Source organism: Lissotriton vulgaris, chromosome 2_1 (genome assembly GCF_964263255.1).
Source record: "Lissotriton vulgaris chromosome 2_1, aLisVul1.2, whole genome shotgun sequence".
NCBI classification, from domain to species: domain Eukaryota; kingdom Metazoa; phylum Chordata; class Amphibia; order Caudata; family Salamandridae; genus Lissotriton; species Lissotriton vulgaris.
The window spans coordinates 373,996,370-374,068,458 of record NC_141687.1 but is presented as its reverse complement, the minus strand read 5'-3'; the positions used below and the strand labels follow the sequence as shown (position 1 = coordinate 374,068,458).

The following is a 72,089-nucleotide window of genomic DNA, read 5'->3' as shown; positions in this document are numbered from 1 at the left end:
CTAGTTGACCCCTAGGGGACCTCTAGATTGAAGAGGAATTAATTCCCCAACTTAAAGCGCGACACAGGGCGTGTTTGCACACACAACACCTCAAGCCCCGCCCCCTACCTTCACCACTGTGCAAATGGACCCTGTGGTGCATTCTAAATTGGGGGATTAAGTCCCCTTGAATACTGGGGGTCCCTGGGGGCCAACTAGCCCACCAGGAACCTCCACTATGCGCCAGGGGGCTGCATTGCAGAAAGGTGTAAAAAGGGACGTGGCCTCATTACACCTCTCTGCAACGCAGCCCCCAGGAACATACTGGAAGTTCCTGGTGGGCTACTTGGCCCCAAGGGACCCCCAGTATTCAAGGGTAATTACTTCCCCCTCTGCAAACGTGCCAGGGGGCGCGTTTGCAGAGTGGTACAAGGAGGGGGCGTGGCCTCCTCCCCGATCCCGGTGTTTTCTTTTTCTTTTTTTGGGCCATCGGGAACCCATCACCCAGGGCCTGCCCCCTATTTTTTTTCTTTAAAAAATGAGGAAGGGGGCCACGTGACCCCCCTCCCGAGGCCTTAATCTCCCCGGGGACCCCATCCCCCGGGGCATGGCCTTTTCATTTTTTTAAAAAATAAACTATTTGGGAGGGGGGCCCCGTGGCCCCCCTCCCGGGCCACTTATGGCCCCGGGGACCCCATCCCCTGGGGCCAGCCTTTTTTTATGTTTTTCTCATTTTTGGGAGGGGGGCCGCATGGCCCTCCTCCCAGGCCACTTCTGGCCCCAGGGACCCCATCCCCCGGGGCAGCCCTCCTCGTTGGGGGCCATGGGCGGGGTCCCCAAGCCCGGCACGGTCCCGCCGGCATTGCTTTTTTGCATGGGGAGCAGCTAACATGCAGGTTTCCTGCTCTCTCTTTCAAAAACCATAGCAGTTTGCTATAATGGGGCGGGAGCAGCGAGGCTCCCGCCCTACCATAGCAACTACAGCGTCTCGGGGTGGGCACCCCGGGACAACGCAGGAGTCGGCCCTGGGGGGTGGTGGTCCCCAGGGACACCACAAGACTCCAGGAGGGGGGACGTGCGGCCCACTTCCCAACATTTAAAAGCCTCGGGGTGGTGGTCCCCGGGGCTGGGGTTCCATCACGGACCCCCCAATTTAAAAATGTAGTGCCCTGGGGAGGTGGCGGTTCCCGGGGTGTGTGGAGGGCTTGAGCCCCCCCACACATTTTTTTTTTTTTTTTTTTTTTTAAAGAAGCCCCGGGGGGTGGCGGTCCCGAGGGCTGCAGGGGGGCCGTGAGCCCCCTGCATACGTTATGTAAAATCCCTGGGGATGGTGGTCCCCGGGGCGGGGGGGTCCCTCTGGGCCCCCCATTACTATAACAAGAAATAAGCCCGGGGGGGGTTGTCCCCAGGGCTGCAGGGGGCCCCTCTGGGCCCTCCGTTATAATAAAACACATTGCCCCCGGGTCTGGCTATCCCGGGGGCTAACTACAAATTTCTCTGGCTTTGGTTTTTTTTCCGGGATACGCGCATCCCGCGATTTAAAAAAACAAAAAAACATTTTTGGGCCTTGGGGGTCCTTGTGGGACCCCCTGAGCAGGCCTAGGGGATCAGGGTGTTTCTACCCTGCCCCCTTTGCAACTTTTGCACACTTGTTTTTCAGTTTTCTTGTGCCTCGGTTCTAAGAGCAGGTTAACATCAGCACGAGATTGTATGCGATAATGTATTGTCATTGTGCTTTGTGTAGATGCGCTTGGGAATTCCAACATAGAAAAATCAAAGGTGGCGATGGACGGAGCGTTGAAAATACAAACACTCACCCCCAGTCAACTGATCTGGGTTTAATCCATCACCGTTCTTTAGCTCACTCCGCCACCCCAGTTCAGACATGGCTGTATGCAAATCGGTCTGACCCTGTGCCTCATGGGAACAGTCCAGCCCGAACCGCAAAAGCCATGTCTTCCCTGGACCGGAATCAAGCTTCCCGGGAGCGGTTTCTGGCATTACAGCCGTCTTCAGCCGGGCTTGCTTGACTCCAGTGGCAAAGTGAGCAAGGGACTCACGTCTGAGCATACCCTGGCAACTTAGGGCGAACAAAGAAAAACCAAAGGTGGTGATGGACGGAGCGTTGACAATACAAACACTCACCCCCAGTCAACTGATCTGGGTTTAATCCATCACCGTTCTTTAGCTCACTCCGCCACCCCAGTTCAGACATGGTGGTATGCAAATCAGTCTGATCCTGTGCCTCATGGGAACAGTCCAGCCCGAACCGCCAAAGCCATGTCTTCCCTGGACCGGAATCAAGCTTCCCAGGACCAGTTTCTGGCATTACAGCTGTCTTCAGCCGGGCTTGCTTGACTCCAGTGGCAAAGTGAGCAAGGGACTCACGTCTGAGCATACCCTGCCAACTTAGGGCGAACAAAGAAAAACCAAAGGTGGTGATGTACGGAGCGTTGACAATACAAACACTCACCCCCAGTCAACTGATCTGGGTTTAATCCATCACCGTTCTTTAGCTCACTCCGCCACCCCAGTTCAGACATGGCCATATGCAAATCAGTCTGACCCTGTGCCTCATGGGAACAGTCCAGCCCGAACCGCCAAAGCCATGTCCTCCCTGGACCAGAATCAAGCTTCCCAGGACCGGTTTCTGGCATTACAGCCGTCTTCAGCCGGGCTTGCTTGACTCCAGTGGCAAAGTTAGCAAGGGACTCACGTCTGAGTATACCCTGCCAACTTAGGGCGAACAAAGAAAAACCAAAGGTGGTGATGGGCGGAGCGTTGACAATACAAACACTCACCCCCAGTAAACTGATCTGGGTTTAATCCATCACCGTTCTTTAGCTCACTCCGCCACCCCAGTTCAGACATGGCCATATGCAAATCAGTCTGACCCTGTGCCTCATGGGAACAGTTCAGCCCGAACCGCCAAAGCCATGTCTTCCCTGGACTAGAATGAAGCTTCCCAGGACCGATTTCTGGCATTACAGCTGTCTTCAGCCGGGCTTGCTTGACTCCAGCGGCAAAGTGAGCAAGGGACTCACGTCTGAGCATAACCTGCCAACTTAGGGCGAACAAAGAAAAACCAAAGGTGGTGATGGACCGAGCGTTGACAATACAAACACTCACCCCCAGTCAACTTATCTGGGTTTAATTCATCACCGTTCTTTAGCTCACTCTGCCACCCCAGTTCAGACATGGCCGTATGCAAATCAGTCTGACCCTGTGCCTCATGGGAACAGTCCAGCCCGCACCGCCAAAGCCATGTCTTCCTTGGACCGGAAACAAGCTACCAACATTAAGCTTCCAACATGGAGCTTAATGTCTGCTTAGGAGGTTTTGTCCCTTCTTGATTTCCATTCATGTAATCAGAAAACTTTTTCAGTACGCCATCTTCGTGGTGTCATGAACACCGAAGAAGGCTTGACGCCGAAACATGTCTGTTCAGCAAAAAATGAAAGTTGGCAAAACGCCCCCCTATAAGTGCGGTAATTCTTGGTAAAACGAAGAATTTGAGCATCATATATATATATATACACGTTGCCTTTTAATCTCTCTAGCCACGATAAAGATGGCACGAGCACTACCTATTGCACAGTGATACATTAATTTATAGCCAAAGTAAAGTGATGGCAGTGTAGTGTGGGTAGATGCTACATGCTACTTTAATTTGCGAATACATTAATTTATCAGCTTGCAAGTTGGAATGTACGTGCTTTCTTTATCGTGGATAGAGTGATTTGAAGGCAGCATTTTGGATCTAGTAGGTCTCACACCCAACAAGAGCACCACCGGGGCTGTACCCGGGGTGTGTATCAGCAAGACTTCTTTGGTGTGTATATATATATATATATATATATATATATATATATATATATATACATATATATATATATATATATATATATATATATATATATATATATATATATATATATATATACATATAAGCCGGGCTGAAGAAGGGTGACATACCCTGGAACCGGTCCTAGGATGCTTGTATCCGGTCCAGGGAGGACCTGGCCTGGCCGTTCGGTCTGGACTAATCCCATGGGGCACAGGGTCAAGACTGATTTGCATATGGCTGGGTCCAAACTGGGGTGGCGTAGTGGGAAAAAGAACAATGGATTTAGCCCAGATCTTTTGACACAGGCAGAATGTTTGCAATGTCAGCATTCCGTCCATCCTTTGTTTGCTGTAACACTTTTCGCCCTACGTGGGGTGGGTAAGCCCAGTCGTGGGTCCCTTGCTCACTGTGCCACTGTTTTCAAGATAGCCTGGCTGAAGAAGGGTGACATACCCTGAAACCGGTTCCAGGATGCTTGTTTCCAGTCCAGGGAGGACCTGGCCTGGCAGTTTGGTCTGGACTGTTCCTATGGGGCTCAGGGTCAAGACTTATTTGCATATGGCTGGGTCAAACTGGGGTGGCGTAGTGGGTAAAAGAACGATGGATTTAACCCAGATCTTTTGACTGGAGGAGAATGTTTGCATTGTCAGCATTCCGTCCATCATTTGTTTGCTGTAATACTTTTTGCCCTAAGTGGGATGGGTATGCCCACCTGTGGGTCTCTTGCTCACTGTGCCACTGGATTCATGCTAGCCTGGCTGAAGAAGGGCGACATACCCTGAAACCGGTACCAGGATGCTTGTTTCCGGTCCACGGAGGACCTGGCCTGGCAGTTCGGTCTGGACTGTTCCTTTGGGGCACAGGGTCAAGACTAATTTGCATATGGCTGGGTCCAAACTGGGGTAGTGTTGTGGGCAAAAGAATGATGGATTTAACCAAGATCTTTTGACTGGGGAAGAATGTTTGCATTGTCAGCATTCCATCCATCATTTGTTTGCTGTAACACTCTTAATATGTTAAGCGCAGCACAGGAAATAAATCCAGGGTGCTCCTCACAGTGTAAAAATCTTTAATACCACAATGTCAAGGAAAACATGTTTTGGCTTTGCAGTCTTTTTCAAGTGAAGTGCCTGTTTTATTTCGAATGTTTATACTACCACCATCACCATTTTTTAAAAGGACATAGTAAACATACTATGTTCCACAAAATAGGCTCAACTATGGCAATGCATAAAATGAAATAAACATTCAAATGAGAATCACATAAATAATACACGGCATTGCTTGTATACACAAATGTGTTGTTAAGCATAAGTGCAAAATAATAGGTAAAGTTCATGGTTAAATGTGAATGTGAACTCAAATGTAAGACAGCCCGAGTTTAAGTACCACAATGTATTTCCGTGGTAACTCGTGCTGTATCAAGTAGGTGGAACAAATGCTTTGGCAACAAGGTATCCAGTTAAATGCAATGTGATGCGAGTACATGGTAAGGGGACAACATGGACTCCGTCCAATTTTAGGAAGCTCAGAGTGAACTGAACTACGTAATCGTCAGCCTGTGAGTACAACAATGTATCTCTGCGGTAAATCGCATGAAGGTAGGGTCGATCAACTCCATGGCGATAATGGGCAAAGCCTAAACAGTTATTGGGACCATAACCTATCAATAGTCATTCAGACTGTAAGTGGGCTTGTATGTGACAAAGCATGCAGGTGATGGTCAACATGTGTTTAAAAGACATAAAGCTCTATAACTGCATACAATTAAGGTTTGTACTGAAAGCACCTTACATAAGATGCGGGCGTATCTAATGTGGCGTAGGTTGGGCCAATGTTAAAATATAAGGCAACAGTGAATTCGGCAGTTGCCAACCATATTTTCATGTGGCGTGTGCCGTGATGTCTGTGTGAAATGCCGTCTGTGCTTACATTTGACAGCAATGTGAGGTGTGCGCAACAGTGCACGCCACCCGTCCAGTGTATAAAGGCGCTGTGTTTTCTTGCCATCAAATTCTCATAAGGATGACTTGTGATACTATTTATTTTTTTATTTTATTTATTCTGAAGGTTTTATAGAGCGCGAACAAGAGCTTCGCGGATATCAGAGCGCTTTACATTAAGCACTGTTAGTTATACAAACAAATAAATAAATGCATTTAAAATCACGTATACATAACATGTCGTGCAAAAAGCAGTATGGTACATAACAGGAACAACCAGGATGAGTCAAGTCAAGGGCAGAAAAGTGCATAGGATGTTTAGTTGGACCCTTAACCTAGTAAGGATTACTAGTAAGGAAGGTGGTCTACTCACAGGCGGATATTTTATCTGCCTTCCACAACTACTACACCATGCTATACAAGGAGCCAATCCAGGACAGGGGGGAACACATTTGGAATATAAAAGCCACAGACACCATAACCCAAATCACTGCTGAGGAGCGAACGATGACAGACGATCTACTCACAACGGCGGAGATCAAGTCCGCCATCCGTCACCTGGCCAGAAACAAGGCTCCGGGACACAACGCTTCCCAATAGAATTGTACTCCACGTTCTCTCAGCAGCTGGTTCCGCAGCTCGACACAATCTTTCGTGAAGCGCTAGAGGTGGGGCTCCTCCCTCCATCTCTGTGGGAATCCGTGTTGGTAACGTTCCCCAAACCCGATCAGGATCCTCTGCTCCGTGCTTCTTATCGCCCACTCTCCTGACCATAAATTGTAAAATCCTGGTGAGAGTCCTGGCAAATAGACTCACAGAGATACTCCCCAGGCTGATACACACAGACCAGAGTGGTTTTGTGCCTGGGAGAAACACCTCCCAAAATATTTGTCTACTGTTCCAGGTCCAGGACGGGGTGCGAGGCAGGTTCCCTCATGCGGCGTGCCTTGTACTGGATCCCGAAAAGGCGTTTGACACCCTAGCATGGCAATATCTGCTTGAGGTGCTCGGAAGGGTGGGCATAGGTCCCCAATTCATGGCATACATCCGGCTGTTATACACTGACCTCACCACACGGGTTATAATAGGCCGCTACATCTCCTCTCCCATTCCGATCACGCGCGGCACACGCCAAGGTTGCTCCCTGTCCCCCCTTCATGTTTGCCACTGCCATGGAGCCACTGGCGGCACGGCTACGGGAGGTGGACGAGCACTGGGGCATCCCATTGGGAGGCCGCACACATTGTGTCTCCCTCTATGTAGTTGATCTCCTCCTTTATGTCAGGGACATCACAGCAGACCTCATCACCCTTTGGACCACGCTCACAGATTTCGAGAGAGCTGCAGAGTTACGGGTGAACTAGGAGAAATCCTCTATCCCCTACACCGGAATACGCCACACAGGGAGATTTGACTGGGAGATGCCTCGTTGGCATGGATGGGGCAACGCTCCGCGCTACTTGGGGGTCGGACGCTAACATGAGCCGTGAGACCTCTTAGCAGGCAACTACTACCGGGCCCTCCGAGGGCTTAAAAGCCAAATTAGTTTTTGGTGGGCCCTACCCTTGGCTCTCATTGGGAGGGTAGCCTTATCCAAAATGATTATGGTGCCCCGGCTTCTTTACTACTTTACTAATATCCCAGACATTCCGCCTCGGCCCTTCTTCCAAGAGCTCAATTCATTACTAATCTCCCTGATTTGGGGGAGGGGCCATTGCAGAGTAGCCTTATCGACCCTGCAGTTGCCCCGCGATAAGGGAGGGATGGGTGACCTTTCATTTGAGGCCAGACTTGTCAGTTTGTGTGGCAATTGCTGATCCTGAACACCAAATGGCTACAGTGCAGAGTAATAATATAAGCCCAAGTAGGCAGATGTTTCTACAAGGGTGTGACGCTGTTATGTCTAATCAAGGGAGATATGTTTGTTACACAGGGGTGCTGGAGTGGTCTGGCTATTAGTGCACATGTGAACGTAATGGTGTATGTCGCATATTTGCTTAGGTGTATATGCCCATTTGTGGGGATATTCAGCATAGATAACTCCTATGTGTTCACACAATTGGATTAAATGTTCACAGTTGGCAACCACAAAGCCATGGAAAGAGATAGACAGGAACATCAAAAATCTAATTTGTAGTAAACAAAGTCACATGTGTAGCTCTCATAATGGGCAATATTAAATATACAAAATCATATTCTATCTCATAACAGACAAAACAATCCAAGTCATGACCGTCAACTATGTCAAAATTCCAACAATTCATAGCCCCCAAGCATTAGAATTGAGACAGGATTAGATTTGTGAGGAAAGGAAAACGGCTGAAATTAAAATGCCGGGCCATGCAGGCATAACATGTAACTAAGTTGAAAAACATTGCAGATAAGAAGACAAACATGAAAGAAAATCAACAATAAAAGGTGAAGATTGTACCACAAGAAGGAAGAGTGAAGAAGGGGAGCGAAAGATAATGTGTTCCAATGATCGTAGAAGAAAAGATAGAAAGAGAGGAGAGTCCTGAGAGGTCCAGTGCTGGTATTTAGTGAATTCAGATGTGTACCACCAACTTCTTATCGGTATTGAGGCCTCCTGGGATCTTGGTTTCAAGGTCAATGATTCGACATGACGTTTGTGTGCATAGGCGTTTCTCCTGGTCTCCTCCTCGTGTCTGATTGTTAATCGTGTCAATTCCCCAAACATTTAAGGAGATCCGGGCTACTGTTGTGCCCTTGTGTGGAAGTGCTTATCAACAGGTCAGGCGATGTCTCCATTCTTAATGGCAGGTTGATGTTCAAGAGTCCTCTTTGTCAGTGGAAAGATATAACTTTCCATGTACCAGAGTTCACATGTGTATTCTTGGATGTATACACAAAGCACTGTAGTACAAGTGATCCATTTTTTAATCTTCATTTCTCTGCCATTAGATAGATGTACAGTTTAGTAGTGAGTTGTACCCCCTGTAATGAGGCAAATATCCAGGTTTCCTTAGGTGTTCCTGCTGATGTTATGGCTGAAACCCAGGTTCAGATTGGTAATCTGAAGTTTGTCTACAAATTCATCAGCCAGATAGAGCCCATGTTCCTCCGGCCAGACCACCTGCTTCTCCCACCATCACAGGAAGAAGTTTGCACGGTTGGGAAAGGAGCAGGTGCCCATTGCGGCACCAGAGACCTGGCAACAGTACACATCATCAAAAATAAGAATGTTTTGTAGTAAGCAGAAACCCATCATTTTGCTTAGCATGAGAGTGTGGTCTAAGAACTGGATGGATCTACTTCTGAGAAAGGAAGCACAGGCATCAGTTCCCTGCTGCTAATCGAAACATGTATACAGGGAATTCACATCCATAGTCATCATAAGATGAGTGTCTTCCCAGTTAAAGCCACTTACATTTTACAGGAAATCAGTAGTGTCCCTACAGTATGAGGTTAGTGATAGTACATGTAGTTCCAAAAATTATTCAAATAAATGGCAGAGGGCCTCCAAGAGGCCACCTTTATTGCCTTAGTGGTTTTGCAGGATGTTTATGTACTTTTGGTAGAAAGCCAATGGTAGGCACTCTGGGGTGGTCAACTTTAACACCTTGGCTGCTAGGGAGATTTTTCTCCAGTGCTGATATTTTATGACTCCCATTGTTCATGACGAGCTCAGCTCGTCATCAGCACAGCTCCACTGTGCCTCATGATGAGCTGAGCTCGTCATGAGCATCGAAGGGGTTAAGAAAGCAATATTCATCACCATCAATGATTTCCAGTATTGTTCATCTCTGTAATAGACTGTAATACTCAGAGATTGATCTTTCATACTCTGATTGACTGATCTCCGTGTATCAGTTTATGTCACCCAGTTGTCTGTGGGCCTCTCCACAATGCTGGTCACAGTCCGTGAGGTCAATATTTTCATCTTTTATCAGAGGGCTTGATTATAATGTTGGTGTCTTTAGTTAAAGCCTCAAGTGCCTGTGTTTAAGGATTAGTTAGATTATATTGCATTTTGGTTTTTTTGTCATAGTGTCTTGAAATGCATCTATTGCGTCAAAGAGCGTATTCAGTTTTGTGCAGCTTTTCAGTTTGAAGTCAACGAGGGAGGATTTGCTCACTTCCTGGGCCACCTCATTTAAAATGTCACATAACTAGATCATCATCCTCCTTGCTCTCTAAGAAGTCCAGAATCTATGTTCACTTTCCAGGGAAGAGGAACTTTGAGGCGACGTATGCCTCTTGTTAGAATCCAATTCATACAGTGATACCAGGTTCATAATGTCATTGATACTATAGTGGTCCAGACAAGTATTTAACGTGGGGATGTGAGTAGTTGTGGGTAGCCTGCGTGTTTTGTGAATTTTCATAAGTTTCAATCCATGGCAGAATGGAAACAGGTCAATTCTAGATTGTGTATAGTTGAAGTTTGCGGTAAGACAGTAGGGGAAGACAAATTCTTGTATGTTCATTTCTTCATCTGGCAGGGATCTACTAGATAGGATAATGATAGTCTGCTCACCATTTGCTTGTCGCAGTTTTTACCCAAGTTTCTGATGTTCAGACCTCCTCTGCCTCTTATCAATTTCCTCGTCTGCTGCAGGCGCCTCTTCCACGGCCTCTCGCTCATGCCCTGTGTTTGCCCTTTCTGGGTAGCTCCTGGTTCTGATTTAATAGTTTGAATTCTCCAAATAAAAAACATCTGATTCGTTGGTGTTGACTGATTATCCTGGGGTGTCCTCTGGTACAGAACTCATGTCCGAGCTGGAGGCATAGGATGAGATCTCTTTGTATGTCTCCTCTCCTTTTCCATCACTCAGAGTTGTTGCCGTAGAATGTTATACTTCTTTGTGAAGATTAAAATCCTTCCCGCCGCATAATCTTTCTTATCCCATAGACATGTTCTCCTTTTCTTATTCTTAATTTCTTGTTTGTACGTTTTCAATTTATCGTGCAGTATCAAGAAAATCCTTCCCTGTCTTATCTTCCTTGAGCAGGTCAATCCCTGCCTTCAGTTTAATTAATTCAGCTCTGATAGTCTCAAAAACATTTTTGGCGATTTTTGTTAGGATTTCAAGCATGCCCTTGCATACCCTTGCCATTTACTGCGCCCATTCCTTGAATAATTCTGGATGAGGCTTCTTGTATACCTAATCCTAGATAGATAGATAGATAGATAGATAGATAGATAGATAGATAGATAGATAGATAGATAGATAGATAGATAGATAGATAGATAGATAGATAGATAGATAGATAGATAGATAGATAGATAGATAGATAGATAGATAGATAGATAGATAGATAGATAGATAGATAGATAGATAGATGGATGGATGGATGGATGGATGGATGGATGGATGGATGGATGGATGGATGGATGGATGGATGGATGGATGGATGGATGGATGGATGGATGGATGGATGGATGGATGGATGGATGGATGGATGGATGGATGGATGGATGGATGGATAGATAGATAGATAGATAGATAGATAGATAGATAGATAGATAGATAGATAGATAGATAGATAGATAGATAGATAGATAGATAGATAGATAGATAGATAGATTACACAAGCATCAATAGCTTAGGTCAGACTTTCCATTGAAAAGGTATGTTTGTCTTGTTAAAAACTGTAAGTATATTTGTGTTGTGTTGTTCATGGTATGTTTTGTGCAGCACTATCAAGCGGGGCCAAAGGGGTGGTGTTCCACACAACTGGATAAACACATTAAAGTTATGCCTCATTCCAACGGTGAATTTGTTTACAATATCAACCTTAAAGTATAATTCTATGGCTATTCGACCCTGACCCAGAAGATTGATATCAGAGTGGCATTCCACAATCAGGCTGAGTTTAACTCAGAGAGAGAAGGAAGAGACTGTAATGCATGGAAAAGGAATATGAAAACTCATTCAGAGGTTTGAGACATCCCAGGGCACAACGTTTTAATGAAGGTGTTTACAGTGTGATTATACAGCAAGTGGAAAGTCAAAGGGAATGAAGTTATAGTGTTCTGGGTCCTACTCATATGGACAGGTGGTTTACAAAAGGGCAAACAGAGCAAAGCTCTTGTAAGCACATTAATCATGAATCTATAACTACCATGCAGTTAGGCAAATAGTCATTCATTTTAATCAATTATCCTAGAAAAATCGCACATTGCAGTGCATGGCAGACCGTTAGGCAAATAATAACTCATTTTACTTGATTATCCCAGAATGAATGGTGCGCTGCAGCACATGGAAGAGGGTCAGTCCTTTTAACATAGCCTCTCGCTTACTTTCACATTCGCTCACTTTCATTCATTGCCTTATTTTTACTCATTGATATTTTCAGTCATTAACCCCTTCGATGCGGATGACAAAGCCAGCTCGTCATGGGCGTTACCTGCGCTACGCGTATGACGAGCTGGCTTTGTCACGTTACCCGCGATTTTCAAATTGCAGCGCACAGCAGGAAAACCCGCTAGCGCGCATGCGGTTAAGTGATGTACTCATTCTCTCTCATTCACTTTCCTTCAGTCTTTACTCACTTTTTCACACAGTCTCCTACTTATTTTGTATTCTCTCTATTATGCACTCATTGTCCCCCTCTCTCATGTACTTTGTTTTCCTCACACTCTCCCGCCTATCTTTTTTCATTTATATTCACTGTTTCTCACTCACTCTCCATCTAACTCTCCCCCTCATTTTCACTCTGTGGTTACCTAACATTTACTCACTCTCTCTCACTCTTTACTCATCACCTCTCATTCAGTCTTTCACACAAATTCTTAGGCATCCCTGGTCTTATGCTCTTCCTCTCCCTCACACTATCTCTTACATTCTCTTTCACTTTCATTCTCTCTGTGTGACTGGCTGTTTATCTTACTTACACACTCACCCTCTTGTTACCTCTCACTGACTCACACCCTGACTCACACTCTCACTAACTTTCTCTCTCTCTTTTTCATCCACTCCTTTCTTTCGTCTTCTATACTTTTACTCACATTCTCTCACTTACATACAAAATAAACATACATGTTTATTGTTTTCATGAAAATATCATTAAAGTTGGTCTTTAAAAAAACATTTTTTTTGTTTTTATAGAAATATTTTAGTATTTTTATTTTTTGGGGAAACGAAACCCCAAAACAGTCCTAGTTTCACAAAACTGGTATTTCAATAAAAAAAAACTGTTAAAAAAGAGAATCAAAAACTGGGATAACCAAAGTAAAAAAAGGTTTTTGTAAACATGGAGGGCCAGATGTACGACGCATTTTACCGGACGCAAATGGCTCATCTGGTAAAATTAATTTTCCTATGTACCAACTCTAATTCGCAAGTCGGTAACCTATTATGACTCGCAAAATTGGGTTTTATACTCGCTATTAGGAAGGGGTTTGTAAAGGATGTCCCATCCTATTAGTGAGTTGCACTGGTATGAATGAATGTTTTGCGGCTGGAAAATGCAGTCGCAAAACATTAGCAGATTACCACCAATTTCAAATTTGTGGTAAGCCATTTGCAAACAGGATGGGGGTCCCTTGGAGCCCTTCCCCTATGTGAATGGGGACACCAACATTTTTTCAGAGCAGGCAGTGGTCCCATGGACCACTGCCCCCCCACAAAATGAAACCTTTTCATTTTTATTATGGAAATGCATCCCGTTATTCTGTAAGGAAAACACGATGCATTTTCTAAAAAAATGCTTTTCAGAGCAGACAGTGGTCCCACAGACCACTGCCCACTAAAAGAATTAAAATAAATCTTTTCATTTGCATTTTTAAAGTGCATCCCGTTTTCCTTTATGGAAAACGGGATGCATTTAAAAACAAAACTACTTTATTTCAAAGGCAGACCTAGAAATGGTGGTGTGCTGACACCAGCAGTGCACCATACCTGTGAGTGCCGGCCATTCCCAATGGGCCACAAATTGCGACATGCTTCATGATTATTAAGGGAGCAGGTCCCTTGCGACCCATTTGGGAATCGCAAACAGTGGCTGAAACACTGTTGTTCATCTGGTTTTGCGACTTGCAAACTGCAAGTCACTAAAAATCGCAATTTGTGCGTCGCAGAACCTGACATGTGGATGGAGATCCATAATTTGCTTCAGCTAAAGATCCTGATTTTGCACAACACAGCAGGTGGCCCAGCCACACATTAAAGAATGCAATCCCAAAGTTTACTAACAGTGGTCAATGGCTTACTGCTTGTCCTGTAGCATTTTTGCAGGCAATTGATCTCCAGCAGAGATGCCACACAGTATGGTTGCAAAAGATGTACTCGCCTGTTCACTGCCCCTCTTCAGTTGAGTTTTTCTGCAAAGAATTGCTATAAATGCCGTGCATTAATATGTTTGTGTATTGGTGTTGCTCAGAAGCAGTATTACTCTCATTTACCTTTGCTGACCTTCTTTCAATTCAATGCGTGTCATGTATCTGAATGTCATTTTTTTGTGTGCATTGTGCATATCTCCAGGTAGGAGATATTTGTATTTGTTAGAGAGTATTATATAATAAATACCTTGTGTCGTTCTTTTTCCCTGCTCAGAGGTTCTCCTTTATCGAGTTCAGGAGGGTGAAAGATAATGTTTGCCCCACTGGGATGCGAAGCTGTTGACCACAAGTCATTGAAAGCACCTTATAAAAGTGGATGTCTTATCCACTAACACCTGGAGGCATGCGGGGAATCTCGAGTTCAATACACATGCTAAGAGATCTGCCAAAGTTTCGATACATTTCTAGAAACAGAAATAACTATATATATATATATATATATATGAAACACGCCCTTCTGCAACAGCAAAGAGGATTAAGCCACACAGGGGAGTCAGGGGAGGTGTCCTTTAATGCACAAAGAACCAGAGTTCAAGCAAATGCATTTTGGCTCACACACGAGCCTTCCTCAGCGCGTCGTGGTTCACAGCAGCCTCAGAACAAAGTGACCGGTAAGTATCCGGGTCCCGACCTGCCAGGCAAATAAGTAGTCCGCCCCCAACAGCCACAATGTCATTGGCCGCAGGAAGCATGTGGTACATCATTCAGTGCATCTGGACTGCCACTCCCAGAATACAGTGCGCTGGTCCGGCACCACATCACGGATTACTTGCACCTATGAAGTGTCAATTAAAGTCCACCTCCTCTCCCCTAAACTGCACCAACCACGTAGAACCAACAGTCCATCAAGCAGGGGCGGGATCAATGATCCGGTGCCCATCGTGAAGCCAATTGACTCCAAACACTGCCGTTTTCGTGTCGCTCCGCGTGGTGAACTCCTAGAATCCCAATACCTTGGGTTAAACACAAACTCCACCGAAGCAGATGCCAGCAGCTAGGAGCCTCTTCTCGGTACAGGGGCCTCATGAAGCGCGATACTGGCGTGCGCGCTATTAGTGAAACACGCCCTTCTGCAACCGCAAAGAGGATGAAGCCACACAGGGGAGTCAGGGGAGGTGTCCTTTAATGCACAAAGAACCAGAGTTCAAGCGAATACATTTTGGCTCACACACGAGCCTTCCTCAGCGCGTTGTGGTTCACAGCAGCCTCAGAACAAAGTGACCGGTAAGTATCTGGGTCCCGACCTGCCAGGCAAATAAGTAGTCCGCCCCCAACAGCCACAATGTCATTGGCCGCAGGAAGCATGTGGTACATCATTCAGTGCATCTGGACTGCCACTCCCAGAATGCAGTGCGCTGGTCCGGCACCACATCACGGATTACTTGCACCTATGAAGTGTCAATTAAAGTCCACCTCCTCTCCCCTAAACTGCACCAACCACGTAGAACCAACAGTCCATCAAGCAGGGGCGGGATCAATGATCCGGTGCCCATCGTGAAGCCAATTGACTCCAAACACTGCCGTTTTCGTGTCGCTCCGCGTGGTGAACTCCTAGAATCCCAATACCTTGGGTTAAACACAAACTCCACCGAAGCAGATGCCAGCAGCTAGGAGCCTCTTCTCGGTACAGGGGCCTCATGAAGCGCGATACTGGCTTGCGCGCTATTAGTGAAACACGCCCTTCTGCAACAGCAAAGAGGATGAAGCCACACAGGGGAGTCAGGGGAGGTGTCCTTTAATGCACAAAGAACCAGAGTTCAAGCGAATGGATTTCGGCTCACACACGAGCCTTCCTCAGCGCGTCGTGGTTCACAGCAGCCTCAGAACAAAGTGACCGGTAAGTATCCGGGTCCCGACCTGCCAGGCAAATAAGTAGTCCGCCCCCAACAGCCACAATGTCATTGGCCGCAGGAAGCATGTGGTACATCATTCAGTGCATCTGGACTGCCACTCCCAGAATGCAGTGCGCTGGTCCGGCACCACATCACGGATTACTTGCACCTATGAAGTGTCAATTAAAGTCCACCTCCTCTCCCCTAAACTGCACCAACCACGTAGAACCAACAGTCCATCAAGCAGGGGCGGGATCAATGATCCGGTGCCCATCGTGAAGCCAATTGACTCCAAACACTGCCGTTTTCGTGTCGCTCCGCGTGGTGAACTCCTAGATTCTATATATATATATATATATATATCATACATTTTCACAAAATGCAGTGCACAGTGCAATTTTAATATCTCCATTTTTCAGTAATACCCCCAAAAGAGTAATAGCAATTTGACTATTTGTGTACATCAACAATTCTACCACTTGCTTTCATCCTGTGACTTTGTTGGAGACAGTGTCTGGTATGAGTTCCCAGGAGGAGTTTTGGGGGCTGCATTCGAGAGCCATCAGCTGTTTGCAGAGGAAACGAAAAGAGCAGCACGGGAGCCTGCCCTGCGCACTCTGCCTCATGCATTAAGAGCCTGTGGCACTTGTTTTACTGCACTAATTCTGTGGGGTTAACATGTGCTCGCTCCCGTCTGTGGTCAGAGATGCAAGCGAAGCGCTCAGTGACCCACGTCAGAGTCGGAAATGAATGCACTAGGATTCCAAAAACCGAAGGTCAAGCCTGAGCCCATCTACTTTGTGTTTCACTCCTTCCTTCAAAACATTTTCAGGGGGAGAACCCTCCTGGGCCTCACCCCCTCCTACCACAGGGCACTCAAGCCGAACCTCCACGCCTCACCACCTTCAAATGTCACCAGGCGCTCCTGCCAATAAACTTTCACAGACTGAACACCTTAGCAGTCACCCAGAGCAGCATAAGAGGAAGAAACTCTAGACTCTGAAGTCACAAAATAAACTTTACTTGAGCTACCTATAATTAGTGAATTTCAGTGGCTTTGTCAGTTTAAAATGTTATGTTTTAACTGGCATTTTCACCTCACTATAAAGACCCTTTAGCCTTTGGGTTTTTCTCAGTGCATTTAGTGCATTTCAATTATTTTACTGCAAATCAAGATATTATTCGTTGTTTCAATGTAAAGTTGGATGTCCATCACCGTACAACACTGTGCAGATTCCCACAAAGGTGCCCAATACCCAGCCGTGCATGGCTTCGACCAGGAGGTAATCACATCAACATATAGGGAAACAACCTTTACAACGCAACTTTTACAACGCACTACCTTTACAACAAAACTTTTACACCGCAACATCCATTACAACGCATGCCTTTACAACGCAACCATTACAACGCATGTCACTACAACGCATACCACTACAACGCATGTCATTACAACGCAGTCATTACAACGCATACCATTACAACGCATAGTTACACTATCCAACACTTATCCTTCTGTTGCACCCCCTGGAGTTAGAATAGTAATTTTTACCCCTACACTATCCAACACTTACCCTACTGTTGCACCCCCTGGAGTTAGAATAGTAATTTTTACCCCTACACTATCCAACACTTACCCTACTGTTGCACCCCCCTTGAGTTAGAATAGTAAATTGTACCCGTACACTATCCAATACTTACCAAACAGGTATGCGTAGTAATGGTATGCGTTGTAAAGGTAGTATGCGTTGTAATGGAATGCTGTAACGACCGGATTCTCGAACCAGATGGGATCAGCTCCTGAGAGCCCCTCCAACCCAGTCGGAACGTAATCACCTCCCTCCTTAGAACGTATTTACAATATGTATATGTATATGTATCTACATCTCGTACCTAAGGATGGGGAAAATAGCAATACACATGCATAGGTTTTCTACAATATGACATTCATACCAACTAGTCTCACGGCCACTTAGGCCCAGACTAATCTACCCTGGGGCAGTTCTGATTATGTACCATTACACACTGATCTCTTCAGTGCTCACTCGACACGCAATCCGGCGTGCCATACACACTGAGCTGCAGCCCCAGTGCTCTCTTTTTATCCGGTCCACAATCCGGCGGACCTACACACTGGTTTCCCTCCCAGTGCTCGCTTACTTACAACCCGATCCGCAATCCGGCGGATCTAAGCACCAGTCTCCCACCTGGTGTTCTCATTAACGCCGCTTACCAACGACGATCACTCTCCTATGAATACCTTTGGAAGGAATCTCTCATTGGCTACTTGGGATGATACTACAATAACATGAATTAGCACAGCTTGCCAAATTGAATCATGTACCTTCTGCTCTCAGCATCAAATGGTCCCTCTCTCCCTCATTATTCAGTCACCTCTTACCTGACCAGGATTTACATCCGTTCATGAAAACGATGTCTGACTAGAAGACCAGGTTACCCTGATTGAACAAGAATACAAGGCACATGTTGGTTCACTAAGAACTGGGGTATTTTATTACAATAATTATAAACACAGCACTATACTATAACATATATTCTGCAAAGGAAAGTGAAAGGTTAGAATGTGCACACTATAAGTACTGGTCAGACATCACCTTGTGGACACGAAGTCGGGGTTCAACAGTCATCTAGGTTCCCTTCTCGTCTGTGCCTTGGCTCGTCTCGGAATCACACCTCAGCAGTCACGAGTACACGTCTGCACCGCTATGCTCTGTCTCCTCTGCTTCCCTCCAAGTCACTGGAACCTTCCTCTTTATTAGCTGCTGTCTCTCTCTGTCTCTGATCGCTCTGCGCTACTTCTCCTTCTCCTTCAATCTTTCTTAGAGAGTATCAGCTTCATGATCTTTCTCGGACTTCAAGATGGCGACTGTCTGCCTGGAAATGATTATTGGCATTGATGCTAACGGCTAGCTGCCGCCTACAGACTGACTGACTCACTGCCTAACACTTTCGCTAATATGGAAGCTTGTCCTTTCATGGAAAGTTACGGCCAGTAACCTGCCGCCCACCAAATTCTTGTACCTCCCCGTACCAAGGACACGTTCCCAGCCGGCCGGCCTGATGTTGTGTCTTCGGAGTGGAGAAAAATACAGTCTTTCTATAAGGGCCAGCCTGAGCCGGTTCTCTCCAAGCGAACAACACTTCGAAACTAAAACATTACACTTGGCCTAGAAGCATCTCAAGCTGCCGGGGCAGAAAGCAATATGGAGTCTCTCCCGTTTGAGGCCTACAAGGCCTGAAATAAGCATAACTACATAGAAGGTATACTAACACTCTTGCAAAAGGACGGATTAACACTAATACTAATGAATCTATCCCCTAGCTTAAGTTTATAAGCCCTGATCTAGGGAAAAGGGTACGGAAATGCACTACTGTGCCTTATGAATAGGCCCTGTTTATAGTTCTAATCCCTGCACTAGGAGGGTAATAGGCTGGAGTCACCTTCAATCATTCTCCCTCAAAGGAGGGCCGAAAAAGTCGGTCAGAACACTTCACCCTTGACTCCAGTCTATTAACCATTCTCTATATGGAACTAACATCTGTGGAAGAATAATAGGAAACAAAACTAACTGATCTATTCCTCTTGCCAAATCTACAATATTGGAGTAGAGAAGGAATGCACTGAATAAAGCAGCAAATAGCTACTAAAATACAAATAGAAATCATAATACCCCCTAATATCTGTCGTAGGGAATGTAAGTCAGGTAACCAATTGAAGAGCCAGTCAAACCAGCCCTGATCAATATGTTTTCTAACCTCTGCAGTCAAGTCGTGGAGTTTGTCAATATGGGCCTGGATCGATTTGGTGTGGTCGGACAAATTGAAGCAGCAAAGACCCTCAAAGTCAGAACAGTCGTGTCCATGCTTTAACAGGAGGTAGTCGATAGCTGCGCGGTTCTGCAGAATCGCTCTACGTTCACCCTGGGCATCTAATAACATGTCAGATAAAATAGTAGAGGTTTGGTTAATCGATTTTACCATCCAACAGGCCATTTTTCCGATGGATTTCGCGTTGTAAACAGCCAACGCTGGGACACCAATGATTGAAATAGCTAAACTAAGGTATTCAGATTTGGAATAGAGATGTAAGGAAGAATCACAGTCCTCATGTAACATCATAGAATCGCGGACTATACGGGAATAGGTATTGGGATGTGAGGAAAACATTAACAAACTCAGTCTAGTGATGGCACACGGGCCTCCGGAAATATTTGCAGGAATATAGGGCCAGGAGGAATTGCCGCAGGAGAAGAGCCAACCAGAAGGTAACAACATTGTACGGTAATGGCTAGGAGCAACTACTATACTTTTTACAGGTCATGTTATTTTTAACAGAAACACATGATTTTGGGAGTCTTCGTAAGCACAGCAAGCGTTCATGAGTTGAAAAAGAAGTGGCGGCTCTCAATTTTAACTTTACACATTCAGTAATTGCCTTAGGATCACAAGTCAAGAAAAAGCACAAATAGTACATAAGGGACAAAATTCATGGGCCGCGAAATCGCCCAGAATAACATTGGGTCGGGCATTTGATATATTAAAAATATACTTTAAAGTCTCCAGAGAGGCAGGGACAGCAACCAAACAGGTCGCTAAAATGTCAGTTACGGAACGCATAGGTGTCAGGCAAAAATGCGGAGAATTAGTAACTCGTTTGGCTAGGGTGGTCCAAAAGTTTGATGATGAATCCCACGCAGCGAAGGAACGCGGTACTCGGGTTCTCAAATCAACCAAAGTCTGTGGGTTCTCTCCTCTCCCGACGTAGCAGACCAAAAGGAGTCCAACGCCGGCACATCCTGCAGCAGCAGTCCAGAGAATTATCTGCAAGAAAATCAAATACAGGCATTATTCATTCTCGTAAATAACATTTGTCAGCCGGGACAGCTTCCCAGCTATCTTTCCCTGGTCTCATCACCAAAATGGTGTTGTCATGACCGGTTGCAATAATTTCAGCTTGTTCAGGGGGATGTTTAGGCGATTGCACCCATATTCTCGCTCCAGGGTTGTCAGTAGAACCGAAGCCTTTTTGGCCTCGTACAGTTAACAATGTTGCGGCAGTGCCTTTCTGAATCTCACCACTGAAAACAGGCATGATTAGCAATTGAGCAACTCGGTCAGTCTTTTGAATCGATAAATCAACCTCACTACTATTCAGCAGGAGGACCTTAATCTCTCCCTGATAATCACTGTCAATCACTCCTCCACGTACTTGAACACCTTTTAAGGCAAGGGCCGATCTAGGGGCGATCAGACCAAAACTTCCAGCTGGTATACAGACACCAACGCCAGTCTCGACAATGATTCGGTCTTTACTTTTAAGTACAGTGTCATTCATGGCATGCAGGTCCAAGCCTGCGGAACCTGGGGTTGCTCTGCATGGAGCCAAAGCTCCGGGGGAAATTTCCCAGTACATTACAGTATTGCCAATGGTGTTGGGTTTCGCATCAACATTTGGGGGAAACAAACGCATCAAAGGAGATTCAGCATGTAACAAGGGACGATTATTCAGAATTAACAATGCTTGAAATAAATAATCCCGCCAGTTTTTATACCGGTCGTCAGTTAACTTTCGCAATTGTTCTTTAAGCAAACCATTCATCCTTTCAATCAGGCCTGATGCCTGTGGATAATAAGGAATATGAAACACCCATTCTATATTGTTTTCCGCACAAAATTCCTGTACCAATCTTCCACGAAAGTGGGATGCATTATCAGATTGAATTTGAAATGGAACACCATAGTATAATATGATTAATTCCAATGTTTTAATGGTATTTATTTGGGTAGCTTGTTTGCAGGGAAAGGCCACCAAAAGGCCACTGTAAGTGTCGACAATTGTACAAGCATATTGACAATTTTTGCTCATAGGGAGCGGGCCAATATAATCAATCTGCCAAATTTGAGCGGGCAATTTTCCTCGATGTAAATGACCTTTAACAATTTGTGGTACTTTTCGTTGTCTGGAATGTTGACAGATGGGACAATGCAGAATGGCATCTTTAATGTAATTTAAAGGAATATAAATTCCTCGATCGGCAGCCCACCTGCTAGTGGCTCTCTCTCCAAAATGTCCTGCTTTCTGGTGGGCCCATTTCGCCAATCACGCCAAATCAGAATCTTGCATGTCCACCACTGCCTCAGCAATTTTAGATTTCTCATCTGCAATATTATGAAAGAATTTGTCAAGGGAGTCTATCGGGGTATGAGCATCCACATGAAAGATTGTCACAGTACTCTGTGGGAGCATTTCCCAAATTTCTTGCCATAATTCTTTTCCCCACAATTCTTTTGAATGCAACTCCCAATTATGAGAATGCCAAGTTGGTAACCATACCGCCAGTCCATTAGCTGTGGACCAGGAATCAGTGAAAATATGGCATGTGCCAGGTAGTTCTTGTTTCAAAACTTGGTAAACTGCGTATAATTCAGCATATTGGCTACTCTTTCCTTCACCAGTTGTACTCAGCAATTTCTGTGTGATAGGATTATAGGACACTGCCTTCCAATGCCGTTTATCTCCAATGAACCTCGCTGAACCATCCGTAAACTACACATGTTTTCTGTCCTCCGCGGACAAATCATCAAATGGCTTACCCCACTTGACAGGAGATTCCTGTACTACAGGTACGGAGCAATCACTCCCAGTCTCATTCGATGGCGCCTGCGCCACTTGCTCATGTAATGCTGCCACACCCTTCGGACCCACACGTGCCCTGTCCTGAATGTACCATTTCCATTTAATCACACTCGCCTCTAGAGCATGTCCAATTCGATGAGTTTTCGGCGAACTCAAAACCCACTGCATGATAGGAATTTCAGGTCTCAAAATCACATCATGACCTAAAGTCAATTGCTCGGTATCCACCAGAGCCCAATAACACGCAAGTAACTGTTTCTCAAAAGGTGTATAACGCTCACCAGCCTCAGGTAACATTTTAGTCCAAAAACCTAACAGCACTTTTTGTCTGCCTTGCTTTTGCCACAGACTCCAATTTGCATACAGACCTTGTACGGACACATTCAAATCCACATCACCCTCGCCCACAGGCCACGGATCCAAGGCGTACTGAATCGCTTCTTTTGCCAAATTAAATGCATTCTGTTGTGGTTCACCCCATTCAAACGCATGCTTTTTGCAAGTTACTCGATATAAAAGAGCCAATATCTGACTCAAATGGGGAATATGTTGACGCCAAAAACCAAACAAGCCAATGAAGCTCTGAGCTTCTTTTCTATTCCTCGGAACTGCAAAATCTAGAATTTTTTGTTTAACCTGCGGGATCACCTCTCTGTGACCTTCATGCCAATTGATGCCTAAAAACGTAACATTTTGGGATGGACCTTGTAACTTATCAGGATTAATTTCCCAACCTTTTTCACGTAAGCAGTCAAGGGTTTGATCTAATTGAGTCTGAACTTGATCTTGTGTTTCACCTTGAATTAAAATGTCATCAATATAATGGCACACTTGAATTTGCGGGTGTACAGTTACTTCGGACAAATGCTCCGCCACCAGCCGGTGACAGATCGTAGGACTATGTACATAACCTTGAGGAAGACTTCTAAACGTCATTTGATGCCCATTCCAGGTAAAACTGAATTGTTCCTGACACTCTGGGGCATTCGGAATTGAAAAGAAAGCATTAGCAATATCAATAGACGCATACCATGTACCTGGAAGCTTTTGGATTCTTTCAATTAAAGTAACAATGTCTGGTACTGCAACAGTCAAAGGGGGTGTGTGTTTGTTCAGTTCTCGATAATCAACGGTCATGCGCCAAGAATTATCACTCTTGCGCACTGGCCAAACGGGATTATTCCAAGCAGAAGTAACCGGAGTTATAACTCCTGCATCAACCAAATCCTGAATTGTGACACTGATCTCTTCATGGCCACCTGGAATACGATATTGTTTCTGAGAAACCACTTTTGTAGCTTGGGGAATTTTTATGGGGGGCATTCGTAAACTGCCAACCCGTACGGGTCTGGACGATATGTAGTGTTTAGTTCCAAATTGATGACAACCGTCATCCAAATGCAAAGTCATTCCTTTTAAAATATCAATTCCAATTATATACTCCAAGAGTGGTACAACTAACACAGAATATTCTCTTCGGGGAATTCTACCTATTCTCATTTCAAGTGTAGTTTGCACTGCGGGAGTCTCCTTTCCACCTAAACCAGTAATTGTGAAAAATTGGCCTTTGAATTTCTTTGATTTACCATGAATTAAAGTGGCCTCCGCTCCTGTATCTACCAATGCTCGGGCCCTTTGGATATTACGATGTTTCCAAAAAATTTCAATATCTACATAGGGTCTATTGTCTTTGTGAGCCCACCTGCGTACTGGAGCTTGACCTATTTCCTAGTCATTTTTACTGCGTTCTGTCAACCAAGACAAATCAGGGTAAATGCTATCAGGTTTCTTGGGTATCAAAATATCCTGTTCATATCCATCTCCATTACGAAATGGATTTTTGTCATTTTCATAGTACTGTGAATTACGATCAGAAAGCCTGTGATGATCCTCCCTTCTCCTCAACTCAGGGGACTGATCCCTTTCATCTCTATATCTGTTGTAAACACGATCATCTCTCCCCCTTTCTTTTTCCCCCTCTCTCCCCCTCACATTTTCACGACGAGGGGAATCATCACGCTCATAGCGCCGTTCACCACGACGATCAGAATCCACACGACGCCTCTCGTCACCACTATCATCAGAATAACCACGATCACAATCATTCTTTCGCACACGACGGGCACCCTCCTTTCGATCCAAACCACGCTTACGAAACATGTCCCATAAGCGATTATTAGGCTCACCGTCAATGTCTTCCTTTTTCATACCATCAGCCAACAGTGCAAGAAACATATCACGTCTAGAGAATTTATAATCTCCAGCAGTACAACCCTCCGGTCGAGATTGTCTCTCAAGTTTAAACCAGTCACCCAACTCACCAAGCTGACGGACAGATTCAAGCACCATGGACAAAGGATTGCCAGTTTGATTAATCAACAAAGTCATCATAACCTGCTTGTAAGCAACAGGGGAAGAACGGATAATGCGATTCCGCACAGAAGATGTTAATAAGCCATCCAACAACCTGTCAGCAGTACTGAGAAAAATCTCAGTTTTCATCACCTCCTCTTTCAAACGCTGCGACGCATCGCACAAAGTATACCAAGGCTTGTCATTGACAAGCCAATCAGACTCAGTAGGGTATTTATGGTTACAGCCATCAGTCGCGAGCTGGAGTAGACTAATTTGGCCAGCACCATTATAATTTCGAAAATGGTCTTGTACAGTAGAATCGGAACTCAAAGAGCAAAAACGTAAACAATCACCAGCATCAAGCATGATACCTGCAGCACCTAATTCATAAAGGCGCACCATCCACGTAAGCAAAGCCTCACCAGGCCGTTGTCGAAATCGTTGCAAAATGTCACTAACTTCCTGTTGAGTAAAATCTTCAATACTATCCAAACGAACACCATTCGGATTACCAGGAGCCTGTTGTAATTTACGTCGAAAAACCGGATGCGCAGAAACCTCCGGACGAGCATCCGAAGAAGCCCGGTCCATAGATTTAGAGGAAGAATCAAGATTAGGTACGTCACCAGAACGGGAAGAGCGACCACGGTCGCTAAAACCATTGTCTTTGTCACAAGAAGCAGATTTACAATCACGTCCAGAGCGAGAAGACTCGCGCTTGTCACTCTCCTCAGCCGAGAAGCCAGAATCATTTGAATCCCAGATATTACCTCCCACTCGTCGGGGTTCCAATCCAGTCCGGCTTTCGCCACGACCAGACGCACTTTCCGTTTAGAAACACGACCACGACGGTTTCTATATTTGTATTTCGCAATTCGAACAGCAGCCCTTTCGGCTATAGTCTGATACGTCTCAAGTTTGTCAGCAAGCAAATTATTTTGACATCGTAAAAGAGTATGCGCATTCTGCACCTCAACAAACTTTTCTTCCATATCCACAAATCGCTTCTGCAATTTTACAAATTTCTCATGAAGCATTCTGTATGCAGTCAGCACAATCCAACCTCTTCATCCCAAGATAGGAAGCTCATCACCCTTCACTACTGGAGCCTTTTGCAAGCACGAAACCACATCAGCTGACTCCGCCTGCTCTAAACAAGAAGTCCAATTCTCACTCAAACCAGTAGAATCGGCCCACTCACGGGCCAAGGCCTCGTAAGGCGTTGATTCCCAGCCGGGAATTTCAACAGGCAATTTGAAAGTAGATTTCGATTTACGCGAAAACATTTTGACACACAAAAAATATATACACAATTATCAACAAAGAAAATACGTACGAGCCGAGCGCAAGCCAACAAGATGAAAACAATACAGCGCACACAGGCTTCGTAAACAGTTCGTGACGCCAGATGTAACGACCGGATTCTCGAACCAGATGGGATCAGCTCCTGAGAGCCCCTCCAACCCAGTCGGAACGTAATCACCTCCCTCCTTAGAACGTATTTACAATAGGTATATGTATATGTATGTACATCTCGTACCTAAGGATGGGGAAAATAGCAATACACAAGATTAGGTTTTCTACAATATCCCATTCATACCAACTAGTCTCACGGCCACTTAGGCCCAGACTAATCTACCCTGGGGCAGTTCTGATTATGTACCATGACACACTGATCTCTTCAGTGCTCACTCGACACGCAATCCGGCGTGCCATACACACTGCGCTGCAGCCCCACTGCTCTCTTTTTATCCGGTCCACAATCCGGTGGACCTACACACTGGTTTCCCTCCCAGTGCTCGCTTACTTACAACCCGATCCGCAATCCGGCGGATCTAAGCACCAGTCTCCCACCTGGTCTTCTCATTAACGCCGCTTACCAACGACGATCACTCTCCTATGAATACCTTTGGAAGGAATCTCTCATTGGCTACTCGGGGTGATACTACAATAACATGAATTAGCACAGCTTGCCAAATTGAATCATGTACCTTCTGCTCTCAGCATCAAATGGTCCCTCTCTCCCTCATTATTCAGTCACCTCTTACCTGACCGGGATTTACATCCGTTCATGAAAACGATGTCTGACTAGAAGACCAGGTTGAACAAGAATACAAGAATACAAGGCACATGTTGGTTCAAGAACTGGGGTATTTTATTACAATAATTATAAACACAGCACTATACTATAACATATATTCTGCAAAGGAAAGTGAAAGGTTAGAATGTGCACACTATAAGTACTGGTCAGACATCACCTTGTGGACACGAAGTCGGGGTTCAACAGTCATGTAGGTTCCCTTCTCGTCTGTGCCTTGGCTCGTTTCGGAATCACACCTCAGCAGTCACGAGTACACGTCTGCACCGCTATGCTCTGTCTCCTCTGCTTCCCTCCAAGTCACTGGAACCTTCCTCTTTATTAGCTGCTGTCTCTCTCTGTCTCTGATCGCTCTGCACTACTTCTCCTTCTCCTTCAATCTTTCTTAGAGAGTATCAGCTTCATGATCTTTCTCGGACTTCAAGATGGCGACTGTCTGCCTGGAAATGATTATTGACATTGATGCTAACGGCTAGCTGCCGCCTACAGACTGACTGACTCACTGCCTAACACTTTCGCTAATATGGAAGCTTGTCCTTTCATGGAAAGTTACGGCCAGTAACCTGCCGCCCACCAAATTCTTGTACCTCCCCGTACCAAGGACACGTTCCCAGCCGGCCGGCCTGATGTTGTGTCTTCGGAGTGGAGAAAAATACAGTCTTTCTATAAGGGCCAGCCTGAGCCGGTTCTCTCCAAGCGAACAACACTTCAAAACTAAAACATTACACTTGGCCTAGAAGCATCTCAAGCTGCCGGGGCAGAAAGCAAGATGGAGTCTCTCCCGTTTGAGGCCTACAAGGCCCGAAATAAGCATAACTCCATAGAAGGTATACTAACACTCTTGCAATAGGACGGATTAACACTAATACTAATGAATCTATCCCCTAGCTTAAGTTTATAAGCCCTGATCTAAGGAAAAGGGTACGAAAATGCACTACTGTGCCTTATGAATAGGCCCTGTTTATAGTTCTAATCCCTGCACTAGGAGGGTAATAGGCTGGAGTCACATTCAATCATTCTCCCTCAAAGGAGGGCCGAAAAAGTCGGTCAGAACAAATGCGTTGTAAAGGTAGTTTTTAAAGATGCGTTGTAAAGGTGTGCGTTGTAATGGAATGCGTTGTAAAGGATGTTGCAGTGTAAAAAATGTGTTGTAAATGTATGCGTTGTAACGTCATACATCCCAACATACACAAAGTAGACCTATTGACTTTGTCAAAAAGTCATCAATTATTTGATAAATACACACATTGCAATGTTTAATAATATTTATTATTAAAATTATTTTAAATAAAGCATTTTATAAAACCAATATAACCAAGTTTGAGTTTAAAAAAAATTCTGGCCACTGGGATTGATTGTGGGTGGGTCTATGGCCACCATAGACCCACCCACAATCGATCCTGGTACTCCAGTGAAGAGCACACAACCTCAGCTCGGAGACGTACTGTGATTTGTTTTATGTTGCTCTTGGGCTGCTGTGCTCCCTTCAGCTCTCCACACGTTAAAAAACGTGCCAACAGGACCAAGAAATATATTTAAAAGCCATTGCAGGGCATTATGGGACACTCTTTGCCTGGAGCAGTTAATAATAAATGACTAGTTCTAGGCTACTCATTTTCTATTCCTTTTTTGGTTTGTGCATTTTTGTTCTGTGGGTGTCCCAGTTCCATCCGAGACACCCATAGTTTATGCACACTTTGGGGCCCCTGAGGGGTTGCCCCAAGGCCCTCAGTTACCCCTACCAGCTCCCCAGTCAGCACCCACTATCGTTGCCAGCAGAAGCCCGACATTTTTCATGTACCGTGGGTTTGCAAATTCAATTAAAAAACCATAGGTTTCAGGCCTTATATAGTTAGGAATTAGCATTTAAAAAATCTTGCAAATTCACTGAAAAAACCATAGGTTTCAGGCCTTATATAGTTAGGAATTAGCTTTTAAAAAACCTTTGAAATTCACTCAAAAAACTATAAGGTTTAGGGGTGTTATAGTTAGCTGGACATTTCACTCATACAAAGCCATTGAAATTGCTCCTATATAGTTAGATGTACTAACTATATTTCGCGCACCCGCAATCCACTGCTGATGATGTCACATATTACATCATTCATGACATGGTCAGTGACATCACTGATGACATCTCAAATGACATCAATGATGATATCACTTTTCATCGTCCCTGGGTCAATGAAAAGATAGTGAAGTACCTACGCTATACCTACGCTATATAGATGATATTTTCATCCTGTGGCAAGGCGATGCACATGAAGCAAGTCTTTTTGTTCAGGAAATCAATGACAATTCCCTTAATTTACACTTTACGTCGAAGATAAGCCAACATGAAATTGAGTTCTTGGACATGAAAGTGTTTATTAAGGATACTAGAATGGAGACCACCCTTTTCAGGAAGCCCACAGCGGGAAATACCACTCTACATGCTACTAGTTTGCACCCCAGCATACCATCGCTAGCATCCCGCTGGGTGAAATACTACGTTTAAAACGCATATGCAGTACTTCCACAGAAAATGATCGTTGTCTTGCTCAACTGAATGCCAGAATGAAAGCACGTGGCTATTCTGACACCATTCTAAAACAGGCACTCTCGATTCGAAGGCAGAAATACGCTTGAGGGATAGTTTGCTTGTGTCTAATGAGTCTAATCCGGCTACCACAGACAGTATAGAATCCATCTCTGAGGGCAATGATTGTCCTCAATTGATCACGTCCTTTAGTAATGAGGAAAACAAAATCAGAAACATTGTTACTAAAAACTGGCCCATTCTTCTCACTGACCCGGTATTAGGTGCCCTGCTTCCTGATAGACCATTGGTCAACTTCAGTAGGGCTAGAAATATGGGGTCGGTACTTGATGTCAGTTGTCCTGAAACTAGACAAAAAACCACGTGGTTGAAAGCCAGTGGTTTTCACAAATGCTCTTCTTGCAGGGCCTGCAAGTTTGAGACTAATAAAAGTCACTATCAAACTGCTTTTAGTAGTCACATGTTTCCCATTTCCGGCAACTACAACTGTAAGACTGATTTCGCTGTGTATGTCCTGACGTGCACCTGTGGCCTTAACTATATAGGCAGTACTAAATTACAGGTGCACGTCAGGATACGCCAACACCTGAGGGCTATTTTACACAGCGATCCCGCCTACCCAGTGGCACGGCACTTCAAGATCAAACACAACAATGACTTGAATTGCCTTTCTTACTATGTGGTGGGTGCCATCCCCAAATTACGCCGAGGAGGCAACAGGAACATCTCCTCACAGCTGGAGACTACTATGATTTTACAGTTTGATAGTAGATGGCCTAAAGGGCTAAATAATTCTGAAGATATGTATACTCATTTATAAAGTAGCTGTGGGTACGTGATTCCATCATTAACATCAGATGCAGCACTATGTTTACAATATAACTAGATCTATTGGTGTCTGCTAAATAAATAAAATAAAATGTTCGTAGGCTATCAGCTTCCCTGAGGCCTATGGTGATGAACACACGTTTGCTATGTCTACCGGTTCAGCTGTCTGACTCTCTTTATATTGGCAATTATATTTATATTCATATTCCGCATAGGGGTAGTCAGGCTCCCTGTTACCCCTACTCGTGTCTCTTCTTCCTTTTGTAATCTTTTTAACACCTCCTATATCTGCTCACTGGTTTTATTGGGTGTTCACTGTATATAATACATGATGTAGGGATATGTTTTAACTTTTGTAATTTTATGTGATGCTTAAATATTTTATGGTATGCACATATTTATACTTATAGTTGTTTACTACCCTTTTACATCAGTCATGTGGCACTTTTTTGCACTTTAATCTTTGCACTATTAAGGATAGCTATGTTTGCACAAAATTAGATACGTTGTTACCTGGTAGTTTACCAAGTTCTTTAAATTTCCCTATTTATATTTCATGCTTTTATCACCCAAGAGCATTTTCTCTTTTGCTAGTTTTGGTATCAGCTCCCTTTATAAGAAATTGTTTTTATGATGTATTACAGGAGGAATACAAATCAATAGGGATTTATCCCGGAAGACTACGATATCCTGTACAGGGGAACCATCTACAGTTTGACTCATGTTTTTACTGTTATGTTGGTACCTTGACATCAAGCATTCAAGCGGTGAATGGAATTTTGTTTAAATAATTAACCCAATTCCCTATGTATTTAGTTTTTGTTTCTAAGAAGCAAATTATTTGCATTATATGAAATGAAAATGATTTTACTGATCAAATGTAAAAGAAAAAAGAATTTTACAACATAGTATTCTTTCTATGTCTATGATCAGGTGATCGCTGTAACCAATACACTAAGTGGGCGTGGTGTTTTGCACAAGCATTTAAAAAAAGAAAAAAATTGTAACAACTTTACATGTGACCAAGGGCCCACGGGTCCGAAACGCGTTGTGCTGTTGTTGCCTCACCTGCACATTAAAATCTGCTGAAGCTAGATCCTGTACTCCGTTTCTCCTTTTGCTTCGCCGATCAGGAATGATTGGATGTGGCGTGTGGAGTCTTTGTTTGTATATATATATATATATATATATATATATATATATAGTCCCGATCCATCTCATTTCAAAATCATAATATGATGATTGTACAAATGATTTATTTCTGTCTAGAAAATAATTTTTTTCAGTTTGACGGTAACTTTTATAGACAGAAACAGGGCACAGCCATGGGCACTTGCTTTGCTCCAAGTTTTGCCAACCTATTCATGGGCAGGTGGGAGCAGGCAGTGCCCATGAGACATCATCTATATCACAGCCACGTGATTTTGTGGCTGAGATACATCGATGATTTATTTTTAATTTGGGATGGCAGTGTAGAACTTGCAGAGTCATTTGTTAAAATCTTGAATGACAATGATTGGAACTTGAAATTTGAAGGCACCATGAGCAGGACTAATGCAAAGTTTTTGGATCTGGAGATCACAGTATTGGGTAACAAACTGGTGACTACCTTATTCAGAAAACAAACTGCAGGCAATACGCTCCTGCATGCTGAAAGTAGCCATCCTCCTATGCTGATCCGAAGTATCCCTTATGGTTGTCTAAATTATAAAATTATATGGTGCAAGTTGGGGTGGCCACTGGGCGCAACACTTGCCAACGCAATGCGCGTAACACTTTTTAGCGCAATACTCGCGTCATTGACTGTGAATTTAAATTCCATTAGCTGGTGTTAGAGGACCAGTATAATCATGCGCACCAACCTTGAAATAATAACGGTGGGGTTCTAGCAAAAATGATACATTACACCCATGATTGTTCGTTATTATTTGCAACCCGTATGTTATTTTGTACCATTAGCACAAGGCACATTATTACCCCCTGTAAGATGGCCGACTCTATGATTTTGTAATGTAGCCCTTTGTCTGTGTTGATGTTTTGTGTCACGTGCACGAGTTAAAAGTAATGGCCGTTTAGAAACTTTCTACCCGTGAGCAAGGCGATTGTCTGCCGAAACGCGTAGGGTTTTTGTAAAGGCTTTCTGGTTTTGAAATAAACCCTGATGATGACTACACAGACGAAGTAGTGATCCTTATTTCCCTGTGCAGAGTGTGTGGTACGTTGAAAGTACGTGGAGCACTATTGTTGTCGGGGACCTCCAACCCGAGTCGCACCGCCGAAAAAAGTGTCCAGGTCTCTCTGGAGTAAGGAGGACTTTGTATATATATATTTGCTATTAAGCACAGATTGAAAAGCGCACCACAGAACGAACTTGAATGAAGAATATAGATGCATTCTGGGTCCTGTAGGAGATAACCTCAGGACACGTGAACACATGGATTTCAGCAGTGATATTTTACATCATTTTGAACTCACCTGTGAGCAAGGCACGATTGCCGAAACGCGTCAGGATTGAATGTGTCCTGGACTTCTGTTTAGGGTAAAAGGACTACTATCTTCAACTACTAAACATTGTAATAGGACCACTCCTCCCACCACTCCCCTCATGGGGTTGTCTAGACCTTCAAGGAAATAGACATAGGACTACATAGACTACATAGACGCCATTAGGCCAGTAGGATTCCAGCTATAACCGTCTCCCACCTCAAGACCAAATTCCAACCGCTTCCAATTTTATTACCTCCCTCAAAGCTGCTACTACCCCCTCCCATAACCACCTGCCCGACCAAACCCGTCACACCACACAGCACAGTTCCTTTTAAGAGCCCCATACTCATGAGCCTCTGACCTTTTTGCTTCCGTCCTTCCTCCTCCCCCTCTCTCTCTCTCAGAACCCCCCCTGGCCCCAGCATCCCCGAGTCTCTTTGGTGCTTCTTCACCTTCGCCTACCCGCCCACATCTAACATGGAACTCACAGGCTCTAACACACACAATATCGTCTACCCCACTGGCCTTTCAAAAAAATCGGCCAAACGGTTCAAACACAACCTCATCAAATCGCACCCTGAAACCCTCTTCGCTGATCCCTACTTCTCACCACGCAACGGACATTCAACCATGGACATCATCTTCCACACTAAACGGAGAGCACAATGGAGGAAAGTATTCCTAGCCACTTTTCCTATCTCCTCCACTAGAAAATTCGCACACTGTCTAGCTATTTATATTGCCCCTTCCCAACTCTTCCAAGGTACAGCAACAATTACTATCTATAACAACGGCACCATCCTCTTACAAGCAAATGACTGTAGTTCAAACCTCCTAGACAACATCTTCCATATCATTAAAGAACAAATGGACGAACCGCAAATGGCTCCTCTACCCACCTACACACACTCCAACACTAGCAGGGATGATATATCCCCATCCCACCCACCTCTCCCTCCCTCCCCTCCATCTCTGGCTCCTGATTCTCCTGTTTCTTCTCCTTCCGTGACCCCAGTTACCCGGATGTGCACCCCCCCTATACAACTAGCAGCACCACTCCGGCACAACACACGCTCCCCCTACCCATCATGGGAGAGACCATTCCCGCTCCTCACACTCCCACAGATACCACAATAGACTGGACCATATCTCTTCATCCCTTCTCCCTCTCTATTCCCCCCTTCTGATTCCTTTGATTCATCTACTTCTGCTACCCCAGCTACCTCAGCTACCCCTACCTACACAGCAAACAGAGAGGCAAACACTGATTCCATACAACTCAACCTATCCCCCTGCAACTCATCCCAATCTACTCACGTACCTAAATTAACAGCGGAACCTACTACGGGAACCATCATTGTTCACCCTCCTTCCCCCACTCACAATATCACACCTTTCATGTACTTGACTCATGACAACCAATCCACCACAGCTCAGTCTCCTGCACAACACGGTCCGTTCCTCGACTTCCCTAACACCAGTTCACCCTCTAAACAACATTTGCCCCCCTTCTCACCCCCCACTCATGCCCACCAAAAAGGCAAACCCTTTATCCAGGCATCTACATCACTTTCTCTGCCACACACGCACACAGCTGCACAATCAAACGCACGCACCCTAGCACACTCACCTAACAAACTGACACCCCAGGCACACACATTAAGAGCATCTCCCCACCCCGCCACAACCCCAGCAGACACTAGACTGGATGAGATCATGTCCACACTTCATCTAATCAAAGAAGGCCTTCACGCTTTTATAATCCTGCTATCGAATCATCCATGGCTCCCAAGAACCAACACTCCTAGCAAGCCCCCCACACACCCACACTGCACCAAACGCATTGCTCCCAGGTGGATATCAGTACCCTCCCGTAACCTACCCTCCCGCCCTTCGCGTACCAACAACCATCTCTCCGAGACCGATCTCCTCTCTCTCCTGCTCTCCTATGAACCGCCCTCTATTACCACTGTTCCTCTTACACACATGCCCATACCCGCTATCCTCGCAAACCCTCACAGGCCCTCGTATCACAACAACAGAGGACTCATCACCAATAATCTCTGTAAAGTCCCACTCATCCAGGAACTCACCTCCTCCCCCCTCCCCCCCCCTCTCAAATGCTCGCTCCTGAATTGTAGATCGGCATCGAAACACGCCGCTGACATAGCCGACCTCATTATCTCGACTAACCTTGACCTCATCATACTCACTGAAACATGGCTTACAGACTCTTCCTCGCCCCTAATCGACATTTTGGATCCCCCTAACTATGACATCATCAGACTAGATAGGTTGGGAGGCAAGATTGTAGGTGGCATCGCGTGCATACACCGTAGCAACATCACCATAAACAGAGCCATACCCTTGTTACTCCCCTCCTGTGAATACATCAGTCTTGACATCAACAGCAATGGTAAACCTGTCTGCTCGCTCCACATCATCTATCACCCACTTGGCGACAACCTCCTATTCACAGAACACCTCATGGACCTGATCACATAACTCATCAGTCGACGAAATGCACAAATTTTCCTGGGTGACTTTAACCTCCACTGGAACGACCTTAACGACTCGGTAGTCAACAGTCTCAAAAACGTCCTCAACGTCTTAGACCTCATCCAATTGTGCAACAGTCCGACACACATTAAGGGCGCCATCTTGGACTTAATAATTGCTAAGACTGATGCCACCCAACTGGAATCAATCCTCCCCCGTGACTGGTCTAACCATTACATCATCACCTTCTTCATTAATGAAACAATCAAGCTGACCTCTGCCCAAGTTACAAAACATAAGATATGGAAAAGGGACTGGAAAAATCTCAACACGAACTCCTTACCCACATCTAGCAAAAATCTACTCCTACCCCCCGCTGGAACTTCCAACGTAACTAACCTCACCAACCACTACCTCAACTCCATGACTTCGATAATTAACGAATTTGCTCCCCTGCAACTAAAGAGAGTCCCCACGAAAGACTCTAAACCCTGGTTCAACGGTCTCCTTAACGAGGACAGACGTTCTCTCAGAACTGTCGAACGCAACTGGAGATCAGTACCATCCGCTAATCTCCTCCTGATGCTAAAAAGAAAGAGAAATGCTTATTTTCGTAAGGTCAAATGCACTAAAGCAGACTTCTTTAGCCAACAACTTGACCAGACAAAAAAATCGTCCCCAAAAACTTTTTGAATTAATCAAAACGCAAAGGACACTTGAACTAACTCACCCACAACCATCCTGTGATGACTTCTCTAATCACTTTTACCTAAAGACGGAGAACATCAAGAAAGATCTCCTCAAGGACTTAATCTCTCACTCTGGCCCCCTCACCAAATCCCCCCTACCCTCAAACGCCTCTCAACAAATCCCATCAAAGCTTACATTAAAAAACAATGCAACATGGTCACACTTTTACTCCTACTCTGAAGAAGCTAAAGGAAAATTTCTCAGTGCCCTGAAGCCTTCCAATCACCTCACGGACCCTCTCCCCGCAAATACGGTCACTCCTTTGCTACTACCCATATGGACCAAGATCATCAACAGTTCACTTCAACAAGGCTGCATCCCGGACTCACTAAAGGTAGGGCAAGTGTCTCCCATCCTTAAGAAACCCCCAGCTGACCCCACTGACCTCAACAACTACCACCCAATCTCCAATATTCCCACCCTAGCCAAACTGCTGGAAAAAGGTGTTCATCACCAACTGACAAAACATATCGACCACTTCAACCTCCTAAATAAACACCAATCCGGCTTCCGGGCAAATCATAGCACAGAATCAGCCATGACTCACATCATTGATGATGCATTTCAACTTCTCGATCATAACGAAGCATGTCTCCTCATCCTACTAGACCTTTCCTCAGCATTCGACATGGTCAAACACGATCATTTGACAGATCTGTTGAAACACAGAATGGGTCTTTCAGGACCAGTGCTAGACTGGTTTACCTCTTTTCTGCATAACTGGACTAAAAAATTCAAGGTCAACAACACAACACCTAGCGTAACAGTTCCTGTTACGCTAGGTGTCACACAAGGTTCCACGTTATCCCCTACACTCTTCAACCTCTTCATTGAACCACTCACCGATCTGTTACAAACATCCAACGTGCAATTCCACATGTATGCAGATGACACATAACTCTACCTCAAAATCAACACCTTGGACGACATTAGTTTACTCAACAATACTCTTAAGACCACCAAAACGTGGCTGGCAATGAATCACCTCAAACTGAATGCTTTAAAAATGGAATTCCTACTTATTGCTCCACTCTCCAAAGTCCACACTATGCACAACCTGATAAAACACCTCACAGCACTTGATGTTCAACCAACAATCGTTGATTCGGCGAAATCACTTGGTATAACTTTGGACAGTAACCTCAATATGCAGAAGCATATTAGTAATGCAACGAAGGTAGCACATTTTCAGATCAATACACTAAGGAAACTGAAGCCCTTCCAACCTCCCAATGACTTCAAGTTAGCGGTTCAAGCCCCTAGTTTTACGTCGGCTGGACTATGGAAGCATCTCGTTATGCGGTCTCCCCAAAGCCGCTACAGCTCCTCTAAAAGCCTCTACCAACGCGGCAGCAAGACTCATCACTGGCTCTAAAAAAAGGGCCACATCTCCCCAGATCTAAAATCTTTAAACTGGCTGCCATTTGAAGCCAGAATCCACTTGAAATAGCTTGCATGACGCACAGGGCCCTACATCACAATGCCCCCAGCTATCTCACACAAAAACTCACAATATCTGGAGGATCAAGATCAACAAGAAGTGCGGACAACCTCCTTCTGAAACCACAAATATTCAAAAAGAAAAGAACTTATAATCGCTCCTTCTCAGGAATGGCACCTAGGATTTGGAATGCCTTACCACCAGAAATAAGACTGAACCCCTCCTCGTCTTCTATCAAACTGGAAGTAAAAGGCATCCTTATGGCTAAATTTACATAAACATTGCCTCACATGACTGTTGAGAACCCCTATTCCATTCATCCTTCCCACCCATTTATTGCTTGGCTCTTATTTGTACAGCTTTGTTCCATTTATTGTTGTCGTTTTTACCATCAATGTATTCCAATCATCCTTCAAAACCAACCAATATTGTTTTGCACCTTATCTGACTTTCCCTTCTATCTGTTGATTGTCATTGCTGCCCTCCTTTCTGGTCCTGCTTATCCTTAAATGTCAGATATGTCTTTTTGCTTATTATTAAGCCTTCTGATGTTATACTTACGGTCCTGCTTATTTTTACTGTTTGTTTTCCCTATACACTTTTTTTTACTGTAAAGCGCTCTGATACCCGTTCGCGCTCTATAAAACGTTCAAATAAATAAATAAATAAATGAGTGAACTGGCTACCACTTTTATGATGAATAAAGCAACAGCGTGGTTTTAAATCGGAGTTGGGCTTCAGCAATTTTCTTCGCATAGCATGTTTCAACAGGATTCTCCAGTCCTGAAGGCAGAAGCTGGCCTGCAGGGTTGGAGGCCCCCGGTAATGGAGTCAAGTATATGTCAAGTTATAGTTAGATGTTGGAATGAGACACAAGCTGACATCAAAAATCTCTGAAATACACAATTTATAGCTATGGTTACAGTAACTATAACTTGCGCCACATCAAGCACTGCTGATGACTTCACATCACATCACTCATGACATGTTAAATCACATAATTGGTGGCATCAATGATTATAATTAAATCACAACATTGTTGAAATTATTATTAAGATCAACCGATGACTTTAGGTGTGTTCTATAGGCCTTGTGAATGAGGAGTACTATACAGCAAACCTAAGTCGATGGTTGAACTCTTATGAGCTTGACTAAGCTTTCAAAAGATGCAATAGAAACTGGATATTTTAGAAGTGAACCACTTTTGATGGATGTCATTGTCTTTTTAGGAAACACTCTTCTTATGGAAACTCTAGTCTAACTTTAATTACACAGTGAGTGAAGTGATACAGAAAAACAGCTGAACAGAATTACATCAAAGCTGGCTGAAAACTAAAACTCAGAAAGCGTGCTTTACATTATTTGGTGTGACTGTGTAGCAGTTTTAAAGAAATTTACATTTGAAGAGGTATTCGGTGTGGTATTGAAGGGGTTAAAAAGTTAGGTATATTTAGAAGGTTGGTCCTGAAGGAGTCTTGCTGGAATTCTGCAGTACCGAAAACTTTAAAAAATAGGACCCTGTCATTAGGCGAGGGAGCTTTTTCTCCCTTTGCCTTTTTCGGTACTGAATGACCAGGAACAGTGCTGGCCCTATGGTACCCGAGAGATCTCATTCACTAACTATTACCCAGAGAAAATTGCTGTGCACACTATTACAGGAAATGGTCCTGAATTTGTTTTAAAAAAGTAATATAAAGGGGCATGGTAGGAACACCCTGATCCCTTAAAACCGTTGCACTTGTGTGGAGGACCCAGTGTGACCCCCAAATCCAGAAGCCAAAAACGGAGAAAAAAAATTATGCCACGGATAATGCAGGAATAAATGTGGGGTGAAGTGTGGTCCTCCCATGAAGTACCTCAGTACGGGGCGTGGCTTGGATGCCGAGCGGACTGGCAGAGTGAGCGCGGAGCTCCGCTCCCGATCCCCGCTTTTATCCTGAAAAACTGCAAGAAATCCATCCTAAAGAGCATCACTCGATCACTTAAGGACACCTGAACGGCAACGGACCCCCAGGCGACGGACTTAAGGTGTCCCCAGCGCTTTTCGACTCGAGGGAAGAACAAAGAAGAGCCAAGCGTGCGTTGAGGCAAGATGGCGGCCGGAGCTTGGACTCGAGAACAAAGCTGACCGAGCCCCCATGGCGCCCCTTTAGAGACAACCTGGGACAGAAGGGTCGTCGCCTGAGCTCGCCTGGGTCTTCCTCCATGCTGTGAACAGAGGAGTTCGCCGACCCTGTCGCTGAGGTGGACCGGACCTCCTACGAACACAGGCTGAAGAGCACAAGATGGCGGCTACCCTGGCACCCGACAGCCGCAGAGAGCTCAGCGCCTGGTAGTGGAGCGGGGTGGCGCTAACGGCATGGACCAGAGGTGTACTTGGCAGGCATCCAGAGACATCCAGAGACATCCTGTGAATGACCCGCGACCGCACGGCGGAGGAGTGGGAAATGCTACCTCAAGTCGATGCACTGCGGAAGAGCCAGAGTGTGGGCCTGATCACCAGAGCGGCATTAGCAAGAACGATCAGGGCTCGGAAGGCCGAGTGAATCCGGGAAGACTGCTCACTGGCAGGAGCCAACAGAGGTGGCACTGCCGAACTGAGTTTCCCTTTCTCCGAGCGGGCCGAGCGGCCTAAGATCAGAGCTGGCTTGATCCTGTTGGTGACGGGGCAGAGGCCTACGCAACCACGCTGAGCGGTTGGCGGTGCTAACCGTTGATACTGGACATTGGTGAATCGCGACCAAGTGCACGTTACAAGCGCTTGAAGGCCCAGTGCTAGCCGCCTGAACATCCACTGATCAGACGGCGAGGGGGTGGAAGTCCCCCCCCCCTTTTTTCCAGTGAACCAAATGGGAAAGCCTAGGGGAAAAGTGGAGGAGGCTGCGGGCTCGGGAGCGGCGGAAGGACCGTCACGGCCCGACGGACCTACAGAAATTACAAACTTGCATCTTGGAAGCCATCCAAGCCACCAAAGAAGCGCTACAGCAGGATATCACCCAGGTGGCAACGGGGCTGGGGCTGTTGCGAGCTGACCACGATAAACTGAAAGATAGGGTCAAAACTGCAGAACACACCCTCAAGGAGATATTGCCCGAGCACAAATCTATGGAGGGGCGGCTCCATCGCATTCAAGCCTTAGAGAGGAGAGCGGAAGATGTAGAAAATCGCGGCAGGCGCAACAACGTGCGCTTGGTAGGCCTTCCGGAACAGAAAGAAGGGGACGATATGGTAGGGTATCTTGAACAATGGTTAAAGACGGGGGTGGCGCCGGAAGGCCTATCACCCTTCTTTACGCTAGAACGAGCGCACAGGGTCCCGGCCCGACCCCCTAAACGGGGCCAACAGCCCCGCCCGGTAGTGATAAAACTGTTGCACTACAAGGACCGGGACTGGCTGTTGCAGAGGGCAAGGGACGTGGGCCCTTTCCAGGTGGACAATAGTAGGGTGACGCTCTTCCCGGACTATACATATGAGACACAGAAGTTGTGAGCCTCCTTCTTGTCGCTCAAAAAAGAACTTCGAACGGAAGGAATAACATATTCACTTCTGTTCCCCGCCAAACTCAGAGTGGTAGTGGACGACAAGGCGCTCTTCTTTCACAGCTCGGCGGACGGCTGGCCGTGGTGGGACACGTACAAAGCCGGCACAGATGGAGCGAAATACAGAGCGGAAGAAGAACGAACCCAGCAGCCGACTCGGAAATCGCAGAGGATCCGGAAGCATCGACAAAGATCTCAAAAACTGACGGAATCGCAGACTGAAGGCGAGAGGAAAGCCGCGTTGCAAGCGGTAAAGGACTTGTTGGGAACTGCGAGGTCCAGATCGTGTGAAAGTTCAGAAGCAGAGGGCCTAGTTACTGGCTCGGAAGCGGAACTATCAGACTTGAACAGTGTTAAGGGCCCGGACGTCACACCACCGACGTCGGGAGGTCTAATGGACGAATGATAATGGAGATGCCCCACGATGGATCTGTAAGGTGCCTGGGGTGAGCCTTAGCTGGCAGATGGTGACGAACACTGGAAAGTAGGATGGAGCTCTGGACTCACATGGGGGGATTGCGGTATGGGGGAAGTGGGCTAAGTCGACCACCTTCGGCACCGAGCTACGCCTTTCGGGCCCCTAAGGCCACCGTAGTGTCGACTGCGGTATAGTTGGGTTGTTGGGGTAGGACACCAGGTCCTCACTAGGTTTGGATGGGAGCTGCGCTTGCGAAGCTGGGCCCTGTTCTGGGGGGGAGGGCGCTTAGAGTAGTTGGGGGAGCTCGAAGCGGGGTGGGTGGGGAGGGGGGCTTTGTTGCATTGGGACTGGGAGAGATGAGTGTGACCTTGTGTGCCAGGCTGCGCACCGTTACTGGATTTTGCTGTACAACATGGGACTATGGCTAATATTGGACATGTGAAGTGTGTAACCTGGAACGTGAGGGGTCTGCACACGATGGCACGGAGGCACAAAATACATGCCTATTTGGTTCGAAGAGGGGTGCAGATAGCGCTGCTACAAGCAACGCATCTGACGAAGCAGGAGGGTATAGCGCTGCAGAGGAGATGGAGGGGACAACTGTTTAACACCACATATTCCGCATTTGCCAGGGGGGCGCTGATTTGGGTACGGGCGGGGACTCCTTTCCAAGTTACTAAGCACATAATAGACCCGGAGGGCAGGTTTGTGGCAGTGGAAGGGAAACTGAAAGGTAGGGACATAGCGCTGTGCAGTGTGTATGCGCCTAACATTGACCAAGCGTCCTTCTTCACCAAGCTTTCAGGTGTGCTGGCAGGGTTTTTAGCTGGCCCCATTATTATAGGAGGGGATTTTAACTCGGTGACTGACGTGGAGCTGGATAGATCTCATCCTCCTCTGGGGACATCTCCGATGCACCGCCTGGCGAAGCGCAGGTTAGAATGGCAGGAGAGCTGGGAACTACAAGACGCCTGGCGGGTACACCACCCGACGGTGAGAGATTACTCCTTCTACTCTGGATTGCACGACCTCCATGTCCGCTTGGACACTTTCTTGTGCTCCTCACAGGTGCTACCGAAGGTGTCCAACTCGGAATACCTAGCCCGCATGATCTCTGATCACAATCCCCTACTGCTAACCCTTAATTGGATGACCGAGACATCGCGGGTCTCGACATGGCAATTGAGGCCGGACACATTGGACGACTTGTTGTTCAGAGAAGTGCTGGGAGATAGAATAACGTGCTACTTCGAGGAGAACGAGGGCACGGCATCGTCTAGAGCGAAAGAGTGGGATGCCTTTAACATAGTAGTTAGAGGCCACTGTATATGGAAATATACTGGGGCTCACAGATCCCTGTTAGACGATCTAGAGAGGGCGGAAACAACGTTGACGACGCTGAGAAAGCGCCCCCTAATCGCCCAGAGTTACGGGGACTGTGAGTGCTGCCAAAGAGGCGGTGGCTGTGGAAATGGAACGGCTCCGCTGTTTTGACCATAAAACCTACTTGACAAGAGCGCATGCGGAGGGGGATAAGGCGGGGACGCTGCTAGCCTGGCTGGCCAACCCCACAAGACGTAGCCACCCAATTTTAGCCATTGAAGGGGAAGATGGCCTAGCTCGCCACACCCAGGCGGAGATACTGGAACGCTTCCGCTCGTACTACGAGACGCTCTACGAGAGCGTGCTCGAAGGGCAGGAGACTGAGATAGCTGCTTTCCTGGAGGGTCTACAGCTGCCGCGCTTGGAACAAGAGCAGGCGGATGCCCTGGGCAAGAATATAGAACTGGACGAGATAAGGAGCGCGGTGAAGAAGATGGCCCGCAACAAGACTCCGGGCCTGGATGGGCTCCCTATCGAATTTTATAGCAAATATATAGACCAACTGGCCCGCAGCTTCAGGTGGTGTACAATGAAGCTAAAGCTCGGGGGGCTGCCTGAGTCCATGTGCGAAGCTCTCATGATTCCATTGTTGAAGCAGGGCAGGGAGAGCAAACACCCGGCATCATACAGGCCACTGTCCATGCTGACAGTGGACTACAAAATTCTGAGCACCATATTGGCGACCAGGTTACTATAGCATATGACAGAGTTGGTCCATAGCGACCAATCAGGCTTTATCCCTGCCCGCAACATGACCACTAACATACACCAGCTGGTTCGCCTGCTGGAAGAACCGTGGCCTGCCACGCTAACGCCGGTAGTACTGTCAATTGACATAGAAAAAGCATTCGACAGCCTGGAATGGGAAGACCTATATAAGGTTATGCAGTATTTCGGTCTCGTTGACGGGTATATACGCTGGACGAGAGTGTTACACGCTTCAGCGGTGGCACGTGTGCGGGTGGGCCCCCTTGTGTCGAACCAGTACCCAGTGCGTCGAGGCACCAGGCAGGGATGCTCACTATCCCCCCTGTTGTTCGCACTGGCGATCGAACCTTTCGCGGCGGAAATCAGGAAGGGACATTCTTACAAGGGCTTGACCTACCGGGGACATCCACAACTTATTTCATTATACGCGGACGACCTCCTATTATACCTGGAAAATGCGCGGGAGGCATTGGAGGGGGCAGAGAGGCTCCTGGTGTCCTTTGGCAGACTATCTGGGTTGCGGGTGAATTGGTCCAAATCATGCTTGTTCCCGCTACGTCATGGCGAACCGAGACCTGCTACCCGCCCGCGGCTTGCCTGGGCGCCAGACTGCCTGAAATATCTGGGAGTGTACATATATCACAAGGCTACAGACTTGCTAGAGGGTAACGTGGGCCGTTGTATACGGGCACTGCGTGGTAATATGACCTTCTGGTCTACGCTCCCGCTATCAGTCACGGGACGCATATCCCTGGTAAAAATGATAGCCTTGCCGCGCCTCCTCTATTATTTCCGCACGCTGCCTATTTGGATACCCAGGTCGATCTTTCGGCAGTTGAGATCTTTGTTAATCTCCTACCTCTGGGGCACGGGCAGGATAGCTTTATCAACGCTGCTCCGGCCGAAAGATGAGGGAGGCCTAGCGGTTCCTGATTTTTAACTATATTATTTGGCAGCGCAGCTGCAGACCTTCACGCAGGAGGTGGCGCGTGTTTACCGAGGACCAGAGCAGGAAAGAGAAAAGGGTACCCCCCGACACATGCTGGCATTCATAACTTTGCAACAAAAGCTAACTCTCAGGGACCTGTCGCTGGAAGAGCAGACCTACAGACTCTGCTGGAACCAAGCGCAGAAACGGGCTGGGGTGCGTCGCATGTACGCGCCCGAGATTCCCCTGGGCATGGTAACGGCACTCTCGCACGGGGGCGACTGGTCGAGGCTGCAAGGGTGGGAAGATGCGGGACTGCAGATACTGGGGGACCTATATGAGAACAGTGAACTGATCCCCTACCAAACGCTGCAGGACCGCTTTGACCTCCCGAGGGGGGATTTTCTAATGCATGCGACCATAACACGAGCGATGCAAGCACACTGGGGGGAGGGGATTCAAGAGCTCCCGACATCAATGGCTTGCCAGTATACAATGATGGCGGCTGGCACGTATAAAGCAGTGACATGCCTCTACTCGCGAATGTTACGCGAGACGTTGCAGCCCCTAGCCACGCTGAAAGAGGCTTGGGAGCTTGAACTGGAGACTGAGATCCCGGATACCACATGGGCACAGATAGTGAGGCGGGCGAGAAAGAGCACAAGAAACGCTCGTTTTCAGTTAATTAATTTCTATATATTGCATAGGGCCTATCTCTCACCCAGGAGGATCGAGAGGTATTTCGGAGTGGCAGATGCGGCATGCCCCAGACGCAACACAGGGGGGGCGGACTTGGGACATATGCTCTGGGACTGCACACACCTGCGGGACTATTGGAGGGAGATTATTGAGACTTTGAATACTGTTACCGAAAGGGAGTAACAAATCACCAAGGCGGTGGGCGTGCTACATTGGTTCCCGCACACACCTAAAAACAAGATTTCGAGCAAATTTGTGGATATGGGCTTGATCCTAGCTAAGAGAGAATTAACTAGGAACTGGAAATCAAAACAATCCCAACGCTAAGGAGGTGGACCAAAGAAATGCTTAAGTGGGCAGCAAGCGAAAGCACGCTCAGATACCAATTAGCCCGCCGCAGATCAGACGACAGAGCACTGGAAGCGGCCATGGAATGGGAGATGCTAGTGCAAGCTCTCTGAGACAGCACGATAGAAGAGGAGGACAGCCTCTCTGAGTTGAGCGAAGTAGAACCCCGACACTTACCAGGAGCACATTCCTAACAAGACATCACCACTCCTGATAGCACACACACATGTACATTACGGTGGAGATTAGGCGCAGGGAAGAGCACTCGGGGGGGAGGGGTCGGTTGGGGAGGGTAGGGGAGTTGGGTCGAAGGGAGGGGGGCTGGGGGCGGGGTTGTTAGAGGGTAGCAGGGCAAAAATATCAAAAGCAGGTGGTGCTACTCCGAGTACATCGAAAATCATATGTGCAGGATGGCAAGCAGGGTGATCCACTGACTGACGCCGCCCGACCTCCGGGTTGGGGCTTAATGGCTGTTTATACTTCAAGAGTGAAGGGAGGGCAGCGCGTTGGCGCCCGTGGAGAAGGAATGTTGTACACATGTGAACTGAACTATTTTCCTGCAATAAAAACGGTTTATACAAAAATAAAAAAAATAAGTACCTCAGTACTCACGCTTTACCGCCACTCAAGTTTCACCTCCATGGTACTATGGGACTATGCAAGCTTCATTGTGTGAAGACCTACAGCTGTGTGCGGCATGGGGTGCATCGCCTGTGGGTGACTGGGCCAAGTAGGGATGAAGGTTGAGCGACAGTACTGCAGGAGCACCGTGATACTGCCAGAAAAGTAATAACAAATTTTTAAAAATGTAGATTGGAGATCTACAGGGAGATGGGTAGAGGGTTAGGCACTGGGTCTGGCCTGGGGCCAGGTTCTGTGGATGACCACCCGCTGTGCACTGCAAAACGCTGTGTGCCGCAGTGGTTGCTCACTTACAGCACGAGGTTGGTTTCAGGGCCTACCCGGAGGCCAGGCCAACCTACAATTGTGCATGCCCCAAAGGCCATGCGCAAAAAGGGTTGGCTGCCTGCAGCAGGGCTGGGCGCCATTCCTAGCTGCACATTGACAAAAGCTGTGCTTAGCAAGGGCAGTGGCTGAATATGATTTAAAAAACTGAAATTCACTGAAAAGGTTAAAAAAACAGAGGTTATTATGTATAATTAATAAGATCTTACCTTATGTTAAAAAAATGTCTGAAATTCACTGGAAAAAAAACAGACGTTAAAGTTACGTTGTAGTTAAGTATGGTACTAAAGTCTTAGCTTATGTAAAAAAAATGATAGAAATTAATTGGAAAAACAAAGTTTAAAGTGACTGAATAGTTATGTGTTGAAATAACAAAAAACCTCATTTAAAAAATCTAAAAAACACTGAAATTCACCAGTAACAGTATACAGGGCACTGCTTTTGAACTCACATATTATGTCACTCATAACATGTTAAATGTCATCACTGATGACACCTCAAATGACATCTTAGATAGAGAATTTTAATGCATCCCTCACATCTTGTATGGGTATTCTTAGAAGTTTCAGTCGCTTCACCCACTAATCTTTGTATCAGGACGATACGCTATAAAACAAAACACCTCCCTCTTGTGGATCACAAAGTTGTTTCACTTGTCTCAAATAATAATGTGGTTTTATCTAAATCACACAGTGTGTGTGTGTGTGTGTGTGTGTGTGTGTGTGTGTGTGTGTGTGTGTGTGTGTGTGTGTGTGTGTGTGTGTGTGTGCGCGCGCGCGCGCGCGCGCGTGTGTGTGTGTGTGTGTGTGTGTGTGTGTGTGTGTGTGTGTGTGTGTGTGTGTGTGGCCTGTAGTGCTGTTGTGTTACACTAACGATCTGGGGGCACCCCTTTCTAGCCAAGCCTATTACAATATATAGGTCATACAAAAACATAAACAAGCCATTCCCTATAGGACAGCACCTAAATTAGTTTGATCCATGTGTGATGATACACATAAAATGTAATTGGTCAACTCACAGAATTCACCTGTCATTTAGTGACTTCCACACGAAGTAGTCGACATACAGGGTACAGCACATATTATAGCAAAGCAACTCGAGCGCTTTCACCAAGACTTACAATTAGAACACGTTTCCAATTAGAGACGCTGCAAACCATCAATTCTGAGCAATGTCAACCGGATCTCAGCAAATGACGCTGGTGGTTGATTAGCTCGTGAAACTGAATGGCCTGTGCTAGCAGATTGTGCAGTGTAGCCCTGTCTACCCTCAGTATCAGAAGTGCATTATTTTGAGGTTTGCTGCACCAGAAGTCGGCTTCTCTTGGACAGAAATAAAGGTCTGTGAGTGAAGCGATTGTCGCTTATCAGCGTACTCATACAAGCATTATTTTTGTGTTAGCACGTTCCCTATTCAGTCTTCCACTCTCCCCTGAATAAAATACACAAGCCTAATATTAATTTGGAGGTACTGATACTTTTTTTTTACATTATTTATTTTTTATTAATGAAACATAACGGTCAAGCCAGTGACTGTAGGTACATTAAATTAAATAATACACAAAAAATACAATTGGTCGCCTGGAAAAAAGGGGGGGGGGAGGCGATAGGAGGAAGAGCATAGTTGGGAGACACAGGTTAAAGGAAATAACGAAAAGGCTCAGTGCACGTCATACAGAAAAAGGAGAGGGGAGGTACCCAGCATTCGCATATTAGTGCATATGAGTGACAAGGTTAGCATATCAAAGGAGCCACAGTTAATCCGATGACACATTGTCGGTAGTGTCTGTCATGGATTGGAAATAGTGTTGCTGTGGTCCACAAATATCCTTGGGCCTAGATGTAATGGGCTGCAGTGTGGCATATAGTTTGGACGTAGTGTCGCAATAAGACAAGTACTTTAGGCAGGCTGCCACTGTGTGGGAGGTGGGGTGGGCAGGAGTATGCGTGCCCCAAGATGTAGGGAGATCTGTCTCTTGGCTATGGCGGTAAAGCAACATATCCCAAGTGGTAAGGGCTTAACATACACCAGTAGAGGGTCTGGCGAGAGTGAGGGCTCAATCATGAGGGACAGAGTGGAAAAATAGCCCTCCAAAATGCAGCTATTAGCTGACATGTAGAAGTCAAGTGGAAAAAGTCAGATTATTCGGCCCTGCATTTAGGGCACTGATTGATCTTGTAGGGTCCAATTTGGCCAATGTAGCTGAGGTGGTGTAGGTTCTGTGCAAATATTTATAGTGCAATATTTTTGTCTGTGATTCCTGGACACCACCTTAGTCTGAATGCAGCAATAATACCAGGCCGTATCATATAGTTAAACACCTAAATGGCACTCCCTTGCCATCCAGGCTTTATTTCTTCATTTATATATTTATATAGTGCACTACTACCCGAGGGCGTCTAGGCGCGTGCAGTTCCACACATATGCAACCGAGAGCAGTTAGCAAAGTTGTTATTGGGTATACAGCCAGGTTTTGAGTCCTTTCCTGAAGGAGAGTAGACCGGGGGAGTTTTTTTACTTTATACGCATCTCATTCCACCATCTGGATGTGAAACATGTGAAGCTTTTACCGCCCCATCTGAGAAGGCGGAACTTAGGTTCTTTCACGAGCTTCAGAGAAGCAGACTGAAGCGTGCGTGCCGGAATGTGCCATTGGAACCTATCTGTCAAATATACCGGACCAAGGTTATGCAAGGCCCAAAGTCAATACAGAGTGCCTTGAACTTAATTCGTTTCTCCACAGGCAGCCAGTGCAAGGTGTTAAGAGCCTGTCTAGCCGATGAAAATGTGGCTAGACCAAACAGCAACCGTCTGCGGAGTTTTGGAGTACCTGTAGTTTTGTAACCACTGATTTTTTTACTCCAACCGGTATCCCGTTACAGTAATCAAGTTTAGATAGAACCAACGCTGCTACCACTGTTTTCCGTAAATCTAATGGGATAAATGAGAGAATTTCCCCAGGATTTTCAAAGTGAACGAAATTGATGAAGAGAGCATCTTAGCTTGATGTAAAAAAGATACGGTGGTGTCAATGATGACTCCCAGATTTTTTGCCTTGGGGACAGGGGAGGGAGGCGTCCCCAACTCCAAGGGTCACCATTCTGAGGCCCAGAAAATGTATCTCTGACAAAGAGAAGAACTTCCATTTTATTTGAGTTCAGCTAGAGGCAATTTTCTGCCATCCAAACTCCTACACTTCTCATTCATTCCTCAAAGTTGTGAGCGGAGTCGTGAATTTTGCTAGAGGTGGAAACGATAATCTGGGTATCATCCGCACACGATACTAGGTCGAATCCATTGGCTTTAATCAAGCGGGCCAGTGGTGCAACGTAGATATTAAACAAGGTGGGGCTCAGGGATGAGCCCTGTGGCACCGCACATTGAAGCCTGAAACACTGCGATTTAAAGCCTTCTATTTTGACAAACTGTTCTCGATTTGATAAAAAAGAACTGAGGAGTGCAAGGGCTGGGCCTACTATCCCTGTCTCCTGAAGGCGCTTTAAAAGGGTGCCGTGATCTACCGTATCAAAAGCGGTCAACAGGTCCAGCAATATCAATGCTGCCGAACCTCCATTATCAACTGCCTGTCTTATTTCCTCTGTTGCCGTCCCGGTGGACTTGGATCTAATGGAGACATGGTATAGTTTAGAAACTAAGTGACTGTTCTCGAAGGACGGAATCAGCAAGGTAAGTGGAGCGAAATCATTGGGTTTGGATGGGCTGCTAGGTAATACTGTCCGAAGTAAGTTGTGTAGTTGGTGGAATGCATATCTATCCAGGAGTGACAGGCGGTTGGAGTTAGCCATCTCACAGCTGGCCTTCAGAACTCTCTCTTGGAACAGTTCACCCTCTACTTGCAGCCCATGTGCATCCAGTGCATGCTCTACCTGACGTTAGAGAGTGAGTGGGAGCCAAGAGTTACCATGAAGAGGTATGTGAGGGGAGAACAAATATTCCACTCCCAGGTAGTCTAGGATGTACTGATACTTTTAAAAAAAACTGTTTATTGATTTTGCAGTATACATAATATTCAGCTGGTGTCACATTATAATTGTACATCATATGTTATATCAAGTTTCGTTATTAACCAAACAACATTCCAAACAGCTGGTACCGCTTCCTACATCTACAAAATATATAGGAATACTTCGGTCGGAGGGATAGGAGGACTATAGCAATATGAGCAATGCAGTCTGAGTGAAAATGAAACGGGTCTAATAACAAATATAGAATTACACACCACATGGGGCGAAAAATTAGAAAGACCTGGACATATATACACTGCATAGACATAGGCATTGACATGAGCACGATACATATGTTGTACATCTTCAGATTTATGAACCCCGGCTCATACAGTATGAGGATACCTTACCCGCCCCACTGTCTGAGGTCTAGACCGGGTCATGCGCAGAACCTCGAACAGTTGCCCTGCTTGGGGATTGGGACCTTCTGGTGGACCATTGTATAAACGGCTCCCATATGTCTTTGGGTCTAGACGTTGGTGGCATAAGTTCCGAGTATATACCGAGTTGTTGGGTGTGGCCATACGTGACGTCTGATAACCATTCAGTAAAGGTGGGTATTCTTTTCCTGCCCCATTTAAGGGCAATCTGCCTACACTCGTATAGCAACAGGAGGGTGTGTAATTTACGCCTGCGGGGTAGGGTATGTTGCACTAGCCCCAGAAGGCCCAGGAGTGGCGAAGGCACATCATTCTGGTCAACAATCTGGTTAACTGCCGTGAAAATGTCCGCCCAATATTGTGTAAGCGCCGGACAGTCCCACGCCATTATGTAGGAATGAAGCAGGTTCATACATGCACCTCCAACAATGTTCATCCTCGCGCAACTTCATTTTGTACAGAGTAACCGGGGTTCTATAAAACCGATGTAAAAATTTGAAATGTACAAGCCTAAGTCTATAATTTGGGGATAGTTCTGTCAATTGTTTGCAGTAATAATTCAATTGCTCATCCGAAAGGGGAGAATCCAACTCCATGTTCCAAAGTTGAAGGGATTTAGGCTGTATTATGGGGGCTTGCTCCTGCATGGCGGTGTATAATCGACTGACCAACCTCCTGGGGGAGGCCTTAGCCAAAATGAATTTAAGTGTGTTAAGCGTTGGGGGGGCCTCTGGGAATCCCTCCCAAAGCACGCGACAAGCAGCCTTTAGTTGGTGGTGAGCGAAGTTCTCCGCGAAGGTCGGCACCTGACCTTCCGTACCTGCAGGTAAAGACCGGAATTTGCCCTCTGGATATAAATCAGCAAAGGTTGGAAGCTGCGCACCCCCTATTTCTAACACCTGTCCCCCAACCTCCAAACATGGTAGTACGGGGTTATCACGTAAAGGCATTGAGGGCGCGTATAATAAAGGAACGTTGGCGCGCCTCTGAAGTTCCCTCCTCAATAGGTCAGAAGTATTGATTCGTGCCTGGGTCGCGGTGCTTTTTTGTAGAGGGCCACCTTCAGGAGTGTAGGCGCCAACGCATCCATCTCCACTGCAACATGCGGCTGGTACGGTGTAGGGTAGATCCAAAAGTGGAGAAATTGTGCCTGTGCACACAGCGCATATAATGGCATATCTGGAGCTCCGAGTCACCCTGTCGGAGTGGAAGCGTCAGAAGATTTCTGGAGACCCTGCCCTGACCACCAGCCCATACCAGTGACAACATCAGTGATCGCAGGGTTTTATAAAACTGCTGTGTAAGGGGGATTGGTACATTAGTAAACAGGTAAAGGAATTTGGGCAAGACCACCATTTTTAGCAATGCCACCCGACCCGTAATGGACTTTGGATTCCAACCAGACAATTGCTCGGCCAAAATTCAGGTTCCAGATGTCTTGCAGGCAGCGACTCAGCCATACCCCCAAGTATTTTACTTCCTCAGCCTCCCAACGTAATGGGAACTCCGAGAGTGGGAATACCTCAGATTTTTGCCAATTTATGGGGATACCAGAAAGGCCCCCGAAACTAATAAATTTGCGGAGCACTGGGTCCAGGTTAACCGAGGGGTTAGTGAGATATAGAGTGACATCATCTGCATATATGGAGATCAGGAGGCTCCTGGAGCTGAAGCTGATACCTCGGGCTGTGTGATGTTGCCGAATTCTGGTCACAAGGGGTTCCATAGCTATGGCGAATAGAAGGGGTGAGAGGGGACAGCCCTGCCTAGTCCCCCTAGTTATGGGAAAGCTGTCAGATATCAATCCATTAACTCTCACCCTAGCTTGGGGCTTCTTGTAGAGCAGCTTGATGCGGGTGATAAATAAAGGGCGGAATCCCATACGGCCAGAACTCTGAAAAGGTACGGCCATTCAAGCGAGTCAAACGCTTTCGTTGCGTCTAAGAAAATAGCGGCTGCCTGTGTGCTAGGATGCAGGTAATGAAGAACAGAGAAGAGCGTCCTTAAGTTGTGCGAAGTCGCACGCCCAGGAATAAACCCAGACTGGTCCGGGAGGGCCACCATCGGCAGTAGGGGTTGTAAACGATTGGCCAATAGCTTGGCGTATATCTTCACGTCAACATTGATCAGTGAAAGGGGGCGATATGAATCACATTTTTTCCCATCCTTATCTGGTTTTAGCAAAGTGATTATGAGCACCTCTCGCATGGAGGGGGAAAGGGAGCCTGATTCCAGCGCTTCATTGTAGATCAAAAGCAGACGGGGGCCAGTTCCTCACTATAAGCTTTATAAAAGGCAGTGGGCAGGCCTTCTGGCCCTGGAGCTTTACTCAGGGGTAGGCTCTTGATCACCTGCTTAACATCTTCGACAGTTATGGGTAAATCCATGTAACGCCTCTGCATATCATTAAACCAAACGAGAGCGACAGAGTCTAAGAATTCCTGCAAATTTTTCGAGTGGGGCGAATTGGTAGGATGTACTGATACTTAATGATTTTTGCATCCAAGTTTAAATCATCGAAATCCAAATTCAAGTCACCCATGCATTCTTCTTAATCAGAACTTCGCCTTGGGCTGGTGTGAAGACCCCAAAGTCTACAATTGTATCAAAATAATCCAAAGGTTGACACAGCATGAGTGATCTCAAGCCTACTTTTTTAACTCTGTTTAATAGGGAGAGGGAGTCACAATCTTGATAAATGGCTGAGAAAAATACTTTTCAATTTCCCACTTCGCCAGTTTGCGAAGTTTGCAAAATGTACACTGTAAAGTGATATCATTTTCACTCTAATCAGACCAAGACAAGCTAGAAACTAAAAAAAAATCTTCTGAAACTGTCCTTGGGCTGGGTTTTTCTTTATACCATCGAATTGCATAAGAGAGGACAATAAAGAGCTTATCCCCCTTTCTGTGCTAATCACGATTTGGATTCTATCTCCGTTTTCTACCTAACTTGGGATTGTAACTGGTGCATAAAATTGCATACTCCACAGTTTTTTGGCTGTATGACTTTCAGTAAGTAAAACCTGTCACAAATCATGCAGGTAGGGGCGAAATTCCAAGTTTGTGCCCCTCTAAATGGAGCAAAGCATGCAAAATTACAGTATTAGTCCCCATTCTTAAGTCTGTAACTTGGAATGATGTGGTAAATGAAGACTTTGTAAATATTGTAGTTACCAGGTGTGAACTTAACAATTGGGATTGTGTGGGTGAGGGAATGAGTACCTAGTTTTTTTTGTAAAGTATATCTTACTGAAAACCATCTTATTAGTGTTACACAATACTGTTACATATATTGTTGCAAAATTCATGATTTCCAAGCAAATTTGGGAAAACAAGAACTTCACAAACTATGTAAAGTTTTCATGGTCACAAAGGTGGCTAAATACATTGCACGTCTATGGGAAACACCTTTATAGTCCACAATTACCACCGTTTCACATAATACTTCAGTTTAGGGCCCAGTGTATCGTTCCTATTCCAAACTAGGGATGTGCAATTTGTCCGCCAATAGGTTTGCAAAAAGGAGTGCACGTTGCTATGCGACCTATGTACTAATGCGTGCCCTCCATCCCGGATTTTGTTTTAAGAAATGGGAAACATATCTTTTTTGTAAAGCAACCTGTGCCCTTCAAAGGCACAGGTGATATGTTAAAAAAGGTTTCCCATTTGGGAAAAACATTGGAGGCAGTTTGCAGTGGCCTTCTAGTACACTGCCTGCTCCCCCCTGACCCTCCTGAAATTTCCCTTTCCCTCTGTGAATCAGTTACCACCAGCTGCGGCCCGTGCAGGTAAGAGCGATGGGGCCGGGTTGTGGCGGGATTCGATAGTCTCCCACGAATAAAAATTAAATAAATAACACATTTTCCCTCATGGTCGTCTGTCGAAATCCCTCCCCTCCACCCGGCCTCACCGCTCTTACCTGCACGGGCCGTGGCTGGTTACCACCCCAAATTGGGTGTTGGTTACAATAATTGCAGTCACAAACCATTGATACGCACCTTACCAAATCAGAAATAGGAGGTGGCTGTCCAGGTCCAGACTGGTTATCAGGTGTTTCGGTATGCGGGCAGTTTGGGGCCGGTTTCACCGCTTTGGGGGCAAGCTTTGTTGCTGGGGACCTGCCAGCACTTCGAAATGAACAATTCAAAACAAATTGCTTTAAAGCATACTTTTAAACTTTTTGTTTTCGCATTGTTTATATATAAATGTCAGTTAGCCAGTCCTGCACTGTGGATGTTCCTCTCACACCCCTCCTATTTGCAATTTGGAAAAAAATGCAAAAACCCCTTCACGACTTTGTAAAAGGGCTTTTGTACAGTACGAAAAACCCTTTTGTAGTCGTAAATCCAGTGATTTTGCGAATCGTAGGTTTTGTGATTGCAAAAGGGCTTTGGTCATCGGATCAAAAGTGCTGTCCAATTTGCTAATTGCATTGTGCACAGGATGCAAGATAGGACTAGACAGTCAGGTTTGCAGGAAGATTGTTACATCCATGAAACAGACCCCACGAGCCACAGGATAAAAGCAAAATGTAGTCATTATTCGTAATGTACCTTCAAAAGTGATGCATTCCGATCCCAACATTTCATAGAAATCATCAAGCTCTCTGGGAACCATATTACATTCTTCCTGTGTGAATTTGGTATCGCAGTCAAATCAGATCTTCAAGAAAGACCACCTTTGTCTCTATCCCACTGAAGCACAACAGCCTCACACCAGGCTCATAGCTCCAAATGGTGCAGCAGGTGCAGTGGCACTGGGATCCATGGGTCTGACGCCAATTCAACCCTGATTCTTGCTGTATTTTACAATTCAAATAGCAGCTAACAGGCCCATTACCTTCCTTGCCATAGGACCCCTCACACATTGACTAATAGCTAGATTCATCATAGTGCCGTTTTGCGAGTCCTTAATAGCGATTATTAACCCCTCCCCTGCTGATGACGGAACCGCTCCGTCATCAGCTGCGTTGGCGCTGTGCTGATGATGGAGCAGTTCCGTCATGGCCCACCCGACGCTCGTGCACGGCGCAAATTCCGCGCCTGCGCTGAGCGTTCTATTGAGCGAGCGGTGCCATGACGGAACCGCTCAGTCATAAGCACAGCGCAACCGACGCTGGTGATGGAGCGGTTCCGTCACCAGCATGCGCATGCCGCTCTTCCGCCCCGCCCCCTTAGCACTGCAGCGGAATAGCCGCCGCAGTGAAGGGGTTAAAGAATCGCTATTAAGGACTTGCAAAACGGGATTCATGTAGGAATCGCTAAATAAAGTGTGATTCCTACACATTCCTTATTTGTGATTAGCAAATTGCTAATCGCAAATAAGGAATAACTCCCCATTCATTCCTATGGGCCTAAAGGCATAGGAATGAATCGGGAGTTATTCCTTATTTGCGATTAGCAATTTGCTAATCGCAAATAAGGATGCGATTTCAAGGGTGCCAGGGGTGTCCAAAGGACACCCTGTAGCGCCACTGAAATGTAATCTACATTGGTGTTGCGCACACACATGTCCAAAGGACATGTGTTTGTGTAACATGCAACTTAGAAAAATGCATTTAAATGCATTTTTCAAAGTTTTCGCTATTTACCACGAGGTTTGACCTCGTGGTAAATAGCGGCCAGAAATAGCGAATTCGCAAATTATAAATGGTTAATGAATTGCATTTAAGAAATCTCAAATAGAGAATCCTTAAATGCAATTCCTCGCAAATATGCGATTTCGCAATTACCGATTTTTGCATTTGGGATGATGAATCCCAAATGCAAAAATTGCGCTCGCAATGGGCCAGATTCGCAGAATCTGGCCCTTTGCGAGCCGATTTTTCTTTCATGAATCTACCTTTAAGCTTCTGCCTCATACCAAGTTTTATTTGCACCCACTCCACACTTGGAAAGATTTAGCTGACTTTTAGATGATGTACTGTCTGTCTTATGCCTCATCCTTAACCCGCCATGCCTCATTATGTATGATACATATTTTCACCTTCTAAAAAATTATGGCATCTATTATGCTGTGATAGCTTTTCATAGCCTGTCTGTTAAAAAAAGACTCCTGCCCAGTATGAAATGAATTGAAAAAATACATAAGATAACTATCTACGGTGAGTAATCAGTTTGTAATATGTACACACGTAGAGCTTTATTTTAAGCTCTTCAGAGAAGCATAACCTTAACCACATGGCTGCTGGGCGTTTTCCCCCCCATGTGCTGGAAAATGCCATTTTAGTGGCACCATGACGAGCTGAGCTCGTCATCAGCACACGACACCCGTGGGTGATGACGAGCTCAGCTCGTCATCAGCATCGAAAGGGTTAATAGGTAGTGAGGATGTTGATGCATACAACCCATGTGCGCTGCTGGCCATACTAATTTTTCATACACTGCCATTCAGCAACCAATTTTGCTGTGCTCCATTGCACGGGGGGGGGGGGAGACACAGTGCATAGCCATATCTACTAACATTGCACTACTGCTCGTGTCATCCCATGTGCTGATGCAGCATGCAGCCTCACACCATGGTGCAGAGGTGGGTGGGCACTGGATACATACTGGATATATAATCTTTCAGTACAAATTCCTATAACTAGACAAACTCAGACAGATCCGGTCACTGGCTGGGTCAGGCTCAGGAAGAAACACTGCCTTTTTACATTCACACGTTTCTTAATTTGGCTTCTTTTCTACAAGATGACTTTTGACACACATTTGCTTGTGTAACAGAGCAGGATTAGTTTCTCTGAAACCATATTGCTTACATTTCCACTTTGTAGGCACACTATCATGACACCTTAAGCATTCACTACAAGGCCCTTACGTCCCTTGTGCAAATGTTGCTGTTTGATGTTCGTCTTGAGGTGATATAGCTGTCACAAGAGGATAAACAATGTCAGCCTGGCTGAGGCCTTGGCACAAAAGCATAGATGCTGTTATTATATGTACACATGCATTTCCATGTTCAAATCAGAGGAGTGAGGTCGCTGTTTGCCGGAGTCTCAGCCCAGCTGATTACTGTTTTCCCATTGCAAGAAGGAAGGGCCAACTTGGGAGTCTTTGCGTTGCTTTGCACAATTTGCATTGCTTTGCACTGGTTTTAGTAAATGTACGCCTGGGTGCCTTCCAAGTTGATGCACCCAATGTATTAGGTTCCATAAGAATGTGGCTAATGCATTGAAAAGTTACATGCATCTATTTGCATGCATTAATTCCAGATGGTTCTCATTTTACACTCAAAATCCAAGTGAGAGCAACTTGCACTCAAGTCTAAATCTCCAGTATTGCAAACACAGACACACTAGACAGTTGCACCCTAGTATTAACTACCACCAGAGGTTGAATGTAACCCACATAACTGTGGCCACGTTCTGCCAAAACAGTATAACATTTCAAATGAGTAGGCAAGAGTGGGCCTGTCATTGATCCCACTCCTGTATGTTTAGTGTCATCCTGCATTTTCAACTAATTGTAATTTAGAAATGTCATCTGCTGTTGGCTCATCTCTGCACTTGCTCTTTTTTGCTTCAAGGTGTCCAAAGTATTTTAGCCTTAATAGGAAGTATCGGGCTGACGATAATTGAACAATATGAACGGTCCATATTTGTACAGCTATTAAGAAGAGAGCAGCTGTCCAATTGCAAAACACCAGGCCCTGAGAGCCATAGATTTAGAACGCATGAAGAGTTGACATACCAACTCACCTTGTGGCACTTTCCAGGTTTGTTCCTTCGGTGATATTTAGGACTGTTTTCCAGCCTGCTAGTAATAGAAAAAACATGTTCATGCCACAGAGGAGCATTCTGGGTCTACAAATGTAAAAGAGTCTCCAGTGTACAAACACAAGATCATTTTTATACTGGATATTTACTGATATGATTAAATTTAAGGAACAACAAATAGACAATGCAACAAATGCTGCGATGAACAGCTCAAAAGAGAGACCATGGGCCTGATTTAGAGTTTGAGGGACTGGTTACTCTGTCACAAATGTGACAGGTATCCTGACCACGGTATTACGAGCGCATTAGATCCAAAGGCACTTGTAACACTGCAGATGAGACATCTGACCCGTCATGTCTTTGAAGAAGAATCTAAATATTCAAAGCTGGAACTGCAGAATCAAGTAGTTAGAATTTGTATATCACTTTACATGTGAATCTGTAGAATATACTGCAGTAGACGATTAGGTTCACAAATCCATTAAGGACTTCTGGGACCATATTTCTTACAGTGCCCCAGGGTCACAATGGGTATGTACGGCCTTTTCTGCACCCACGGGCACTGCAGTTTTACAGAAGAAGGCGCAGACGCTTGTACGCCCTTCTTTTCTGTAATGCAGTCAGCATCAGTGCATAGAGAGCCAGTGCTATCTTCAGAAGGTGTTTCATCCTTAGCATGGGGGAGTTGCCTTATGATAATGATGGAAACACTTTGCCTCAACGCCCACACCCTTTTAAGGATGAGGGCCCAGAAGTAAATAGACTGTTAGAAGGTGCATTGACAGTGCGCCACAAAAAGTTGGCTCACAGTCAGTAATCCCCCAGTGAGCAACTCTTGCAATGGGAGAAATAGGGTTCCCTTGGATCCCCCAGACATCCTCTTGCAGATGGGTGCAGACAGATCTCTGTGCCCTCTTTGAAGTGCAGTTGGGCAGTGTCTGCACAGAGGAAGATGAACGGACGGCTTCAGTCAGTCATTCTGTCTCTCACTGATTATGCTGCCCTGGGGACGGTGCAAGTCCGTGGCTTCCATGGGTGCAGCACATTACTTGTAATAGGATTCATTGTCCCTATTTGTGCCTGAAGCACCTGTTTAAAGGTGCACCATAGTGAAGAAGTGAAGACAGGGACAGTGCGCCTGTTATGTAATACGGCCCCTGGTGGCATAGTTAACTGTACTGGAGTTATTCGTGTGGACAGCGTGCTACAGAACCCGTGGGGCTGAACAAAGCCAGTGGCCCATATGTTGGTGCCAATTTTTTAAAGGCGACTGACAGTTTACTCATGAATAAACACCTGTAATTATGTGATCTACCTGCACTGATGTTTAAGCCTTCTGCCAATTAATTTGGCTTCTTAAAATTATTTGAAGGAATAGGCCGTTCCATTATTTCACCTAAACTTGGAGCCCTTGAATTTATGCATAAGCCCTTGTGATTATAATTCAGCATTTCCTCTTGATCTTCATTCTACAGAGTCATTTTCCAGGTGGACTCCATACAATCGTTGCACCTTCGTTTGTGTCTACGTCAACAATAGATGTTTTATTGAAACTGGTATGGACGCTCATATAATTACAGTTTGTCTGATGATGACCATTTAGTTTCACTATGGTCGAAACGCCGTCAACGCACATATGTGGCGAAATTGAAGAGGATGCATTGTTTGCTTTGTGTTGTTTCAGTTTTGTCCTGAACTTCTGATTTTCAGAAACCTTTTTTCCTCAGCCACCTGTCTGTTTACAGATTGCACTGTTTATAGGTCTTTGTTTGTGTATTATGTTGTGCGCCTTTTGTTTTATATTTTTTAACATTGAATTATTTATCGTTGTTAATAAAACTTTTTCTATGAATTGTATTTATTTAAACATGGGTTTTGTCTTTGTCCTCCTTTTTCTCTTTCCTTTATCCTTTTCTGTGTCTTCATTGGTATAATTTTCCATATTTTTCATATTATAATGTTTTCAATAGTTTTTTTGATTTTTTGTTTAAAATTTGATGTATGTATTGTGTTAACTTGAACCCATGTTAGGATTCTAGTATAGTTAACCATCTGACAGGTGGTCACAACTGGTATGTATCTACAGTTTTTGAAGTTTTAGAAAGTGTTGTCTGTTACCATTTGTCCACTTTAGAGTGCTGAAATTTGAAATTTACTGACAGGTGCTTTTGGAAGAAATGACTTTTTGCGCAAGAGTATTTGCATTTGATATAAAACAGGAAGTGTTTTGACGTGCTAAAGAAACAGCAAATGGTATATAAAGACAAGATCAGAGGAAGTTAGAATACAATTGACTGCGAGGTGAAGACCCTGTCTGGTATTCTTCAGTCACTCTACCTGCTTGTTCTGTGGTGCTTAGTGAAAGGTCAGGCTGAACTGGGGACCCATTGTAGTTTGTTTCCAGGAGTACCTGTAATTAAGCCCTTAAGCTCAGTTTAGTATTCAGGGCATACCAGACACTGGGGCGCTGGACTTCGAGGGATCTTCCTTGGTGTTTTTTTTGACAATTGAAAACTCATTGGTTAATTGTGTATTGGCCTATTATACATTTTTTGTGCATACTAATGTACTAGTTTCTGCTTGCAAACTTCAATATTTGCTACAGTTAGCCTTATTTGCTTTTCTGAGAACTTTAAACTTGATGTTTGAGTCCGCCAGGAGAGCATTTTCGTATCCGGTTTCAGGTGCTCGTGTTTTCATAGATTAATCAATTTATTTACTTTCTGAGTGCATCCTTTTCAGATTTTCGTGAGTGCCTTTGGAGGCATGGCGTACAATATGTTGTAATAGTTCAGGGGGCCGATTTACAAGACCCTTGCGTCATTTTTGTGCTGTTGCTGCGTCACTTTTTGTGACGCAGTGGCTGCGTAAAAATACGACCCATTTACAACGTGACGCATCTAGGGAGATGCATCACGTTGTAAAGCCAAGCGCCACATTATACCTGCATCAGGTATTATGTATGCAGGGTGGGCATTTCCAGGCAAAAAAGCCTCATAGAAGTGACGCAGTGAAATGCACAAGATTTCACAGCGCCACTTCTAGGGCGCCACTGTGTCAAATCCTTACGCCTGCTTAGAGCAGGCATAAGAAGTGACGCAGCACAATGAGGACAGGCCTCCCCATGCATTGCTGGAGTTGCATCGTGCTTGCGTCATGACTCCAGCAATGCGCGACTTTTGCGGCAACAGATATGTCAGAATTTCTGACGCATCTGTCAATCCTTGTGCAATGGTGCGCCGTATTGTAAATCTGGCACATCTATGGCGGCGCAAGGGTTTCTCAGGGTGACACAGGGAAAGTGACACATCTCACCAGATGCGTCACTTTCCTGTAATCTGCCCCCAGGTTTTCAATAACTAGATCTCTCATTAGCTTCGTTATTCGGTATTGCTGCAGTGTCTAGACAAAGGCCAACTTGAAGTGAAATATATTCTTGACCTGCTCTTGTTTTGTCTGCACAGTTCCTCTGACGTAACGTGTAATTTCCTGTACCATGATTGCTACATTATTTAAGGCTCACCAGTACTAAAATATTACCTTAACTGCCTTTCCTTTGTGGGGACAGAGCAACTGTGGCTGGGCCCATAATGCCTATTCCTGAGGTGGTTCCTTCCACTCCTCTGTGAACTCCCCAGCATAACTTATAGTCAAAGAAAACTGCACTTCCAGAGGTTGCACCAGTCACCTCTGTGGGGACGTCCCTAGGCATCACAGCTAGGGGGTATAAACTGAATGCCACAGACCTCTCCACACACACAGATGCTTGCATGACCTCTTCTCCTGCTGCCTCCTACACCCACCCATGCATATGCATAGTTCACACATATGCGGCAGCACGGTTTTAGATCTCTTCCATACATGCACTTCCAACATAGGTCACATTGCACTCATACATTACCCCTCTATACTTAACAAAAAAAGGAGGCCCCCCTGTATTTATGAATGCAAAGGCAGGCAGCTGGGGTGAAAATACCATACACCAAACAAGAACAGCCTGCTTGATTCAATTGTTAGGCGGAATATCTCGCCATAATTTTGAAAAATGTCAATGTTACAATAGAACTATGGGGCATATTATCAAGCCTGGTCGATAAAATTATCGCTGCTTTATCGGCAGGAAACTGCTGATAAAGTGGCGATAATGGGCTTGATAATATGCTCTATGGAATTCCAATCGAAGCTCATGTTAGATGTCCTTCACATTTAACATGAGCTTCGATTGGAATTCCATAGAGCATATTATCAAGACCAAATATCGCCACTTTATCGGCAGTTTCCTGCCGATAATGTGCCGATAATTTTATCGCCCAGGCTTGATAATATGCCCCTATGTCTTTCAAGAAATGCAAATCAAATACTCCAATAATTGAATATAAGACAATGAATATCATTCTAGTACAGAATATTTAGTATTTAATATAAAACATTCCAAATTAGTACAAATACAAATAATTAAGGTACACGTTACATTATACATATATACACCAGCATTTGATACGTAAACATTCTGTACCTTGTGCGTTTTCACTTCAAATTCACACTTAGGCACAGCGACACAAACACGATAGGAGCACAACTGTGATCTTTACACAAAACACCATTCTCTCCTCATGAAGGCCCCATAACACACACTGTACCATTCATATCACCCTCGTGAGTGGCAGGCGACCAGCCCACAAATGCAAATCAGAGCTTTGTTATGTCAATGGATCAATTACATTAATGCAATTACAAAACAGTACAAAACAATCCTATAGTCACTACTAATTCTATTACTTGGAGTCATATAACAACTAATATTATTACTACCACTACCAAAATTATCGATGGTTCTGATACTAGTACAACTTTTTACCATTTCATTGTGTCAATTTGGACAAATGCCTTTACTTACCTTTTTCTCATTCAAAAATGTGCTATGTAAATGTTTTAAAAACTGTACAGTCTATTGTTTTGTATCATCCGAGCTATATTTTCAACCTTGTTCCATCCCATCAAAACTTAGGTGGTGCAAAGTTTTTATTCCGTGAGCATGGTCTCACAAAGCTCCAGATGTTTCTCTGCAGGCGGCTCCTTCCTTTCTTATGCCTTCTCGCTTGCCTAGTTTTCTTTCACAACTGGTAGTTGTACTGGTAACTGACACGCATTCTGTGTGCCAGTAGGTACCTGGCTTAGGTTTTTCTCCTAAGTATTCGAAAACCATGTCGCAGTAGTAACGCTTGAGCATTTTGTATGCAAATATACACCTTGCTTGGGTTGTCAGCGGCTCAACAACTGCACTCACATAGAAGATGCTCACAAAAGTCCTGATTTTCATTCCTAAGCACCCTTGCACCAACCTGCAGGTACTTGATTTGGTTTTCATGTTTTTTGCTCGAATTACACATGCTTCACAAAACAAGGGGCAGCGTAGCACACACTTAACCATAACGTGTTTCGCAGTTCTTGTCAACAGGATCACACAAAGTGCCTTTTCTTATCAGGATTAGGAGTGGGATCACCAGCAGCAGCATATTGCATTCTTTTCTGGACTAGATGTACAATGTGCATTCAGCAGCACACAAGGAAGGAGGAAATCCCCTCCGTTGATTGTATTTGTGCAGGAAGGTCTGCATTCCTGCACAAAAACAATCATTCCCACATTACAGCAGTGGCGGCATCTCTAATTCCTCCGCAAAGGTGGAGGAGCGTCGCCCCACTGCTTTGCAGCTGTAAAAGAAAGGAAGAATAAAATGATAATAACTTGATGTTATTATCATTTTATTAATTCCTGCTGTGGCAGCTTTGAAGGGCAGTGCGAGGCTGGTCCGATGACAGAGGAGCAGGGGCAGCGGGGAGCACACTCTGCAAGTGCGCAATGACTGTTTGGCCAGCCCTCTTGGGCCGGCAAACAGTCATGCGCACTTTGCGAGTTCTCCACCCATCCTGCATTACAGCCTGGGTGGAGAACTTGCCCAGGCTCACATTCCCTAGATGAGTGCCGAACAATGGCGCTCAGACCAATCACAACGCTGCTGGTCAGGGGAGCCTGGGTGCTTCCTGTTCCTGCCTGGGAGAGACGCAGCAAGAAGTCCGAGGGGAAATGCGGTGACGACGGAGGAGAGTTGTAGAGAGACACGGCGAGGAGGTACGTTTTTTCTTATTCTTTTTTTTGCAGTATGCAGACCAGACCCTTTAACCTGACCATCAAGACTGCCTAATGCACAATACAGCTTGCCCCAGTGGTGCAACATTTGCCCCCACAGCCCCTGTGGTGCGGCCTCCAGCACTGTGCACGGAGCCCCGGGGCTGAGAGCTCCTGACTGGGTCCGAGGGGGGACTCCAAATACTTTACGGGGGGGAGGGGGGGAGCTCAAGTTTTGTTATGCCACTGACCTGCCTGCCCGCCTCTGCAGCTGTGTATGTGTGTGCATCTGTCAGTCTGGACATCGGCCCCATTGTTTCTGGAAAACCTGTCAATATAGTTGGACACTTCCGTAATGGGGAAGCACCCACACACTGGCAGCACTCCACCTCCTGCATCAGCTCTGGCTGTCTACATTCCTTCGGGCCCCCTATGTGCTCTTGCCATCTCTCGCTCCTCTGCCATAAGACCGGGTACCTTCCATTTATGCCCAATCAATACATCAATAAACCTGGGTCGTCAATTCACCGAAATGCCTGTGGTAGCAAAAGTGACATTACACACTCTTTGACCTCCACTCGCACACGCATATTTACACATACACACAAATTCACACATACACACTCTCACACACATAAACACAGTCTTACCTGTAAGCTCGCACACATCATGCATTTAAAATCAACTTACCTCAACTACCATGGACGAGCATATTCCAGCTTATTGTGCTTCATTTTTATCACACTGTTAGTGAATAATAGATTTGATTTATTCACTAAAAATTGACAGAAAATAAAGGGTTGAGCCCTAGCTGCCCCTGTGTTCCTGGCCCTGAATTTGCCACCTCTAAGGCCAGGGGTCGCAAAGGCATTGCTGGGGGTAGCCAAGGGCAAGCCAGGGGTCGCAGCAGCGACCCCCTACATGACGCTCATGCAATAAACCTAAAAAAGACTTCCAGCTTCTACTACAATTTTTTATACATGTCTCCTTGAACATTATAAAGTGCTCTGATACCCACAAGGGTCGTGGTCACGCTATATAAAATGTTATAAATAAATAAAATAAACCTTCTTTGGGGATGTCATGATGACACTTACTTCCGGCTCACCTTTGGAGCCCTGCCCACTGAAGTTCATGAAATTAGGAAGAGAAGTCCCCCACCTCACCTCACTGCTTAATGGAGCAATTTCAGCTGGGCAGTACCCTATCCCTTGGAAGACTGTGGTGGTCAAAACTCTTTTGAAAAAAACCTTCACTGGATCCGGCTGAACTAAAAAATTACCACCCCATCTCCCCGTTACCTGTCCCAGCAAAAATTCTGGAGAAACATTTGAACTTCCTTCTCAGCTCTTACCTAGGGAAATATCAGCTGCTCGATGGCTCGCAGCATGGTTTCAGAAGTGATCACAGCACGGAGATGGCATTAACCTCCGTAATCAACCACATTTGCATTCAGGTTGACGCTGGACATACCACGCTGTTGATTCTTCTTGACCTTACGGCTGCCTTTGACATATATCCCCTCTGAGACTGGTGGACAGGATTAAGGAAATGGGGTTTTGGGCGTTGCCCTTAAGCTGCTCACCTCATTCCTTAGTGAACGGGCGCAAATAGTGAAAATTGATCAATTTGGTTCGGCCCCTGGCCAGGTGTTTTGTGGAGTCACTCAAGGGTCCTCATTGAGCCCGATCCTTTTTAATATTTTTGTTGCTCCTTTGGCCATGGTTGTTTGATCCTTTGGATTGGAAGTGTTGTCCTATGAGGACGACACCCAAATTATGGTGACCATCACTAATAACATAGAGGCGTCTGCCACCAATTTTAAAACTGTATGCAGGCAGTCTCTTCCTGGATGGTAGAAAACTATCTTAGAATTAACAGAGACAAAACAGAGATTTGATATTTGGAAACCAACAGCATATCTGGTCCAATGCCTGGTGGCCTGACCCGCTTGGCCCCTACCCCTGCCCAGTGTCCCAAGGAAGAAATCTTGGTCTCATCGTGGACAACTCTCTCCTTGGTCCCCCAGATTAATAGAACAGTGTCTACCTGCTTCGGGACCATCAGGATTCTTAGGAAAATTTATCAATTTCTTTCCTTCTCCACTCGAAAGCAGGCAGTCATTGCCCTAGTGTTTTCTAGGCTAGATTTTTGTAATGCCCTCTATTCAGGTATCAACAAAGGGCTCATTCATCGTCTGCAGCTGGTAAAAAACGCCGCTGCCAGACTGCTGATGGACCTTCCTAAATTCCACTCAGACTCGGCCACTGTTAATGAGTTGCATTGGCTTCCTTGAAACGAGAGAATCCTGTTTAAGGCTCTTTGTCTTACTCACAAGGCCTTATACAATCCTGGTTCAGAAGGTGTTAGAGGTCTCTTCCGTAGTTATGTTCCTACCAAGATGCTAAGATCAGCCAATAAAAATCTGTTGGTAGTCCCCAGGTTTAAGAGAGTCAGATGGGGGGGCAGAGCCTTCTCTGTCGCTCCTGCCAGGCGCTGGAACTCCCTCCCCTCTCTAATTTCAGGACAAGAATCTTACTTTCTCTTCCGCAAGGCTTTGAAAACCTGGCTCTTTACCAGTCTATCAATATGAGCCCCACAGGTACCATTGTATGATGGCCCTTTCTGCAGCGCCTTGAGGCCTCCGGGCAAAGTTTGACCTTTATAAGGCTAATATTCATTCATTCATTCATGACAGGTATCCTGTGACCAGCTATGTTCCTTATGATTGGACCCACCTCTATTAATAGGCACTTCCCCATCTGACCCTCATTTTATGTTACCCCTCCTTTGAGGTTACTGTAAGTATCATTTAAAATTTTACAAAGCTATGAGAAAATAAATATTCCTGCTGAAGTGAGTTGGAGGGGTCTAGTTCTATTCTAGAAAAGACAGCAGGGTTCTCATGGATTACAATGAAAGTTTGCAGGATACTTACCTTTATGTGTATTCTGTTGCTTTGTTGCCAACTGTGAGAAATTACACTGCACTGTGTTGCATTGGTTATTAGTTGTGTAGTGACATTCTGGCTCCTCGGTCCTGTGCTGTAAGGTAAACAAGAGAGTGGGTTAGCTCTTTCACCGAAGGAAGAGTAACTATTCTGTGTTGTTGTGGCACAGTCTATATGGGCATGTAGATAGTAAACTTCTATTCCTTTACAGTCCTGTGTATGTGGAAAACTTTGTCTGCATCAATCTAAGCACCACAGACACCGCCACAGCTTCATTGCAGGTAAGTATTAACAACCAACCTACTTTAATTTAGTTTAAATTAAGGAAGGTTGGGTTAGGATTCATGAAAAATAGTTTTTAGTTAATCAAAGTTTATTAATAATTTTCTATACAAATGACAAGGCACATACGTACAACATCACTACTAAATACTAAAACTCAGCATGGCTTAGGGAATTGCTCTTTGTACAAAAATGAACTAGTAAGTGGTACAATTTGGTGAATTTGCAATTATATAGGAAAAATACAACTGTTTGATTTTAAAGTATATATAATTCTAAGATTCTTCATTCAGTCATTTTTAAATCAGTCGAGGTTCAAGGTTTGGATTAATAATGGAATGCATTTAAAATAGTATTTCATGTAATCTACAATTAATTCAGGGTTACTATTTTAACTAGTTTAGGTTGTTATTATACTTTAATATAAATTAATGAAAGTACTTCTGTTCAATATAGTAGGTTTGGGGTAGTGAGGTCGATGTAAATGTAAAATGTATCTAAAACTTACCCTTCATTTAGCTATCTTGGATTTTCAAAAAGCGTTATGAAAGCATTCAGAAAGGTATCTTTGTCTGTAAATGTATGCCTGCAGCGGAAAATATTAATTACACCAGTGTGTAATCCACAAAAGGATTCTTTGCAGCGGTAAATATTTGTACTACTGCGGATTTCTCCCTGCGAAGAAATCTGCAGTAGTTAATGCCAAGCAAGGGGTTGGAAGCCGGTGTTAGAAGACATTGTTCACCTTCAAAGATTGAGACAATCCTCAAAAGTACGTTCTTCGACATTCACTAAATCGAGTCTGGCCCCTTCCTACCCTGGTTAGAAGGTTACTCTAGCCAAAGTCTGGAGTAACTCACCTACGAAGTTGGGGAGGGGCACGGATCACCCCCTGCATGTGGGGAGGTGCAGGGAATGGACATTCTCCACATGACAAATATTTTCCTTGCAGAGAAACAAAATAAGGAAAAAACGTACATTTGCACTGTGGACTGAATTCCCCGGGTGCTGCAGGCCACATGTCCAAAGAGGAGGAAGCAGCCCTCAGGATTGGTCACGTTATTTCCAGGAGTGTGCCTCATACCTTCGCCGGAAACAGTTTACCAAGAGGCGTACTACTGGCAAAGTTTGTGAATTGAAATAAAACATTAAGGTACTGTCAGGTGACAATGTAAATCCACAGCTGAACTTTTGTGTTTTGTTGAGTTGATCTTCAAAGAGAACTGTGCTTTCTTCAAAAAGCTCGTTTGCCTTTAATGTCAAGGAACAACACTATGCAACCAACAATCATGTCATCAAACAAGTGCCTACGTCACAATCCTTCATAACAGTGAGCATTTCCTTTTCTGTGGACTGTGACATTGTTCTCTTAATTATGTGGCCTTAAGACCTAACTGATAGGATTAGGATATATTTAGCTTTGAGATTTCCTAAGCAAGTAAAATGTAAAAAGACGAGCAATAAAGATGCCCTGAGTGATAGTGGGGTGTGTCGACTGCTCTTCCGGGCTGCTGTTCACTGCTAAGCAGTTATAGCTCAACATCTGGTTGTGGGTAAGTCTTGAACATCACACTACCTGCTCCAATCGTTTTTGAAATGCACAATTTCCCGCAGTGGGGAGTGGAAAGTTAGAGCCCAAAGGGCGCAGGCCTCTGTGTCTCCACAAGATCACCTGGGGCGAGGTTGACCTGAGGGGCTTCAGGTTGAAGCCCATGGTTTGGAGATGAGGCAAAGCTTTGTCTCAGTTGGAGTCAGGAAACTTTGCCTATTTTCACAAAGGTTAGGTAAGCACATTTTCCAATCTGAGCACCCTTAATTGCGACCTCAATAGTCATTAACCCTGCGGGGCCAGAATGTCCCTCACCGGCTCTGCACATTCTTACAGTCTTACATGTCCCACAGTCAGTCAGAAAAAAATACACCCATCTTACATTAGGAATCTTGGCACAACATCCTGGCTTCTTTAATCAACAGCCTCTCATCCAATCCGATCACGGGTAACAATGGGAAGCTCTGCCATTTCCGGCCATGAATAGTGGAGCCTAAGGCCCTTCCGGTGAGTAGCATGGGGGGCCTCAGGTGGTGTTTTAAACACGTGCTACCCTCGGATGTTCACAGGTCTGGGACCCCCACCAGATCATACAGGGCTGCTGGAGTCCTGCCCCGCCCTCTCCTTTGCCAGGTCCAATCACTTCTGACAAAGATCCAGTCTCACAGCCAGCATCACTTACATTATAACGTGACATCACAGAATCCTGCCAGTCAGACTGATGTCACCTCTCCAGGTCGGCTCCATGCAGACGTATACAGTCACTAACAAACACACCCAAAAGAAATGCTATCTCATGAGCACACTAAACAGTGAAAAGACATAGAAGCCAAAACCAGAATATGCACATGAAAGGACGCCTCCCTGCGAATATTCGTCACCAGCATCTCTGAAGATGCGTCTGCACAGGCTCTAATCTCAAGCTGAATGTTCTCATTCTTTCTATTTGAGGAGCCAGCACATTGGTACCCTTCAGAGTGGTACCAGTGTATTTGTGTATTACCTGGTTCTTCAGGGTCCTGACATGTTTCACTAGGGCCGGCATCAGGCAGACCACCAAGGGCCTCTAGAGTGGCAGCAAACGTTGTCCTGTGCGCCTCAGTTGGGTCGGGCGCCCCTGGCAGGGCTCTCCGTCCAGTCAGTGCCCCCCTCTCTGGTCCCCACGGCGCCTCTGTCCTGTCTCCTGTAGCCGCTTGGAGCATCACATTGATCCAGAAAAAGGGCACCTTTCTTGCTTGTTCCCAAGAACTGTTTCTTGCTGTAATTACGTGTGTGTTCTCCGCACCCCCACACTCAGCCATGGTCAAGAGCCCTCCCTCAACACAACAAAAGCAGGAAGGGCTTAAGCAAGAGGCGCATCACAGCCCGGAGCACAGTCCTTGCAGCACAAAGTAGGACAAAAAACTGGCTGGATAATCCGGACCTGCTGCTTCGGATCCATACAGCCCCGTGAAACAAAGTGGTCCATTAAATATTAACTGGAAAAACCTTCAAATAAATGAAATACGTGAGATAACCCTGAACACAGTTATGCTATCGTTTACCCTGCAGTTGTGTGGAAAGAGTTGACATTTATCTGTCAGGGAAGGAGTACTAAAAGCATGTTGAGTCACTGCGCCAGGAGCCTCAAGCGGCATGAACAAGAACATTCCAGAAGCCCCGAGCCATGTGTACCGGTGTTTCATGAGCGAGATGGGGGAGGGAGGGGGGCGGGGGAGGGGGTGGAACTCTTGAAATGTTAAAGGCGAGTTTTTCTGCAAGGTTAATCCAGGGAAAGAGCGCTGGAAGGTCTGCGGCATGACGCACACTAGCACACTGATACACAGTCAGGATAAGAGCTTTTCGTGGAAGTGGGTGTTATTGAACATTGCTCGCCTCTTGTGGGGGCGTCAGTCTTGAAGGCCTCCATGTTAACCCATTATTCAAACCCCGAAAGTCACCCATGTTCAATCAATCAATCCAGTGACTTGTAAAGCGCGGCTACTCACCCGTAAGGGTCTCAAAGCCTGGGGGGATTGAGGGGGAACTCTTAATTTATCAAAGACACTAGGCGTCAGTCGAAGAGCCAGGTCTAGAGGTCCTTCCTGAATTGAGGCAGTGACGGTGATTGCCTGAGGTGGAGAGGTAGCGTTTTCCAGGTCTTTGCAGCAAGGTAGGAGAAGGATCTTTCTCCGGCCATGGTTTTGCAGATTTGTGGGTCGGTGGCCAGGATTAGTTGGGCGGAGCAGAGGTCTGTGGTAGGTGCTTGGAATGTGAGGGGGTGGTTGAGGTATGCAGGTCCTGTCATGTATGGCTTTGTAGGCGTGTGCAAGGAGCTTGAAGGATATCCTTTTATTGACTGGGAGCCAGTGGAGGTCTCTCAGGTGGCCGGTGATGGGGATGTGCCAGGGGATATTGAGGATGAGTCTGGCGGAGTCATTCTGAATGTTCTGCAGTTTCATGAGGAGTTTTTGGGTGATGACGGCTTAGAGTGTGTGCTGTAGTCGAGTCTGCTGCTGATGAGTACATGG

The 72,089-nt window shown here is 45.5% G+C and overlaps 1 long non-coding RNA gene across 1 annotated transcript; it reads right to left on the bottom strand.

Moving 5' to 3' along the window:
• Positions 1-18,400: 18,400 nt before the first annotated feature.
• On the bottom strand, positions 18,401-71,028 carry LOC147730385 (uncharacterized). Its single transcript, XR_015308576.1, has 3 exons — positions 70,583-71,028; positions 67,737-67,842; positions 18,401-20,748 (listed from the first exon to the last, which is right to left on the bottom strand). It is a non-coding gene; the product is annotated as an uncharacterized LOC147730385 (long non-coding RNA).
• Positions 71,029-72,089: the final 1,061 nt, after the last annotated feature.